Source organism: Trichosurus vulpecula, chromosome 7 (genome assembly GCF_011100635.1).
Source record: "Trichosurus vulpecula isolate mTriVul1 chromosome 7, mTriVul1.pri, whole genome shotgun sequence".
Classification (NCBI taxonomy): Eukaryota; Metazoa; Chordata; class Mammalia; order Diprotodontia; family Phalangeridae; genus Trichosurus; species Trichosurus vulpecula.
The window spans coordinates 256,172,946-256,245,034 of NC_050579.1; the positions used below are offsets into that span (position 1 = coordinate 256,172,946).

General features: G+C 39.8%; 1 protein-coding gene across 7 annotated transcripts; it reads left to right on the top strand.

The window, feature by feature from the left end:
* The first annotated feature begins 17,951 nt into the window (after positions 1 to 17,951).
* SH3BP5L (SH3 binding domain protein 5 like) lies at positions 17,952 to 34,525 on the top strand. Of its 7 annotated transcripts, none has more exons than XM_036767970.1 (8): positions 17,952 to 18,053; positions 18,678 to 18,828; positions 19,474 to 20,094; positions 28,029 to 28,091; positions 28,612 to 28,740; positions 29,517 to 29,678; positions 31,254 to 31,427; positions 32,360 to 34,525. In XM_036767970.1, exons 3-8 carry the CDS (start codon positions 19,909 to 19,911, stop codon positions 32,807 to 32,809), a joined length of 1,164 nt encoding a protein of 387 aa, XP_036623865.1. In that variant the 5' UTR covers positions 17,952 to 18,053; positions 18,678 to 18,828; positions 19,474 to 19,908; the 3' UTR covers positions 32,810 to 34,525. The 7 variants fall into 7 exon arrangements, with proteins under 7 accessions (XP_036623865.1, XP_036623866.1, XP_036623869.1 ...); XM_036767971.1 differs by having other exon boundaries at positions 17,987 to 18,053; positions 18,678 to 18,880; XM_036767974.1 differs by having other exon boundaries at positions 17,989 to 18,053; positions 18,678 to 18,880; positions 19,514 to 20,094.
* The last annotated feature ends 37,564 nt before the right edge of the window (positions 34,526 to 72,089 follow it).

Here is a 72,089-nt window from a genome sequence, read left to right on the forward strand (position 1 = left end):
TTAGCACTATTCTGGGAATGAGGCACTCATGAAAATGGAGAGTCCTTGAGTCCATGACACCTCCTGAGGGGAGTGTGTGCCAGGTAATCCGGGAAAACATTTTTTGAAAGTGCTTACAAACTCTCTTCTGCTATTGTAACATTTTCGTGGCCTCTCTCCCCACTTAATTCCTAACTAATCCATGTCAGCCAGGAAGGGATGTAGGCGTTTGTGCCTTACTGCCACTTCCAGACCTTTCCCCCCCTTCACTTAGCTGCCTTTTGACACATACAGATCCTGATGGCTATTGCCTACTGATTCCAATGCAGTACATGGTTCACAGTCTTTTCTGCTCTAAATCTGAATCTTATACTTGGTGACTATATATATAGTATATAGATAGATATATATATATAGTATATAGACAGATATACATCTATGTATCTATATATCTATATCTATATAATTTCTTAGCCTTGATTCCCTCCCTATCAACCTTGAAGTTGATCTCTCTACACATGTCAAACACAGATGTCATACCCCATGAGCTTTTATTGCTCCAAGTTCTACAGCCACAATCCATAACTCTGAAATTCCTCTATTTAACCATAATTACCCACCTCTGAACTTATTTGCTCTCCCCTCAACTTCCATTCATGCTATCTCTGGCTTTAGTGCTTGTTCAGGCTGAATGTTCCTCTCTTCATTATTTCAACCCTTCAGTTAACCAATTGTCTTTGAACCTTGAATCCCTTGCCACATCATCCTACCTCTTGTTTTTCCCTTTCCAAACCCCAAACCTAGATTACTTCCACCCTCTGCCTTTTCTGTTTCTTATCCATTGCTCCCAATCACCACTATAGGAAATCGATTACACAAGTGATTGGGTCCGTTACAAATTTGTGCTATAAAATCTCAGCTGTGCCCTCACTGCTGTATCCATTTGTTCTTGCCTTTCAGCTCTATTCCACTCCCAACAGAAGCTGTGCCAAGATCCCTACACTACCACCTCTTCTTTCCATTTCAACAGAGAGCTTTGTGTCACAATTCACTGAAATTTAGATTAGTAACTTTAGAGAAAGCAGTTCCTGTTGGAATCTAGAAGACAATCTAGAAGAGAAGCAAAAAACTTTAAGTGAAAATATGCTTATTATGCAAGCAAAACATACTAATCTTGAAGACAAGATGTGTAGATAACCTGAGGGTCATTTCTCCTAGAAGAACATGACAGGATAAAAAAGACCTTAACACCACAATGCAGGAAATAATAGAACTGCCTGGAACTTCTGAAGATAGAAATCAAATACCAGTGAAAAGAATTCATACTTTGCCTGTGAAAAAACCCGAGACTGCAAACTGTAAGACACAGAGTGGTTAATTTTAATAATTCATTTCAGAAACAAGTTCTGCAAATAATTAGGATAAAGACCTTCAAATACAAAGGAAAGGAAATTTGAATACTGCAAAATTGTTCTGTGCTCACCAAAAATCATAAGAGGAAATAATGTGTTCCAAAGCACAGTGGAGCTCAGGATGCAGCCCAGGGTGACCTGGTGCAAATCCTAGCTTAACCATGCATGAAAAAAGATGGACATTCAATTATAAAGTTTGAAACATTTTTAGAAAGAAAACCAGAAGGGAAGAAATTACTTGCTTCTCAAATACCCCCAGCAGAAATGCAGGTGGAGTGAATAAATCTAATAGCCAAGAACTGCAACATCAGCAGCACTGAGTGACCAGTAAGAAACTTCTAAATGTACACAGGGAGACAGGGCTGAAGTCTGATGGAAGTAACAGCGAAATGACAGGAATGGGAAATGATGGACAGAACTTGGAGACACCTTGCCTACGGGTGAATCAATAACTGTGGGTGTGTGTGTGTGTGACTACACTACAACATGGGAGGGTACATGAAAGTAGGGGAGGGGAACAGGGAGTAATGTCCTGAGGTCAAATTGAGCAAAGAGGTGACCCCTGCTGTCCAAAAAAGATGAGGCTGTAGTGAAGGTGAGGAGGAGGGAAGAACTGAAAAGGAAAAAGGCCTTGCTTTGGTGGCAGAAGGGGGTTCCACTGAGGAATACTCATATAGGGGAAAAGAGATGGTTTGTGAAGGGAGATGGGACTTTGCACTGGGTGTGACCTGAGGGATTTAGTGCTTCAAAAATGTACTCATCCTACGTTGAGGAGTCAGATGGAACTCTTATGGGCAACTGGCCCCTAGGGAGTAAGAGAGTATGGACTAAGGGAGGGGAATGTGAGACAAATGTGGAAAGGGAACCAAGGGAAGGCATAGGTGAGCTGCATAATCAGGGACATGGTAGGGAGGAGCCCTTCCACGGGACAGTGTCATCTGACAACCAGCAATAATTAGCATAGTTCTGGGAAAGAGGCACTCATGAAAAAGGAGAATCCTTGGGGCAAGCTCTATAAGGCAGTGGAAGAAACCACCTAGAGTGGGGAGCCTAGAATTCATAATACCTTAAACACTTTGATTACACGAGGAATAATGAAAGACCAGATAATTATAGGTGTCACGAATGAAGAAAATGAGTATCTAAAGACAAAGAGAAGATGGATAATGAAGAGAGCTAAATAAACCCCCTCTGGAAAGGGGCACAAAAGTGTTGAAATCTGAACAAGCAGCATTCTTCATCCATTTGATCTTTCCTGTGTGGATAAACAGATTCAAGTCCTCTGAGTGACTACAGGAGGTTCCACAATGTCATGAAATTTGATGGAATCAACACAATGTCACCTGCAAATAGAAGTATCTGAAAGACGTTGCCACCTATGGGGAATGCTTCCTTGACCTGGACTCTGTTAGATCCCCTTGATAACAGTGTAAAATAATTTCAGCAACCATATGTTTTCCTCAGAACAGCCTTGCTTTGCATAGTCAGCCTCTTTCATGAGAATGGAGGAAAGGGGACAGATACAAAATATTTCATGTATATAGATTAAGAGTTGTATACCTCCTCTGATGTTTATTATCAGAGGATTGCTGAACAGGTTCATTTTCTAAGGAATCCTGCATGATCTTGAGAGATATATATGAGATAACTCGTAAAAGAGCCTGTAAGGTAGCATTTTGTTCTATTGTTTAATCCTTTTTCATAATCAACAAACAGTAGACACAATGGGATTTTATAATCTCTCTGTCAGTTGTGAAATGGCAAAGATATGGTCTACTGTTGAATACCGTTTGCAAAAGCCTGTTTTCCCCCTCCTCATAACCTCATTAAGGAGGCCCTCAATTTCAATACAGATGTGCCTCACAGAGATTTTGAACAGATAGGAGAGTAGGCACGTAGGTGATGTTCTCTCAGTCGCCTTTTTTGGTTTCAATAAGGTCTGAGATTTTTTCCACGCCTTTGGTAAGTTCCTTTTTTAGTTACCTTGTATATCAATACCCTCACAATTGTGTTACCTCCAGCACCTTTCTCATCTGTATATACAGGTAGGTATAAGTAAGAATAATCCTGTGGAGTCATTCAAAATCACACTATTAGAAGTTATACTTACATGTAAATTATGATAACTGGTTCCAGCCCATTAGAAAGATGTAACAAAAAATTTAAAATAAGTTCTTTTATCTATTATTAGCATACTATAACAGCAAAAAAATAAGAAAAAAGTATTTCTCAAGTTTATTATAAAGAGAAAACAATATTTAAAATTTTTAAAAGTTATTGATTATGGTACTTAAAGATAAGCCTACACTTATGATGGGAAGAAAACATCATTATTGTTGTTTAAAATATTTTAGGCACATAGACTGAACCATCTTCTCATTAGCTTGTAGTATACTGGTAGGTAAAGAAAACTTTATCCATATCTGCAAATTTGCATGCTTATATTCTCACACTGTCAGTTGATTATTTTAAGTAAGTCCAGAATTCTCCTGGCTGGGGAACTCTGTAACTCCCCCTTGACTGTGGTGTGTTCTTTTTATACCAAAGGAAGGGCCAAGTATCTCCAGATTGATTATAGGTAGTAGTGTAATCAATCATTATGAATACTTATAAAATAGGGTCAATCTTCATCCTGGGGCGGCTGCCACATAGTTCAATGGATCCCCACAAGGAGCTACTGAGTGCATCACTACTAATTAGTGGACATTTTTGGTTTTCTGCTTAGTAATGAGCTTGGGGGTTAAGCCAATGTTATGCCCAAACATGTCTGTGTATCAATCATGTACCAGTCACATGTAGGTCACAAATATTCTTGGTATGGCTTTCACAGGCCAAAGCATCTTACGTTATGACTCAGTATCTAAAATATAATTAAGTATCTAAGTTACGATTCTAACAGGTTACCACATCCGGGCTTCTACCTTTCACAGAATTTAAGTTTTTTACGGCTTTTCACTTAATACTGTATTTTATGGCTTTTCTCCAATAGGAACCCTACAATCCACCCCTGAAAAGCTGCCCCATACATTCTTTCTGAATTTCTTCTGCAAGGTCACTGGGTGGCTCTATACTAAGGTGTTTAGGGCCTCTTGGGGTACAACCAGGATGATCTCATTTGTAAGCATAAACCACATAACCACAGAGCACAGATAGGAAAATAACATGACCAATAAGAAAATTACCACAATTACTACAATTTTCTTCCATCCCACCCCTGGGGAGGTGAAAGAACCAATGGCATTTGGGGATTAAAGGGTGAGCTGAATTTCTGAACTTAGTACAGGCCAGCTGAGTTTCTGAACTAGGTTCAGAGACAAATAAACATGGGTTGGGCCATTTTACAACACATTGGGGGTGACAGAATAGAATCAATTACAAAGGGGGACCAGGACAACTTGATTTTCTCAATTTCCCCCTTTTTGTGAAGGGGAGACTTGTACAATGATGATCATCAATCCACTCCCAATGTCCATTTAGTTAGCAAATTTCATCTTGGAATTCAGACGTCCCATTTAGTTGTCTGGTTTCTGGAACATCTTTTCGTGGGGCAATCTGGAAAATGTCTCGTCCTTAGGGGCAACTCTTCAGTAGAATTGTTTTTCTGGTTCCAAATTACTTGCAGAAAACATCTCAATACAAGTTTAGTACAGCCTCTCAAGTTTTACTTCTCCAATAACTAGTTCATATTGTGAAGACCAGCTCAAACTTTAGAGGTCTGATCTTAACAATAGGACTATAAGTGGGAACATCAAAGTAGGAACCCAGAGTTTGCTTAAAACTTCAGAAAACTTTTTTTACATGCCCCATTAGAATCATTTAAATCTGACATACAGAATCGTCTGATCTTGTTACTTTCTTAAATTTTTCTACTCTGATTCTAATTCCATTAGGAGGATCAGATGCTATTGGCGATCTAATACTGCATATGAAAATATAAGTAACAACACTCTTGCAGATAGAAGCTTTCCGCCCCTAGGTTCAATGGTTACACAAATGAATTTACTTATAAGAGGCTGACTTTACTCATAATAAAAGACTTGGGAGGATACTTAAATAATTAATTCCAAAACAGTGCATATCAATAAGTTGTTTATAGTAAAACATATTCGTACCACAGAACACACAGTACAAACAGGTGTTATTTCCACATTAGTAATAAACTTGAATGATTTTTCCATTAATGTAACACAAAATACTCTATAATTTATCTCCCTCTAAGAAAACTGATTGCACTGAAATTCTCTTCCCCAAACCAAACTAAAGATGTTTCTGATTTAGATTCAGAATAACAGCGAGGTCCTTCAGTCAGTTGTACCAATACCCAATTATTCTTACACCACTGAAAAAGGACCTTATTTTATCTTTGCCTAATTATTCCAATATTATTCTGAAAGGAGCTATTTCAGGGATTCAATCTTATATAAGACTGTATTTGCATTAGCATAGCCCAAATACTAATTTACCTAGCTGTTTGGGATGTGGAATTATGACCTTCAGACTGAAGACAGCAAGATCTCACATACTTGCATTGTTTGATAAATCTTTGTTCGATGTCAGGTAAGAGAGTCACAGTTTAACAACCAACCATGCTGTAATAATTACAGCTCACAGCCAGACTCAGGAATAGTCAAATGGGAAACATTCTTGCTCAAAGGAACACAATGGGGAAACTGAGCCAGGAGGATTCCACCTTAGGTTGATGCCAATGTTGTCCTCTTGGCTGTTTCCTAGAACCTCCACCTGTAACAGCTCAGGATGACATTCCCCTCTGAGTAGTTTGTGGCATTTCTCTTGAATGGTGGATTACTGACTATACCTAAATTAAAACTTCAAGATAAAATCAGTTATAGTCCCAAGAGCTTTTACCTCAAATGGCAAGTTTCACTAATAACAACTTAGGGCTAGATATAGTTATTTTTATTCTATGGAGTTGCAATAAGCAAATTTACTAGGACTCACATAAGAGATTTCACTTAATATCTTTTCACTTGTTTTCTCAAGTTTAAATTTATCCAAGTATAAAGAACAATTGTTAGAAATCATTTCTATATTATATGTAATATTGCAAATTCTCAGCAAGCCAAGTTCACTGCTTAGTAATTCCATAACCCAAACAAGCTCTTTTCCCAGGGCTGATGACCTTGCCCACACAGATAGTTTCCAGGGACCTGGCAAGTTTACAAAATAAAGGGAATCAATAGGGACCCTAAGGGATGGGGGCTGATCCTAATGCCCCTGCCTTCCCAACCCATGATATTCTTCCTTTGGACTGATGTAAACCACATACTCTCTAGGTGGCAATTCTCCTGTTTTCAGTCTTTGTTTTGCCTTGACTGAATTTCCCATGTACCCTTCTATGGCTGCCCACTTGCCAGGATGTCTTTTGGGGTTCCATCATATAACATTATACACTCTGCACCAGTATCTACCAGGGTAGACACAGTTTATTTTTAGGCCTCCAGTATATGATAACTGGCATGTGGGGCCTCCAGTCATCCCCTATAGCCCTACATCAGAGGAGACCTTGGTTGTCTTCCTAAGGGAGGAGAGTCTGGGGTATCTACCCTATCTACCCTTGGAGCTGTGCTCTTTAACATCACCCCTCCCCCCAAAGTGGAACAGACTAACCCTGCTGTACACCCTCATACCCCAAGGAGGACTGCTCTGAATGGACAGAACCAATCTGGATGAGGTTTTCACCTCATCCCCTCCTTTCTACACATAGTAATCAATTACCAATTTTAGGTTTTAACATTAAAACAATAACCCCAAATAACTTAGTTAATTAACAATCTTACAATTTTCACAAGTGATAGCCAAATTATTTTAGCTGCAACTTCCCATTAATTACAGGCAAAGGTGAAAATATCCAGTTTTCTAAATGGCAACTACATTATAAAATAGGGTTAGCAGGGCTAATGAATTAACAACTGATTTTAAACAATTTTCCCATCATCTTTTAGTTTTTCATTTCACACTTTAATAACATATAAGTTATAAAAAGTTGCTTGACATAACAAATTTGAAACAATATTACATATTTGAAACTTGGAACAAACCCATTGCCAATCAGATGACTCCAATTCTGTTGAATGCATTTCCAAATTACTTTATATAGAAAATCAAGTATCACCATTGGCATTATATACTGCCCACATCTAATTAAGGAACTAAGAATAATAGTTAACATTTAGTGTTTGCCCTATGCCAGGCACTGTGTTAGGCACTGTACACTCATGTGAAGTAAACTGAGGTAATTTCCTTAAATTCACCCAGTTAACAAATTTCAGATCCAGGTATTTTCTAAATTTGTCTTAGTGCCAAATAGTATAATGAATTCTTACTTATCTTAAGCAACAAATTAGGAGCGACACATTTCACTTAAAATGTGACCAGAATGAATTCAATTACCTGGACCTATGTTCGAAATGGTATTACACAGAATCTAGGGTTATGACCTTAATACTGACTGTAGTATATTTTATAAAAGTGCTACTTATTCCAATCATTTCATATTATGGGGTTCACTGTTTCTGGCCAATCTGCTGCCAAAGAATGAAAAAGTGGCAATCTGATATTATGATTTAATCTACCCCAATTATCACACTTAAGATCATGTTTTAACATAGTTCAAATCTCAGTTATAATCTCAGAAGGAACCTGTAGCTCTACAATTTTTTGGAATGAATAGGAGTCTCATATAATTTACAGTCAAATTTCCAATTTTAATACACACACCAGTTTAAAAAGTTATTTTAAAATTGACCAGTACTTAATTTTAGTTTGTAAGATTTCCTAAATTCTAGCTAGATATTCCAATCAAACTCAATTACTTTTTGGTTGTTTCCTGATTCACACAAACCTTTCCCCTTTTTGTGAACCAAAAAGGGTTAAGTGCCAGTTCTATTCCAAAGTGTACACCTCTTCCCTCTCTGAAACTTTTACTGACATAGCCTCCAAACTTGTCTCTAATGAATGAAGTTTACCTTCTTCTCACTTTGTGAACCAGGAGAGGCTTATATGCCAGTTCTATACCAAAGTGCAAGCCTTGAAACTTTCACTGGCACAGCTCCCAAGCCCTTCTCTCTCTAATCAGTGCCCTTCTCTTAGATCTGAGGGGAAAAGGTTCCCCCCCCCCACCTTTCCTGTTCTTTTCTTGTCTGTCCCTTTATACCACAAAACCTAGTCACAGTTCAAGAATGCAGAGAGAAAGAATATTTTTTGAACTTTTAGGGGTTTAATTAACAAGACACAAAGATTTGCCAGCATGTTTTGTCTCTTTCAAATTCTGATCCTACTCAATCTTCACTGAATATATTCTATTTCTCTCTTCTGTTCACCCATCCAGGCTGTTGCAATTAGCCAGGGATGGAGGGAGAGGAGAAAGAGACTGTCTCACAATTACATGCCTTATTACTTTCCTGTCTATATGCCTAATTCCTTTCAACCTGGCTAACTGGCACACCAGCGTTTCTACGTTTCTTCTCACTGAAATTCCTTTCCATTCTCAGCCTCTGAGTCTAGGAACTTGGTAGTGGCTTCTCTAAATGCTGTGAGGAGGGGCTAACCTACATTTGTCTCTACTTTCTTCTCTTTTCCCACCCTGATGGAACTCTAGGGTAACTCTAGGCCTTTTGGCATGTTGAGGAGGTCCCTACTTATGCAATGGTTCAAATAGGTCCAAAACAGGGCCATCTCCCATGGAGGCTATCCAGAGATTCCCCCCAGGCCTATCTAATATTCCCTTGGCATTCCATTGGTATTTTGCCTGATTATGCCAATTGTAAGGTCTGGAAATCCTCTGGCTGGGGAACCAGAAGGGCCAAATATCTCCAGATTGTTTATAGGTAGTAGTGTAATTAATCATTATGAATACTTACAAAACAGAGGCAATCTACGGTCTAGGGTGGCAGCCATATAGGTCAGTGGATCCCAGAAAATACCAAAATCCCCATGGTAATTGTAGAAAACAGACAAAAGGAGGAAGAGCTATTGAGTGCATCACTACTGATTGGTAGATATTTTTGGTTTTCTGCTTAGCTTGGGGATTAAGCCGTTATGCCCAAACATAAGTTTGTGTACTGATCATATACTGGTCACATATACGTCACAATAGTCTTGTTATGGCTTTCATAGGTCATAGTATTTTAAGTTGTGACTCAGTGTCTAAAATATAATTTAATATCTAAGTAATGATTCTAACAGGTTACCATGTCTGGGATTCCACCTTTTACAGAGTTTAAGTTTTTAATGGCTTTTATGGCTATATTTTGTGGCTTTTCCCAATACCTACAAGTATAGTTGGATGACCTCAGGCATTATCTAAAAGCGATCTTTTAAATGCAATATTTTTCAACAACTGGGCTAAAATAACTTGAAGACCAGTCTCTGAAAATAGCTTTAGTCATGCATGCTTTCTTATTTGATCACCTCCATCTTCCTTTATGACTTCCAGGGAAGGGGAGGTCCTGGCTGTTAGTCCCAAGAAACTAAGGGGCGGTAGTACAGGTTAATTTTCCATATGGATCCTGGCACTGGGACAGGCTGCATGCTAATGAGTTAGCAAAAGATGACCTTGACCAATGAGTATCAGTGACTATGCAGGAAGTGTCATCACCTTCATTATAGCTTTGATGTTCAGGTGCTGCTCCGTTTCCTGGTCATCTTTTTACATTGAGGGACTTACTGGGAATTACAAAGATTTGGGAAGATATACCATTTACACCAGATCTTTTACTGATATATTTGAGTCACATAATAGATATACAATGTTATTTCACAAAGGAAAATGTAGCAGGATTATGTCTCCAGTATTTATAGTCATTTATTTTTCAAGTACCATCACATACATACATACCTGTTCTTCATTCATTTCTCACCAAAGCCTCTTCATCCTGGAATTCACACCTGGAAAGTTACTTTCTGACCCTGTAGCCCTTCCCTCTGATGGGATGGCTTCTCTCAGAACATCCATTTAAGTAGAGGCCCAGGCCAGCCATCTCTTCATTTTTCATCAAGCTGGAATACAGATTTCTCCATCATGCTTCTAGCTAGGTGTCCTCCCTATATACCTCCCTTTCCTTTTCAGCTTCTTTTTATATATTCTGCTCCTGCATTAGAGTGTCAACTCTATGATGGCAGGGATGTATATTTTTTTTTTGCTTGTATTTATATTCCTGGTGCTTAGCACAGTCCCTGGCACATAGTAAGCACTTAATAAATGCTTGTTAACTGATCTTATTTCACTTAATTACACAGGGTATGGAATTTTCATTCTTACTTTCAATTAAGAAGTATAATCATTTACATTCATATAGTATTTCATAGTTAAAAATTTCTGTACTTATAATCTTATTCAAAGCCCAGAAAAAGCTTGGTACGTGTGTGCAAGAGTGAAAACCAGACTTGATTAGGAGATTTAAGTTCAAGTCCTAGATCTGACACTCTCTCTGTGACCTGGACAAGTCATTTTCAGTTCTCTTGGCCTTAGCTTTTTCATTTGTAAAGTGAAGACAATAAAACTTGCACAATCAAACTCACTAAGCTGTTAAGAGGTACCATGGAAAGAGCACTAGATTTGGAGCCGAAGGAGCTGTATTCAGATCTTTTCTTTGTCACTCACTGGCTGTGACTCTGGCTAAGCCACCTTATCTTTTGGAAAATTAAGAGACTAAAAAAGATGATCTCTAACCTCACTTCCAGCTCTAAATTAAAAATTTTTATACCCCACCTTTCCCCATCTTCTCTGCCCTCCATACTACTGCCTCTTCCCCCAAAATTACCTTCAAATTTATTTTACATACATTACATATATTTAAATATAACACAATATAAATATTATATACAATGTGTTTTTCCCCTTCTTCTGAACTGAACAAATAGCAAATAAAATTAATATTTCCATATACCTTGTAGAACAGAAATGGGGTTGCAATGAAATTGCAAACTCTTTTAGTACATCTCACTTTTCTTTTTAAGTATATGATGAATTCAATATGTAACTTTCAAAATTCTATTTGTCTGTGATTCTGGCCTTCCTTCGGGCATCTCTTGAGTTTTAAAAAAATGCTCCAATGACCTTGATATCTTCCCCCCCACCTTTTTTTTTTTTTACAACTCTGTCACTAATCCTCCTCTCCTTCTCACCTTCTTTCTTTCCAAATTGGAAAAAATAAAAATAAGAACAAAAACTTTGTAACCAACATGAGAAATCAAACAATTGGCCATTTATAAGATTATTCTACATCATCACTTCTCCGTCAAGAAGTAGGCTTCAGAATTAACTATCTAGAATCCTGGTCACTGCACTGATCAGAGTTCTTAACTATTTCAAAATTGTTTTCATTTTCAAAGTTGTTGTTATTGAATAAATTGTTCTCTTGGTTATGTTTACAGAATACAAGTTTTCCCAGATTTCTCTGAAATTGTACTTTTCATACTTTCTTATGGTATAATAATATTCCATACGGTAATTTATTTAGCCTTTCTCCAATTGATGGGTACCCCCTTAGCTTCTAGTTTAGGGGTGGGGAACCTGCAGCCTCAAGGCCACGTGTGGCCCTCTAGGTCCTCAAGTATGGCCCTTTGACTGAATCCGAACTTCACAGAACAAATCGCCTTAATAAGGGGGTTTGTTCTGTAAAACTCAGACTCATTCAAAAGGCTACACCCAAGGACCTAGAAGGCCACATGTAGCCTCAAGGCTGCAGGTTCCCCACCACTGTTCTAGTTCTTTGCCACTACAAGAAGAGCTGGCATACTATAAATATTTTCACATGTATGGGTCCTTTTCCTCTTTCTCTGACCTTTCTGGGGTATAAGCCTACTAATGACATCAAGGAGTCAAAGGGTATGTATGGTTTAGTGGCACTTGAGCATAGTTCCAAATTGCTTCCTAGAAAATCCATAGCTCCAAAAATATTTCATTAGTGTTCCTATTTTCCCATAGCCCCTCTAACAATTATAGTTCTCCTTTTTTATCAGTGTTATGGGTATGAGCCAGAAATTTAGTTATTTTTATATTCATTTTTTTATTAATGATTTAGAGCATTTTTTCATATGGCTATTGATACCTTGGATTTCCTCCTTTGATCAGTATTTGTCATATCCTTTGTCCATTTACGATTTATGAATGATTCTGAGTGTGGTAGCACATGCCTCATGGTCCTTGTTCTTGTATATTTGAATCATCAATGTCTTCATATATCACATATGAGACTTATCAGAGAAACTTGCTGCAAATATTTTTCCCCTTTACCTGCTTCTCTTCTAATTTTAGCTATATTGGTTTAGTTTCAGCAAAAGATTTTTAATTTTAAATTTCAATTTTTATGTAATTGTCTGTTTTACCTTTTGTTACTCTTTCTACCTCTTGTTTGGTAATAAAGTCTTCCCATATCTATAGATCTATCAAGTAATTTCTTCCTTACTCTGATAATTTGTTTATAATATCATCTTTGGCGCACAGTATGAGATGTTGGTCTGTGCCTGATTTCTGCCAAAATGATTTTCAGTTTTTCCAATGTTAACTGGTGGGTTCTTGCTTTAATAGTGTGCCAAGATCTTTGGCTTTACCAAACCTTAGCCTGCTGTGTTCATTTACTTCTGTATATTGTGTACCTAATGTGTTCCACTGATCAACATATTTCCTAACTGGTATCAAGCTGTTTTGATCATTACTGGTTTGTAGTACAGAGAGCTGGCTCTACCTACATTTTTTCATTAATTTCCTTGAGATTTTTGACCTTTTTTCTTCCAGAGGAATTCTGTTATTTTTTTTCTGGCTTTATAGAATCAGACTTTTGAAGTTTGATTGGTATGGCACTGAGTAAATTAATTTAGGTAGAATTGTTATTATAGTCATATTGGTACAGTCTTACCCAATTAATATTTCTCCAATTATTTAGATCTGTCTTTATTTGTGTAAAGAGTGTTTTGTTATCATGTTGATATAGTTCCTGTTTGTGTCTTGGCAGGTAGACTCTCAAGTATTTTATATTTTTTTGTAGTTTTTTTAAACAGAATTTCTCATTCTTTCTTTTCCTGCTGCATTTTGTTGGTAATACACAGAAATGCTGATGATTTATGTGGGTTTATTTTATAGTCTGCTACTTTGCTGAAGTTGGTGACTATTTCTTTTATTTCTTTCTTAATTTTAAACTTTTTTTTTAGACTTTTTATTTTTAGTTTACAACACTCAGTTCCACAAGTTTCTGAGTTCCAGATTTTCTTCCCCTCCCTCCCCCACCTCCGAAGGCATGGAATCCAATATGTTCTACATATACCTTCTCATTAAACTTATTTACACAATAGTCAAGTTGTAAAGAAGAATTATGACCAACGGAATGAATCTTGAGAAAGAAAAAACAAAATCAAAAAAAAGAGAGAAAAAAAAGAGAGAGCAAATAGTTTGCCTCAATCTGCATTCAGACTCCATAATTCCTTCTCTGGATGTGGACAGCTTTTTCCATCATGAGTCTTTTGGAGCTGTCTTTGAACCTTGTATTGCAGAGAAGAGTCAAGTCTATCAAAGTTAGTCATCACAGAAGCAATATGTCTGTGGTTGTGTACAATATTCTTCAGTTCTGCTCCCCTCACTCAGCATCATATCATGTGTCTTTCCACATTATCATGAAGTCTGTATGTTCCCCATTTCTTATAGCACAATAGTATTCCATTACATTCATATACCACAACTTGTTCAGCCATTCCCCAATTGATGGGCATCCCCCTGATTTTCAATTCTTTGGCACCACAAAAAGAGCTGCTATAAATATTTTTGTACATATGGGTCCTTTTCCCACTTGTGTGATCTCTTTGGGATACAACCCTAGAAGTGGTATTGCTGGGTCAAAGGGTATGCACATTTTTATAGCCCTTTGGGCATAGTTCCAAATTGTTCTCCAGAATGGCTGGATCCGTTCACAACTCCAGTTGGTGACTATTTCAATCAGATTTTTAATTTACTTTCTGGATTTCTCTAAGTAAACTTATTATACTTAGCTTTTTCCAGGCTACTTTCCAGTTTTCTCAGCAGTTTTTGTCCTTAATCCAGGAGCTGAGGTTTGAGGTTTAATTAACGTTATACTACTATATTCATTTGCTTATATATGCCACATACCTAATATGCTCCATTGATAGACCTCTTTATTTTTTAACTAGTACCAAATAGTTCAGACCATTACTGCTTTGTGGTATAGTTTGAAATCTAGTACTTTTAGATTTCCTTCCCACTTTTTTTTTCATTATTTATTTCTCCTGAGATTCTTTACCTCTAGATTGAGAGTTGTTAACCTGGGGTTCATAAACTTGTTTTTAAAATATTTTGATAACTGTATTACTATATAACTACTTCCTTTGTAATTTTGTATATTTTTTATCCACTATTCTGAGAAAGGGTCCATAGGCATCACTAGAACGCCAAAGGGGTCTATAATGAAAGTTGTTAAGTAAAAAAGTTAAGAATCCTTTCTCCAAAAAATTTTTATTACTATTTTTCTAGTTCTATAAAGCAATCCTCTGGTGGTTTGATTGGTATGGGAATGAATAAGTTAAGTAATTTAGGCAATATTGGCATTTCCATTATATTGGTTCGGCTTACCCACAAGCAATTAATATTTTCTGTAATTATTTTGGTCTGTATTTATATGAGGAGTGTTTTGTAATTAATTATATTCAAATGGTTTCTGTGTGTCTTGGTAGACTCCCGGATATTTTATGAATGGAATTTTTTTTATCTCTTTCTACTGCATTTTGTTGGTAATACTAAATCTTGATTTCTGTGGGTTTATTTTATACTTCACTATTTGGTAGTTTTTTCAATTAACTTTTTACTTCACTCTTTTTACTTTGCTAGATTAATGAAATCTTTTAAATTAAAAAAAATTATAATATTAATTTTTTTTTAATTAGAGGGCTGGAGGATGGAATGGTAAACTCCTATCAAATGCTTTCTTATAAAGGGCTGGGAACTTTCCAGGTAATTCTCTATTTTCCATTAGAAGTTCTGTGCCATCCCCAACTGGTACCCACTGGTGACCTCTCTCCCTCCCCCCTCCCCTGCGTTTCAGCTTTCTTTTTATGTTTTGTCTTCTCCTATAGGTGCTTAATTTTTGTTTACCGAAGTGAATAAAAATGAAAATCCAGGCCTTGGTCTTTCCATAGCACAGAACTAAAAGCCTGAAATTTCTGGTCTTGATTCTTCCATACTTGGTCACTTTGGGGGAGGGAGGGGGAGTCATATAACATTATTTGTTATCTTTTCTTTTGTTTTTGCAATTTTTCTGGTTTAAATTTTCCTCTTCAGCTGCTGCCTATGCCAAACTCCTCACATTAAAGACTTTAAAGACCTTGTTACCCAAGAGTAGAGTGCAGTGGGAGCAATATCTAAGGAGGCCTATCTCGTGCAAATGAGGCGAATTTTCCTTTTAAAGGTGTTAAAACTGTCTTGGCAGTTCATTTGGCTCAGCGGACTAAGATGGCCCCTTCACTTCATTTCCTCATCATCTGAATACAAAAAAACAAGAGGAACTCCTCTCAGGCCACCATGGGTAGGCGAACTCTTCTTAGCTGAGTTAATATAGTGCTCTGATTATCTTTGTTAAAAATCCCTCCCTTGCTATAGCTAAGTAAATCTTCTTCCATTAACTATCAGATCTGCATATCTAAAATTGTTTTCCCCCAATATCAAATCTAAACAGCCGGAGGATCAGCCTAAGTCAGGTCTGCAAAACCATGTCACTCCCCTGCTCAAGAAGCTTCACTGGTTCACCATTTTCTTTGGGATAAAATTCCTCTGCTTGGCATTTTAAAACCCTTTACAGTCTTTCCAGGCTGATTATGAATTGCACCCACTCACGCACTCTAGGCTTCATCCAAACAGGCCTATTTGCTTTTCCCTGTGAGGACACCCCATCTCCCACCTCCACCCATTTGCACAGGTTGTCCTTTATCCCTGGAAAGTTTTCTCTACTTTTCTACCTCTTGGAATCCCTAGCTCCCTTTAAAGTTCATTCAGCTCAAGTGCTAGTTCCTCAAGAGGACTTTCTTAATTTTTCTAGTTATTAGTTAGTTCTGCTTCCAGTTTTTCCTCCATCTCTTATCACTTGGTGTTTGTTTTACATAAACATATCTATTTATTTTGGTGAAGGAAATGGCAAACCACTCCAATATTTTTTGCCTAAAAGATCCCCATGGGCAGTATGGTCCACAAGGTCACAAAGTGAGATGACTGAACAACAAGAATCTACCTATCTGCTCATTCACTTGTTCATTTATTTATTCAGCCAGCCAGCCAACCATCTATCTATCTATTGTTACAAGTATTACATGTAAAGCTCAAGGACAGGACTGTCCCACTTTTGTTTCGTATCCCCACCATCTATCACCGTGCCTGGAACAGCATAACAACACATAAATGACTGTCTATTGTCTCATATGGACAAGTCATAAAATTTGTTACTTAACGTATATAAAAGCCTGTTTTACAAGCATAAATATTGTTTATCTCACCAGTGTTAAGTGCTGGTTCTAGAGATTGAATTAATATTTAATCTTGAGTCCTTAATCCACATTAGTTGGATTTCTAATCGGTATTCAAAAACAATGGAATGTATTCTAAATCTAATCAATTCACACAAAAACAGGAGTGCTGAGAATGCATAATCAATTTCCAACGGGTGTATAAGTACATATTTATATACACAGGAAAGCAGCTGTCAGGAGAGTGTCGTGGGAGGGAGGGGCGTAGGTATGCTGGGAACTGGAAAAGTCTTGCTTTAATTAGTATTATCTGATTATTACTAATTATGGTTAGCTCTTTGGAAGGCACTCCACTAGTGACCGTGGGGCAGGGGTACGGATAAGTACTCACTCTGTTTTTATTATATTTAGCATCATTTCGCTCTGCCACACTAAAGCTTAAATAACCGTTCAGAGTCGAGTTCGTTTTCTTTTGAAAGAAGAAACTTAAATTACATTATTAAACAATTCCTCACCCCTAATACAGACACGCAGATGCTTCTTGATTTTCTTCCACCCTCCTAGGTCAACGGCTCCAAGCCTCAAGGAGAGCCGCGCTCGTTGATTCGATCGGCTGACCTACCCTGATCAAAGCAATGCCCATCGGGGCGCCCCGGCAGCCATTCTTCCGCGACAGCGCCGCCGGAAAGAGCGCATTCCTGAAACGTCCCACGTCCTCGTCGGCATCATCGCCGGGGCCGTACATCCGCCCCCGCGCACCAAGGCCAACATGGAGGACCCCGCTTTGTCCTCACTTGTTCTCTGTACAGCAGCGACGCTCCACTTTTGGAATACCGTCTCTTTTTCCTGTATTTTCAGCTTTCGGTTTTTACTCCCAACACAGACTCGGGATAACGCAGATCCGTCCGAGGTGATTTGAGGTCCACACAGGTGGACGCCATGTTGTACGGAAAACGAGCGCATCGCTGAGGCGGAGGACGGGAGTCGGGGGAAGTCGGAAGTCGAGGGTGTTTGGGGGAGGAGCTAGAAGGTGTGAGGAGAGGTGGGGTTGCTAAGCAATGATGTATTTCCTCTTTTGCTGTCTCTCGTAGCGTGTGATTGGACAGGTCTGCTGCGGGGGGGAGGGAGAAAGGAAAGGTAGAAAGAGGTTGGTTGCCACTGAGAAGCCCCGGACACGGGCAGGTAAACTGAGGTGCGGGAGGGAGTGAGCATTTGGCTGGGGGTGTTTGAGTAGAGGGGCTTTGAGGCTAGGGTTGTGCGAGTTTGGAAGGAGGAATGCGAGGTAGGGCACTGAGGTGCGAGTAGTGAGGAAGAGAGGGGAGTTAAGGTCAGGAGCCTGTGGGGCAGGTTTGGGGGCTCGAGGTGTTGGAACGATCTTCGGGGCGTGGAGTAGGAGGACTAGAGGGTGGGACCAAGAATAGTGCAAGTGCTGAGGGCGGGGGGCGGGAGGGAGTAGAAGTAGAAAGAGGCTGTTACCGGTTGAGATGACCGAGAGACGCAGGATCGCAGAGTTGGGCCCTAAGACTATCTAGTTCAGTCATGACCTTACGGAGAGTCCATGTACACGCTCCCAGCTGGTGGTCATCCAGTATTATCTTCGAAGACCCCCACATCTACTGAGGCAGCCCATCCCATTTTTGGATACCCCTAATTTTTAGGAAGTTTCTCTTTCTGACTGCCCTCTTCTCTGCGACTTCCACCATTGCTCCTAGTTCTTGGTGCCAAACAAAATAAGTCTAATCCTCTGCTAAAATATGACAGTTCTTCAACTACTTGAAGACAATTATCGTGTGTTTTCTTCTCCAGGCCAAACGACCCACGCTTCATTCAACTTATCCTCATATGGAATGGTCTCAAAGCCTTTTGCCATCCCCTATCAGGAGGTTGGTAAAGGTTCATAAGGAAGAAGAAGGCTGGTGAAGGTCGAGGAGAAGATGAGAGAGGAGGAAGGAGGCTGGTAAAAGGATGAGAGAGCAAGGAGCTAGGAAGGGGGTAGGAAGAGGGAGAAGGTGAGAGCTTCCTCTCTTACCCTCTACCTCCATTCCCTCCAGAAGGAAGAGGGGTTTGGAGGAGATAAGAGGTGGTTGATGAAATGCTGCGGGAAGTAGGTTGGATAAATGGGGAGTGGTATACTCTGTTTGAATGGGGAAAGACCTAGGGGGAAGGAAGGAGGTGCAGTGTGTTTTGGTGCTGGTGAAGTGGGGCGAAAGAAGACTAGCCTTGGGAAGGAGAACATTGGTGAGTAGCATAGGGAGGTCAGAAAAAACGGATAAGCCGATGAAGAACTAGGGCCTTTGGACGTGAGGAGGACCCTTCGTAGTCAGCATTTTTGAGAAGAGACGGAAGGCTTCCATTTGGTGGACTTGTTAGAGACCAGCAACCAGCTTTTGGTTAGATAAGATCAGAGAGGAAGGGGAGTGGAATAGAAAATGGGAGGGGTATGGCTTGATGACCGTAGAAATAAAGGGAGAAATTAAAAGAGCATTGTGAGAGAGTTGAGGGAGGAGACTGGGAATGAATTGGCATTAGGGGAGAAGGCTTGTTGTTAGGGGCTCTGAATTTGAGATTAACATGTCTTTTGATCTTTGCAATCTCCTCTCAGAAATCTCCAGAGACCAAACCAGGTTTCTGCCTTCATTCAGGCTCGACCTTACCACTTCAGCTGCCACCTCATCCTGGAGGCACTCTGCCTCTTCCCCACCCGAATGGTGCTACTTCCTGCTGCCCCAGGATCCAGGCCTCCTCTGTCCCCTACCTCAGAGCTGGTGTTCCAAGTCTCTGCTAGTGGAAGGACCCTTACCAGGAAACAAGGACTTTTCCTTAGACGGTATTTCTCTAAACTAAGAAACCTGTTTATCAGTTTGAATTTGACCGTCTAACCATTGTTTTACCCTCTCTGAGGACCCGAGAGCTCTTGTCCTTATACGTCCTTCATCCTTTGAGGAGAAACTTCTCCCTAATAGCTCTAGCTTGGGTCCCTGGTCCCAACATGCTAGTCTGTTTTTGTGCATAAGGCCTTGCCTGATTCCTGGTTGGCATGGCTGAGCCAAGACAGGTTCCAGGTGGTCGGGAGACTCCACAGGGGGAACTTCGGCCAGAGGTTGTTGAAGATGAGGCCCCTAGGAGTCCAAGTCCAGAGGAGATGAGAGGAGGAAGAAGCAGCAGTAGCAGTGAGACAAAGCTATCTCCTAGAGAGGAGGAGGAACTGGATCCTAGAATACAGGTGAGAAAATGAAAATATTTGAACTCTCGGAGAAGAGGGATTCAATTCTTTGTTTCTTCAGAAGGAATTTTAGAATAAATGGGTAGAAGTTATGGGGAGATATAATTCAGTTTGATATTGTGAGGCTGGCTAGGGGAGGAAAAATGAGCACTGAATTTGGAATCATAGGACTTTCTACTTATTAAGTGACCTTTCTGTACATGCCAGTTCTATCTGGGCCTCAGTTTCCTCAACTTTATGAAACAGTTGGACTGATTCATAATTATCTTAATACATCAGATCAACCCTTTAACTTTCTGTGATTCTGTTATTGTATATCTCTCATCACTGGAAGTGTCAAGGCAGAGGATTGACATTGTTTAGAGATCTTGTAAGGTATTCTTTATGTTTTGGAGGTATTGAATTATGTGACCTCCAAGAAGTATTCCTCTTATATGAACAAATTTGGGTGAAATTTTTTATACTTAATATTCCCTTTTCCTTTTCTCAGGGGTGCACTGGAGCCAGCTTGAACTGTCTCTCTAGAGCAAATAGTTTACATTTTTAGTGTAAATATTCATACCTCATAAATTGGCAAATGCTACATTATTGTGTTGGTTGTTTAGATTTAAATTAGCAGAGAAAATGTTAATGCAGATTGAAAAATGTCTTGTACATACATTTTTTCCCCACAGAGCTGGTTGATAAACATTTATCAATACACTGCCATGTTCTCTCTATTCCCTTCTAACAGAGTCTCTTAGGGTTTATTACAAATTTAGAGTGTCACTGTAGAAGTATTGTTCACAAAGCAATATGTGAATAATTGGAAATGAATAGAATGCAGACTGAATTTCTGAGTGCTGAAGGGATTAATAGTAGAGGAACTATCAGAGTGGAGTCAGTTGAATCAGGAGGAGGCACATTTTGAAGTAAGTAAAGGAGAAGGGAAGACTACAGTGCTTTTGTGTACCAAGTTGACCTCTTGGTTAAGCAATATTGCTGTGGCTCCACTGTTATGGATGTAGCTTCTGAGAAGCCACCTAGTCCCAAATCCTTGAACTTCCGCCTACAAACATTTTTTGAGGGACTTCTATATTCAGATTTCTATATAGATGCCATGATGGGCAAAGAAATAGATTAGGTCACTATCCTTAAAATGTTTTTCTTTTTGTTTTTTAAAAAAATTATTATAGATGTCTTTTTTTTTAATATCACCAGAATGTCTTCTAGAATCTTTCCTACTCTCATACCAGAGTGCCATCCCCTAAAACAATATTTTTAAAGAGAAAAAAGTAGGAAGAGGGAAAAAAATAAGCAGAACTAATCAGTATTTTGAAAAAAAAAGTGAGAATATTTGCAGTGTACCATACCTGTTGCATATGATGTGGAGTGAGAATATCTCAGTAGTAATAGCAACAACAGAGAATAATAACTCACATTTATACAGTGCTTTAAGGTTTGCAAAGCATTTTAAAAACCTCACAACATCCCTGGGAAGTAGGTGCTACTATAACTCCCGTTTTACCAGTGAGGAAACTGAGGCAGAGAGAGGTTAAGTGACTTGCCCAGCCTCACACAGCAGATAAGTGTACCCCAGGTTTAGTGCCCTATCAATTATTCCATCTACCTGTTTCTTTTGCATCTATCTCTTCTTTGGGACCATGTTTGTTCTTTAATTTTGTGACATTTAATTTTTTGTGGTAGTGGTTTTTTCCACTTATGTAGCTGTAGTTTTCTTGGTTCTGCTTACTTTACTCTGCATCAGATTTGTATCTTTCCATTCTCTGTATTCATATTCATCATTTTGTACAGTGTAGTCGTATTCTGTTCCATTCATGTACCACAATTTATTAGCCATTCATCAACCTTTGTGTATCTGTTTTGTTTCAAATTCTTTGCTATCATGAAAACTACTGTTATAAATATTTTGGTGTATTTGAGGGCTTTTTTTTTATCAGTGATCTCTGAGGTATAAGCCTAGTAGTGGAATCACTGGGTCAAAGATTATGGACATTTTAGTCACTTTACAAAATGGTTCTTTCTTAAATGTTTTGCTGACATTAATTGATTTATGTTGTATGATGTTACGTATGTATTGTGTCATATGAAATGCACCAGTACCCCTTAATTCTTTCATGAATTAAAAGAATTTAGGTCTGCTAGTCAAGTGGAAAAAGCCTTGGCCCAAGAGTTAGGAGATCTGAATTCTATTTCCAGTTCTACCACCAGCTATGACTTGCACAAGTTACTTATGTTTTCTCGGTCTTCATTTCCTCTTCTATGAAATGAAAGGGTTAGACCAGGTGAGTTTGAGATTCCTTTTAGCTTTAATATTATATGATTCTTATTCCTAACGACTTATACATTCTTATTGACCTAGAGCTAGATTTCTTTGTTTAGTTTGTAAACTTGGCTTGGAGTCTTCAGATAAGGCTTGGAGAAAATAATCCTTTTTTGTTGTTGAATGAGCAGAGCTGTTTAGCTCCCTTTGTCCCTTTGCTTGTTTACGGTCTGCAGTCTACAATTAAGAAAGTCTGGAAAGAAAAGGCACTTCTCTCATTCTGCCGAGAAGATAGCACAGCCTCTTGTCTTTCCCAGAAGCTTATCTAAAATTTTAGCTCCATCCTTTCTCCTATGCATTTCTGTTCCTCTTCCAGTCAAGCAGGAGGTACGTAGAGTATCTTATATTTCTGTAACTGTCCAAGGTTTACAAAGACCAGTGAGTTAGGGAGTGCAAGTATTATCATCCCCACTTTACAAATGAGAAAGCCAGGGCTCAGAATATTGTGACTTACCCAAAGTCATATGTCTGGTAAGCGTCAGTGCTGAGATTGAAGCCCTGATTTTTTGACTCTAAGACTCATGTACTCTTAGCGCTATACCAGGCCACTTCTTCCTTATTACGTGGTAGGAACTAAGGGAAACTTCTTATCTGGATCTTTGATTACATTGGTTTGGTGAACATTCACAATGAAAGTTTATCTATTGCAAATTAGCTATTTATCTGTAACATATAATCCATGAAAATTGCTTGGGGACTGGGAGCTAAAGTGATTTGCCAGTAATGACAGTTTATCGTCCGTACGGCATGTACTCAAGCCTTTAGGACTGCCAAGAAAACTAGCCTTCTGTCCACTATGCTAGCATGCTTTTTATAGAGTAAGGGATTTTTATCCCTTACTCTGTAGGGTATGACATACTCTAAAAAGAGTGACATCCATCTTGTCCCTGAGCTACTGAGATGTCTTGGTGAGGGAGGAGGCAAGACTTTAACATAGGACACATAACAAGGTAACAACGTAGGACTATGCAAACTAATGTTAAATTATGTAGTACAGACTATAGGATTTCAGGGTGAGACTTGAATTTGCAGTGGAAACCTGGTAGTCACCAAACCCTTCATACTAATTCTTGTTCTGTTTACTTAAGTACTTTACTCTGAAGCAGTCCAGGTTTTTTGATATCCTGATGGGTCATTGATGGGATGAGATTTAGGTTTGTGGATAGAGAACGAAAGATACCCAGGTATCATTTTAATCCCTTTAAATGTGCTCTGCAAATAATTGTCGTGGACCTATGTGCCTATTTGGAATGCCCTTCCCATTCTCTGACTCTTTCTAAACCTCAGTCAGGATTTCCTTCCCAAGGCTTTTGTTTTGTTCAGTTGCTTCAGTTCTGTCCTATTCTTGTGACCCTACTTGAGGTTTTCTTGGCAAAAATACTGGAGTGGCTTGTCATTTCTTCCTCCAGATCATTTTATAGATAAAGAACTGAGGCAGACAGGGAAGTGACTTGCACAAGGTCACATAGCTAGTAAGTGACAGAGGACAGATTTGAACTAAGGACTTGACTTGGGGCCTTGCACTTGCCACCCTGCCTTCCTTAATTTACTGATCATTGCTTTACTTTCATTTTCATTAGGCTTTTAGTAGTCTTTCCCCTTCCCCTCTTATTGCTATGTTGCTTTATATGTGTTTATAAGTCTTTTCCCATATTAGTGCATTTTTCTTGTCTCTCCTACTAGGCTTGGAGAAACCATGTGTCAGGTTTTCTTCTCTACCTTAACTGGAGTTCAGTGAAAGCTTTGTGCACAGGGAATGATCTGTATACATATATACACACATGAAGGACTCCTTCAGAGTCAAATTCCCAGGCAGTTTGGGGTAATTTATTCTGTTTACCTTTTTTATTGGTAGAGGGAAATGAGTGATCTGAGCCTTTAGGAATTCATTCCTGGCATCCTGGGAATTTGTTTGAGGAGGTCAGCCTACTTTGTTGACTCATTGACAGATGAAATGAGCTGACTCAGATAGCATTCTTCATGCATTCCATTTAAGTAGAGTATTCTCAGAGTTCTGTGCTTGAAAGCTGAAGTGGCAAGTGTCACCCAAAACAAAGAACAATGGCCACTACAAACAGAGGAATAACACAAGTCAGCAGAAATTTCCTGACCCCACTTTATCTTTGCTCTGTTCTTCATCCTGGTCTGGCTACCATCCTATTTCTTTGAAGAATTAGCTAGAAATTTATGACTCAAAAAAGGTATGCTGCCCTCCTTGCTCATGTGTTATCATTATTAAAAAGCTTTTATTAAGTGTCTCAATTGCATGTTATCCTGCGTAGAGAGCATGTGCTGCCCTTTATATAGGGAAGCAGCATAGTACAAGGAAAAGAGTGCTGGATTTGGAATCAAAGGACCTGGATTCAGTTTCCAGCTCTGCCCTTTATTCCCTATGTGATGTTGGGCAAGTCACTTAACCACTCTAGGACTCAGTTCCCATCTAAAATGAAGGAGTTGGATTAGATAATTCTAAGATTCCTTCCAGCTCTAAATATACAATCCTAAGATCCTAGGCTGTCCTGGATCCTCTGACCTTTCCCCCATTCCTCCCCTCCCTTCCCCTCTCCCAACCCTTCATTTCTTCTTTGGTGCCCATGGGCTTAATTGTCATTAAAAATGACTCCCAGATCTATATTTCTAGTTCTTCTCTCCTGCATCCACCTGGCCTGTTGGCCATTTTGAATTAGATTTCTCATAGGCCTCTCAAATTCAGCATATCTGGAATAGAACATTATCTTTCCTCATCAAACCAACCTTCTGAATATCCCTGTTTCTATTAAGGACAACACCATTCTTCTAGTTCCTGAGGTTTACAACCTAGTCATCTTTGATTCCTTATTCTTTCCTACTCCACCTATCTAGTCAGTTGCTATGCCTCGTTGATTCCTCCTCTCTTTTTAAAATTACATTCATTGCATTCATACCCATTCTCCAAGCAATGGGCACCCCCTTTATTTCCAGTTCTATCTACTACAAAAATTTTTGATGAAAGGGAAAGGAGACTTTTCCCTCTGTGTTTGATCTCCTTGTGTGTATATATGCCAAATAGTGAGATTGCTGGGTAAAAGAGTATATACTGTTTAGTGACATTTTGGGGGTAATCCAAATTGTTTTTCAAAAGGGTTGGACCATTCATAGTTCAACCAGCAGTGCATTAGTGTACTTACCTTCCCAAAGCCCCTCCACATTTATCACTTTCATTTTTTGTTATTTTTGTCAATCTGATGGATTTGAAGTGAAACCTCAGAATTGTTTTATTTTGCGATTTTGAGTTGTTTCCATTTGGGATGAAGTGCTATCATCATTTCTCAGTAGTAAACAGAAGCCAATAGTAAGCATTCATTAGACAGCTGTGGAATCATTTATGACTTGGGTTTTAACTAACATTTGGAAGTAATAATTTTTTAAATATATTTTGTTTTTACATCTACTTAATTTCTGAACATACCCCTTCCCATTGAACTGTCCCTCTTAACAAAGAATAAAAAGAAATTTGTTTTAGCGAAACTGATCAATTTTTTAACCAGAATCTTTATATATGTGTGTGTGCGTGTGTCTGTGTGTATGTGTGTGTGCATATATATATATATATAATATTTATTTATACACACACATACACATACTCTTTTCTCCGTGATAGTCTTGCATTTCTGCAAAGTAGGGAGAGCTTTTATTTTCTTCTTTCTTCCTCTTTGATGTTATACTTGGTCCTTATAATTATCCAGCATTCATTTTGTTTTCTGTTGTGGTTATTAGTTTTTCCATTTGTATTACAGTCAATATATATTTAAAGTTTTTTTCTAATTCTGCTTTCTTTATTCTGCGTTAGTTTAGCTAAACCTTCTCATATATCACTAAGATTAAGGAGGCCTAGGAAAGGCTGCTTGCAGAAGGTGGTAATTTAACTAAAACTTGAAGGAAACTAGGGACACTAGGAGATAGAGATGAGAAGGAAGATTTCCAGGCATGAGTGAGTAGAGTCAGGAGATGGAATGTCATGTGTGAGGAACAGCAAGGAGGCTAATGTGAGTGGATTGAAGAGTATATAGAGGGGAATAAGGTGTAAGGAGACTGCAAAGGTAGGAAAGGGCCGTGTTATAAAGAGCTTCAGAAGCCAAACAGGATTTTACTTTTGGAGGTAAAAAGGAACCACTGGAGTGTATTGAATAGCGGGGGTAATATGGTTAGACCTGTATTTTAGGAAGATTAGTTTGACAGCTGAGTGGAGGATGGATTGGGATGAGGAGAGACCAAGCAGGGAGACTTGAGCAGGTTCTTGCTAGACTATTTTCCAGATGTGAGGTGATACAGGCCTGCACCATGATGGTTACAATGCCAGAGAAAAGAAAGGGCATATATGAGAAATATTACAAAGATAGACATGACAGGACTTGAGCACTGATTGAAAATGGGGGTGTGAGAGTGAAGAGTAGAGAATGATACCCAGAGTCTACTGAAAATGGGGGTGTGAGAGTGAAGAGTAGAGAATGATACCCAGAGTCTAAGTGGATGACTGAGAGAATGGTAGTACCCTCAACAATAATGGGGAAGTTAGGAGGGTTTGAGAGAAAGATAATGAGTTTTGTTTTGGACATGTTGAATTTAAGGAGTCTGTGGGTCCTCCACTCGAGTAGATGGCTCAGTGGATAGAGTGCTGGACTTGGAGTCAGTAAGACCTGAGTTCAAATCTGGCCTCAGACACTTACTAGCTGTGTGACCCTGGGTAAGTCACTTAACCCTGGTTGTCTCAGTTTCCTCATCTTTAAAATGAACTTGAGAATGAAATAGCAAAACACTCCAGTATCTTTGCCAAGAAAACCCCAAAAGGGGTTGAACTGAAAAATGACTAAACAGCAACAACCATAAAGCCTTATGACTTCAGGCCAGCCACTTGTCTGGATGCCAGCTTCCTCTTTTGTCAGTACCTCTAGGTTTATGTCCAGGGAGGTTATGAGGGCTAAATGAGATGATGCTTATAAAAAAATTGGAGAGCATATTCACATATGTCTTCATATGTGAGGGTACATACACGTATACAAAATACCGTGCTTGATAGGTATGTGACCCAGTTTGGCTTGCTGCATAGACTGTGTGATTTTCCTTGTGATGTGGTGATGTGTCAGTGGAGGTGAGAATGGGTTAGATCCTTCTCTCTGTCTTTGAAGGGATGAGGTCCTACTGCTCATGAGGTCCATAGACATGTATAGATCCCATCTTTCTGCTCCTTCCCTTGCCTGTAGGCCAAATAAGTCTTCTTTCCATCTTAGACAGGGGAGAGAATGCCTCTACAGATAAACCTAGCCCCGGATGCTAACGACTGTGTCTGCCTTTCTGTTGGGAGGTTCTTGGTTACCTTCTTCTTTTTTGTGAGAATTTCTGTGCTAAGGGAATAGAAAATAACAGATCTGTTTTTGGGGGAGATAATTTTTGACTCTACAGGCCCCTTCCAGACTCTTTTACCCCTAATCTACCCCATTGATTGCCATTGCTAGTCTTTAAAAACTCTCTGTGTATGTATATAATAACCCTTCCTGCACTCTAAAAATGCGAGGAAGGTTCTTAACTTTTCACGATAGGACTAATCTCTCTCCCATCATCTCCCCTTGGACAGGAGGAACTAGAGCACCTAAACCAGGCCAGTGAGGAAATCAATCAAGTGGAGCTACAACTTGATGTGAGTGTCCCTGTCCATCCACCTGCGACACCAACATGGGAACAAGTTAGAACAGGAACCCGAGAGATGCCTTATACAGGGAACAGCTTGGGATAGTGGTGTCTGTAAGATCAGTGGGTTATATTAAATGAACTTTTAGGATCCTTTTCAGCATAAATCTGTGATCCTATAATAACTGCTCTATGAGCTTTCTCTTCTCCTTCTCCCTTGTCTTCTTTTTTTGCTTAGATTTATATTGGGGGGTAGAGGAGGGAATGGAGAAAGAGAAACGTTTTTTCCTCCTTTAGCTTTACCTTCTATGGAGGACATGGAGACAGCAGTAATTATGTTTTTGTTTCAAACTAAATCTTAGATTCCTGGGATCAAGGATGACTCTTTCCCTAGCTATAATTCCAGCTTGAGACCATAGTATATTTTGGGGAGTGTGGGGGGAGGGAATAGTCTTTAGGATGGGGAATTTTAGAGCAGTTAGAGGAGAACTATCCAGTAATCTTGTCTTCGACTCATATTTTGTTGACAGGAGGCCCGGACCACATATCGGAGGATCTTGCAGGAGTCAGCTCGAAAACTTAATACACAAGGTTCTCACTTGGGAAGTTGCATTGATAAGGCCCGGCCGTACTATGAGGCACGGAGGCTGGCCAAAGAGGTACAGGAATTGGGTGCTCCATCCCCTGAGCTAAGGGTCTGGCTTGGATATAGGCTTACTGCACCTGCACACGTGCACGTTTACTGCCTGTTCTTAGTTAGCCAGAGTGGGCTCTCTGATGTTGGCCTGCCAGTGGATACTGCATAGTCTTGGACAAGTAATTTCTCTTCTCTTGGCCTCAGTTTTTGATCTGTAAGATGAGTGAGTGGTTTGGACTGCCTGATTTTTAAGGTCTCTTCCAAACTTTTTCTTCTCACATTTACATTCATATAGTCACTTTAAGGCTTGGAAAGGGTTGCGAGGTTGATAGTGTGGGCACTTTTATTCTCATTTTACAGATGAGGAAACTGAGGCTCTGAGAGGTAAATGATTCCTTCATGATGACACAACTAGAAAGTGTCTGAGGTAGGAATTTAAGGCTGATCTCCTGACCTCCGGTCTGGTGCTTTATCTCCTGTACCTTGCCACTTCTCTTGCGTCTGTCTCTGCTTCCTTCATCTCTCCCCTCCCTTTTTTTTCTGTCTTTCAACAGAAGTGTATCTCCAGTTAGGCTCTTCATAGCGTAGTCTGAGAGAGAAAGGAGGACAGTGAGATTGACTTCTCATTTCTTCCGACTCTGTCTCTCTGCAGGATGTGGGATTGCCGTCCACTTGGGGCAGACATAGGGGGAATCTACCATATCTACCTTTCTCATGACTGGCTCTCCCTCAGCCAGGATTTTCTTGGTAGGGGAAGTCTGGGCCCCTCCCATGACTACCCCCCCACCTTCCCTTCAGGCTCAGCAGGAAACACAGAAGGCAGCCCTACGCTACGAACGGGCGGTGAGCATGCACAATGCTGCTCGAGAAATGGTGTTTGTGGCAGAACAAGGTGTCATGGCTGACAAGAACCGGCTTGATCCCACGTGGCAGGAGATGCTTAATCATGCCACTTGCAAGGTGAGGGGTAGCCAGCAGCATCAATCATTCCTTTCTTCCTTTCCTTTAATTCTCATATTTTTTCCTTTAATTTGTATCTGATTTCCCTCCCTCTTTAAATTCTACCCCTTACTGTTTTACTGTTCCCACCTGCTCTTTCCTTACAGTTGAATTCTTTTTCTTTTTCATGACTTCCCAAGTTTGCCTTCCCTGTTTCAGCCAAGAAAAGCTCTTCACTGACCCCTTATTGTCTTCTGCCGAGCACTTACCCAGGCTGTTCCTCTGACCTAGGCTTCTTTATTCATTGCTCTCTTGACATATTTTTCTTTCATTAGCCATTTTCTTGAGTACTAATCTCACACAATTCATCTCCCCATTATATTAGCATCACTTTTGTCCTTGTGTATGTAGCTCTGTGCAACTACAATTATTTAGGTCTTTGTTATTAAGTTCTTATTTATGTTCCCTCAGTCAGCAGCTTGAATATTCTGTGAATCTGTAATAATTTGAATACGTACCATGTGCAATAACAATAATAATTCACATTTACATAGTGCTTTGCATCATTATCATACTTGGTCTTCATCCCTGTGAGGTAGGTGTTATTTATTCTCTCCATTTTAAAGATGAGGAAACAAAGGCTCAGCCAAATGACTTGCCTAGGATTGTCATGTAGCAAATAAGTTCTTGAGTCAGGATTCTAACTCAGGGCTATAGTCATCCTACCATACTGTCTCTCATTGAGCTTATAAGTTTTGCAAAACGCTTCACATATTATTTCATTTGATCCATATAACAACCCTGTAAAAATAGGTGATATAAGTATTATCTCCATTTTACAGATGAGAACATTGAAGCTTAGAGAAGTTAAGTGATATAATTATATAGCAAATAAGTGCTGGAGGTAAGCTCTTCTATGGCCTGGAGTCAGAAAGACACAAGTTCTAATCCTGCCGTAGACGTTGTCTAGCTGTGTGACCCTGGTCAAGTCATTTAACCTCTTTGCCTCAGTTTCTCATCTGTAAAATGGGGATAATAACCCCTACCTCTCAGGGTTGCACTTAGCACAGGGAACGTAGCACAGCACGTAGAAAGTGTTATAAGTGTTAGGTATAAATAACACATATCTATGAAAATCTTTACCCATCCTCACCAGGAATAGTAATTAAAAACAAGCGTCCTACTGCTGATGTATCAGTAGAATGCTTTAGTGTGATTATTTTATCAGACTTCCTTCAAGTAGCATGGGGTATAAAAAGAGACTGATATTATATGATCATGTGTGTTCCGCTATTGGCTCACATGCTTCAGAACTAAAAACAAATCAGGTGTACAGCAAAATAGGGATGGAATAAAATCTGCCTTGACTTTCACTAGGCTCATTACCTTCCCCTATATCTCCTTATTCTATCTAATGTGGGACTCTACTCTTTGTGCCCAGTGAAATCTTTAGCACCGAGTGATAATTGTACCAGATCTGTCCCTTACAGATGGGCTCTTGATTAGGGAGAAGCCGAAGGAAGAAAGCCTTTGGAGTGACTCCATCCACTTGTCTCTCTTTCCCTTGCTTTGTGTTTTCTGTCCCTTGGGACGCAGGTAAATGAGGCAGAGGAGGAACGTCTTCGGGGAGAGAGGGAGCACCAGCGTGTGACCAGGCTGTGCCAACAGGCAGAGGCTCGAGTACAGGCCTTGCAAAAGACTCTTAGGCGGGTCATTGGCAAGAGCCGTCCATACTTTGAGCTTAAGGCCCAGTTTAACCAGATATTAGAGGTGAGTTGCTTTGGCAGACTGGCATGGGTGAGACTGGGAGGCAGCTGAATAAGGGGAACCTGGGACAAATCTGAAGAGAAGATCATATATGGGGAAGAAGGAAAAGAAGAAGAAAAGGGTGAACTGTGAGTTTATGGTATGAGCAGCAGATATTTTACTATTCAAAATAACCCCACATAGAGTAGAGACTTAGATGTTTGGTCCTAGGTGACCATACAAATGGTAGACTTCAGTTTAGTGGACATCTACCCTGTATTCTGCCAGAGAAGGTCTATGAAGAGACTTGAGCAGGTTGAGAAGTGAGAGGAAGGGAAAGTGAAATTCAGGGTAGGCAAAAGAGAAAGTGGAGGAAATGTGAAGAAATGGAGGCCCAGGAGGAAAAGATTGGGGAAAGTGTAGGTACAGAGTAGGAGAGGTGAAAGGGACCCTGAAGAATATAAAGGAAGAACATGGAGAAACATTAGCAAGGAGACAACCCAGGAGAATGGGGAGAGAGGAAGGACAGAAAAGAGAGAGGGAAGAGCAGATGGAATAAAGAAGGCGAAGAAGAAGGATTATGGGATTAAAGGTCATATTAATGAGTGAAGAATTATGCAAAGAGAGGAATGAGTATGGAAGCGGGGGAAGAATGCAAAATAATCGGTGAGAAAGAAGAGGATGTTTGAAGCAGATAATGGGATAATGACCCAGAGAATTCCTAGAAGTTGGTGGAGGAAGAAAATACTAAGGTGAGGGAAGGAAAAGTTGCATTAGAAAGTGGTAGAGGAGAGAGGGAAGAAGAAAAAGTTGAGAGGGAACCCAATTGAGGCAGAAGGCAAAATAACAGGGAAGATAATGGAGTAAATTGAGACCTGGAGGGGAATTAATTAGGAAGACCCCCAAAAGGTTTGGGTTGGTGGGGCATCTCATATTTTTGTTCTTGTCTCCTTCAGGAACACAAGGCCAAGGTGACTGGGCTGGAACAACAAGTATCTCAGGCAAAGACACGCTACTCAGTTGCCCTGAGAAATCTGGAGCAGATCAGCGAGCAGATCCATGCCCGCCGCAGGGGTTTGCCTCAAGCTCCAGTTCACAGGCGCTCTTCCCCTGTGGGGGCTGAGGCTGGACCTGAGAGTGGAGATAGTGGAGACATCAGGGTTGAGGGGGCAGAGGGTGGGTATCTGGAGGAGAGTGGGACCCTTGAACCTGGCCCTGCCCCTGATACTTTGAGTCTCCTGAGCCTTCGCACTGTTGCCTCAGACCTACAGAAATGTGATTCAGTGGAGCACTTGAGGGGCCTCTCAGACCATGCCAGCTTAGATGGCCAGGAGCTAAGCCCTGAGGGTGGGGGAGATCGAGGGAGTGGGGGTCGAGGTCGTCACCAACGAAGCATCAGCTTATAGCCTTCACTTTCCCAAAGAGCTGAAAGTGTCTCCCCTTTTTGTCCCTATTCCTCTTCTCACTCAGGGGGCTCTTACAGACTCTGTTGTTGGTCTCCCTTTGAGTTCTCTATTTTGAAAAGCCTCTTCCATCTATCTTCTCTGTCTCTTTGATGCCCTTTTTTTTTTTCTCACTGTCTCTTCTTTCACTGTTGCAGGTTTCACTTCTGCCTTATTCTGAGAGGCTGCTCTCACCCCTCCTTCTTAGCCTAGACCCCTCTATCATTCTCTGTCTCCTTTCCTCTTCATGTTTTTCTTTATACCTGAATTTCTGTTCATCTTTTACCATTTTTGTCTGTCTCTCACTCCCTTTCTCCTTCCCCTCAGGGAATTCAGTCCAGAAGGAACAGGAAGTTGACCCGGGAGGAGTGCTGTCCTTAGAGGCTTTAAGTTGCTCTTCTCTTTTTTTCCTACTCCCCCAGCCCAGTCCTACAGACACATTCTCCACAGTCATCCTTCTCCATGTTGAGGTTCTCTTAATAAGACTCCCAATGCTGCCAGACCCTACTAGGGATTCTTAGGGGTTTTGCCCTATCCCAAACTTGCAACCCTACATATAATAAATTCGTTTACTCAAGATGCCTTTCCCTTAATTTTTAGTGATTATTTCATAACTTTAAAAAAGTCAAGTATTACAGGATAATGGGGGAGAAATCTGAGATTTCCAGTACTTATCCTCCCTCCCCTGATGCATATTAGCAGTGACACTCTAGGTTTCCAGTGAGTGGTCCATATAAAGAGTGCTCCTGTTACCATAGATAGCCTTTGGTGTTTCCCCAGCAGACTACTGATTCAAGATGAGGAGGTCCTATGGAGTCTCTAATGTGATAGATCAATTTGGGAGGGCCTGAAGTGAGTTATCCAAACTTTAAAATAGATGACTTCCCTCCACGCCCTTGCTGGTAGTGATTCACCATGTTTTAGCTGTGAAGTATAAAGATTGGTCCTCTTCCCCAGGAGCCCAACATAGTCAAGGATAGAATTATGAACTACTGTTCCTCATTTTACCATCTTTCTCACATCATGGGTAGGGAAATTTGGGTACCATTGGGGTTGGACCCAAGTCCTTTCTCCCCTTTCTCTCTTACCCTCTTCTGTATAAATTTCTACATCCCTCTAGGAGTTTGTTGACTTGGCTGCTATATTACTGCCTTCCCTTCCCGCTCCCCATCTCCCATCTATGGAAAATGGAGAATAAGTTGTGGCTCTGAAAGCACCTTATCTCCATGGAAATCAGACACTAGGAGGTCATCACACCTATAGTACACAACGATCCTCACACCCTCCAGGGGTGTGTGTGTTGGGGGGGTGCGGGGGTGGTGGTGGGGAGGTTATTTCCCTCCTCCTACTATCTACTAGATTTGACCAGGGGCATAGAGGAATTCGTTTGCCTCTGCCCTCACCTAGCTTTGCCTCACCTCATCTATCTTCCATGGGTACTGTTCTACCCCTATCCACCCTTATTAGCTCATCTCTGCATTTGTGTTTTTTGGGAGAATGAAGGTTTACATTTTAAACTCCTGTCCTGTCCCCCCAGGGCAGGGCAGAATGGTCACAATGAAAACCATTGTGTTTGAGGTGACTTTTGAGTGGAGGTGGAAGGAAGATGGGGAGTGTGTGTGAGAATGGAGGGGCAGACTGATAGGATTTTATTTAAATAAAGAATGCAACTGGAATTTCTTCATGTCTGTTGTCTGTGTACTAAGGGAAATGGTGAACAACTCTGAGGAGGATAACAAGATTTAAAAGATTGAGATGGTGTTAGCTAGTCCCCTGTCTCCAGACTAATTTCAACTGACGAGGCTTATCTAGTTTTAGACTTTTCAATATAGTGTTTGTATCTCAGTACCTGCGAGAATTTAGCTTTGTTTTGTAGACTTTGAAGTAACTCATAAATAAGTTAAAGTTACTATCAGGTATCAGCAAACAGATTTTAATCTCTAGAATTCTGTACCCTCTTGGCCTATATGACTTTGCTACCTAAGAATGTGGCCTATCAGCACTACAAATTCACCATATCTGAAAAAGTTTCTTACCATCCAGATCTTCTCCTAGCTGGTTATTTTCTGTCAGTAGTGCTACCTTGTTTCCCATGATTCAAACCATGTGTTTCTTTGACCATCCTTCTTCACCTTTCATATCTAGAAACCAAGTCTTGGTGACTAATAATATGTTGTCTCTCCATTTGACCCCCTGTCCCGTTCCCATTGCCACTGTCTTAGTATAGGCCCTTACTACAACCCACTTCTTTATAGGTCTTCTGCTCAGTCCTTCAGACCAACTTTTGTATAGATGGCAGGATATTTTGGTCATAGAACAGTTCATGTCAGTGCTCAGAAATCTTCATTGGCTCCCTATTGCCTACCAAATAAAGTTTCTTTGGCTTTCAAGGCCTTCCACAATCTTTTTAGCTGTACCTTATATTATAGATACATGAACTAGACTGATTTCATTAGTATTTTTAGTATCCATGGGAGGAAACTCCCTCAACCAATACTTGTCAGCATCTTCTATATGATTTATAATTCTAAGAGTTACTTGAAAGGTTAAATGCAATGTTCAGAGTCACACAGTATGTGTCAGGACTGTACCCAGCTTTCTCACCAACTATGCCATGCACTACCACTGGCTACTTGCAGTTGGAGCGTTCCTCGGACCTTCCCATCTCTCTGCCTTTGTTCATGTCGTGTCCCATACCTGGAATGTCCCTCCGCTACTGTTAAATTTTGACTCATTCTTTAAAGCCCAAAGGAAAGAGTATCTTAGGGAAGCCTTCCTTGATCCTTCTGGACGTTTTTCCATTCTGGTCTCCCATAGCTTTTTTTTTTTTTTTTTTGCACTTCTATGTATGTAATTCATTGGGCCTTTAAAATTTTTTTAAATATAGATTGTTTTTAAAATTTCCACTGAAAAACACAAGAATTCAAATATGTGAATAAAAATAAAAAAGAAAAATGATCATGTAAAGAGAAACCAACAAACAAAAGATTGTAAATGGTTATGTCTGTAATGTATTTACTGTTTGTAAACTCAACCCCCAAAGATGTGTATATTGACTTTTAACATAGCAGTGCCCACCTTGCCCTAGTTTCCTTAATCTTTTCTTACCTTTTCTTTGTCACATGAATTGGTTGCTGTAACTGTTGGCTACATAGTTGTGATTATATATATAGATATATACATACATACACACATATATGTTATAAGTTATATCTTCCTATCCTTTGAGTTCTTCATATTCTTTATTTTCAGGATGTAATAATACTTTCTTTCATTTGTAAACTAGCATTTGATTAGCCATTTCCCATTTGATAGACACCAAGTTTTTTGCTGTAACAGTGCTGCTAGAAGATATTTTTGTACCAATAGGTCTTTTTGCCCCTGTCAGTAATCAGCTGATGGATAGAGAAAGGGTGTGCATATTTTTGTAACTTACTGGATAATTCGTTATTGCTTTCCAAAAATGTTAGATCTTTTCCTAACTCCAGTGGCAGCTCACTAGCACATGTAACATACATTTACTAGCATCGAATTTTGCCCCTTTCATCTTTTCCAGTGTGAATTGTGTTAATTTAAATACGCTTTTATTGATGCCTTTAGTCTTTACATTAGTTATTTATGGTGACCTCCCCTTCCCCTATTGAACCCTTTCCAAAAAAAAGTAATTCAGCAGTGACACCCGTTACAATGTTCACATTTGGTCTTTTGTTTTTGTCATTCAGAAGGAAGTATGTTTCATTATCTATTTTCTTAACTATCATTGGTTTTTCAGTTAATTCAGCATTTAGTGTCATTTTAGTGATATTTTCATTTATGTTACTGTAGACCTTGAATATATGTTCCTTCGCTTCTTTAAGCATTCCTGCAAATCATCCTGTGTTTCTCAGAATTCCTCATGTTTGTTATTTTTATTGCACAGTAATGGAGCATATAATACGTGATGATACACCACAGGTTTTTTCAGTCACTCCTCAATTGACAGGGTACTCTATTTGTTTCTAATTCTCTACTACTGCAAAGATTGCTGCTATGAATATTTTGGTATGTATTGGACCTTTGTTTCTGTCTTTTATGTACTTGGGATATATGCTCAGTGATGGGATTGCTAGGTCAGAAGGTACGGATGAAGTTACAGTTTATTTACCTTTGCATAATTCAAATCAATATCCACAATGGTTGGACTGATTCATATTACTGCCAATGATGTATTTGCAGCCCTGTCTTCCCACTACCCTTCCAAAGTTCACTATTGCTATCTTTGCCAGTTTACAGCATGTGGTTAATCCACAGTGCTCATTACTGTGCCAAGTGCTTTACAGATACCTTATTTGATCCTCAAAACAACGTTGTGAGGTGGAGGCTATTACTATATCCCTATTTTACAGTTGAGGAAACTGAGATAAGCAGAGATAAAGTGACTTGCCCAGTATCATACAGCCAATAACTGAGGTCAGATTTGAACTTGGTTCTTCCTGGCCTAGCTTTCTATCAACTGTACTACCTAGCTGCCTCATAATAATAGCTTTTAAGGATTTAATAAGTAATGATAACAGCTCACATTTATATAACTTCGGAATTTGCAAGATGCATTACATGTATTACCTTATTTGAGCCTTATAATAGTAGGTGCTATTATCACTATTTTACAAATGAGGAAACAACATGGGTTAGTTAATTTGCTCAGGGTTACACACTAGTGACTGACATAGAATTTGAACTCAGGATTTGAGGCATGTTTTCAAATAGTTCAAAGCTTATAAGCAAGTAATATTTATTCGTCATCTGATAGAGGCTAGCTTTCCAGCACACTAGAAAAGGCCTGTCATTTAGAATCCCATAGGGGAAGTCATCCCCTTGCCTAGTCACAGAGCCTTGGCAGGCTTTGAGTTCACAGTATGCTTCTTTATTCTTTACAGTATAATACCATTCACTCCATTACATTCTTATACTTTAATGCACTTTGTCTCATTGATGTGGGAACTCCCTCCAGTGATGCACAGCACTATTTAACTAGGCCTTCTCTACTACTTTTTTCCTTTTCCTCCCATAAATACTACATGAGGTTCTTTAAATATATTGATATACTTACCAATGGAAAACTTCAAAGTCCTAATCTGATAGCTCATTGTGTCAGGGAGGTGACAGTTGTCAAAGGTAAGTCTAGCAGAAAGGGTGGTCTCTGGCAGTTTTTGCTGTTCTGGAAAGGTTTTGAATTTAGTCCCATTCACTGCTTCCTGAGTAACAGCCTAGCAAAGTACAGAGAAGCTTATCCCCTGTAAGTGTTTTTGGGAATGGCAATGAAATAAAATTGTCTGTAAGGCTTGTGCAACCTTTGCTTCTGCAGGAGCAGATGGTGCTACACAGCTTTTAGGTTGAATGTAAACATAATTTAACTGTTGGTACCTTAAATATAAGATCTATGTATTCAGTAAATATTGAATGGAGAGTGTTCTAGTGGCTTAGTCTAACCCCCAGTACTTACCTGCTGATCCATTTCATAAAGGCAAGATAATACAATATAGGAAACATGAAACAAAAGCCCTAAGTGAATGTTAACTGGTTTAACGTACCTGTGTAGATAGCATGCCATAGAGTCAAGAAACTGATTTGGAAGAGTTAAGAGCTGTTAGAAATATAATATTAAGGCCATGAAATTGGGCCCCTATCTCACAGTTAACTGTAATTTTCAAAATCATCCTTGGGATGGGTTAGATTCCACACTTTCTTTTTTCACAAATTTCTTTCTCCCCTCAACCAGTTACAAGACGCAGAGATCCTAAAGCATAGATTTGGAAGTGGAAGCAAAATATAGCACTTTGCCTTCCCAGTAAGCATTACCCTGGAAGACTTGGGAATTGTGGGAAATGGGTCAGACATCACTGATACAACAACTACCATAAATGAGTAAGATTGGAAGCTACTTTTGACCGGCTACCTCTCGTAAACTGATTTTGTTAGACAAAGTGTAATGAACCCTTTTTAGAACTTCCTGTAGTATCCTGCAATTCCAGCCCATAGATCTTTATTAAAAAACAAAAAAGCCTCCAGGTCTTCAGTAAATCTCATTCTGATGCACAAATTTTGTTCAAGAACTATCGTTTTTCTGGTGTAGTCATTGGGTTACTACATTCCCACAATCCCTCCTAAAGGAATTCTGACAGATTATACCATAATTCATATGCCATAATTTATTCAACTCTTCCCCGATCACTGAGCATTTACTTTAGTTCTAGAATTTTTACATTAAAAATAGTATCCCTAGAAAAAAATACATGTAGGCATTTATCCTATCAATATTTTTCTTAGGCTATGGGCTCAGTAGTAGGATTTCTGTATTAGAAAACATCAATATTTTTCTAATGTTTTCCAAAAAGACTGAACTAATTCATAATTTCATTAGTAGTATACTAATGTTTTTTTCCATATCCTTGCTAGCATTCAATTTTATTATCTTACTATCTCAACTTGATGGCTTTAAAGTGTTATCAAGGCGTCTTAAAAATTTTTCGCTTTCCCATTTGCAATTTTGAATACTCTTACAAGTGATTATTTTTTTTTTCTTTTCATAGTTGCCTGTTTTTATCCTTTGACCCTTTATTTCTTGGAAACCACCTATTACTCTCATACTTGTAGATTTTTGACAATTCCATAAGGATCTTGGACATCAGACATTTATAAAAAATGTTCAGTGCAATGATTTTTTAAAATTTATTTATTTAACATATTTAGTTTTCAGCATTGATTTTCACAAGAGTTTGAATTACAAATTTTCTCCCCATTTCTACCCTCCCCCCGACTCCAAGATGACGTATATTCTGGTTGCCCTGTTCTCTAGTCAGCCCTCCCTTCTGTCACCCCACTCCCCTCCTATCCCCTTTTCCCTTCCTTTCTTGTAGGGCAAGATACATTTCTACGCCCCATTGCCTGTGTATCTTATTTTCTAGTTGCATGCAAAAACTTTTTTTTTTTTGCTTTTGAACATCTGTTTTTAAAACTTTGAGTTCCAAATTCTCTCCCCTCCTTCCTTCCCACCCACCCTCCCTAAGAAGTCAAGCAATTCAACATAGGCCACATGTGTATCATTATGTATAACCCTTCCACAATACTCATGTTGTGAAAGACTAACTATATTTTGCTCCTTCCCAACCCATCCCCCTTTATTGAATTTTCTCCCTTGACCCTGTCCCCTTTCCAAACTGTTTGTTTTTGATTACCTCCACCCCCATCTGCCCTCCCCTCCATCATCCCCCCCTTTTTTTTCTTCTTCCCTCTTCTTTCCTGTGGGGTAAGATACCTAATTGAGTATGTATGGTATTCTGTCCTCAGGTCAAATCTGATGAGAGCAAGATTCACTCATTCCCCCCTCACCTGCGCTCTCCCCTCCTCCCACAGAACTGCTTCCTCTTGCCACCTTTATGTGAGATAATCCACCCCATTCTATCTCTCCCTATCTCCCTCTCTCAATATATTCCTCTCTCATCCCTTAATTTGATTTTATTTCTTTTAGATATCTTCCCTTCATCTTCAACTCACCCTGTGTCCACTCTCTCTCTCTACATGTATATATACACATACATATATACATACATGCACATTCACTTATATATATATATATATACATAAACATATATATATATATATATATATGCATATTCCTTTCAGCTACTATGATATTGAGGTCTCATGAATCATACACATCACCTTTCTATGTAGGAATGTAAACAAAACAGTTTAACTTTAGTAAGTCCTTTATGATTTCTCTTTCTTGTTTACCTTTTCATGCTTCTCTTGATTCTTGTGTTTGAAAGACAAATTTTCTATTCAGCTCCGGTCTTTTCATTGAGAAAGCTTGAAAGTCCTCTATTTTATTGAAAATCCATATTTTGCCTTGGAGCATGATGCTCAGTTTTGCTGGGTAGGTGATTCTAGGTTTTAATCCTAGCTCCACTGACCTCTGGAATATCGTATTCCAATCCCTTCGATCTCTTAATGTAGAAGCTGCCAGATCTTGGGTTATTCTGATTGTGTTTCCACAATACTCAAATTGTTTCTTTCTGGCTGCTTGCAGTATTTTCTCCTTGATCTGGGAGCTCTGGAATCTGGCGACAATATTCCTAGGAGATTTCTTTTGGGGATCTATTTGAAGAGGCGATCGGTGGATTCTTTCAATTTCTATTTTGCCCTGTGGCTCTAGAATATCAGGGCAGTTCTCTTTGATAATTTCTTGAAAGATGATATCTAGGGTTTTTTTTTGATCATGGCTTTCAGGTAGTCCAATAATTTTTAAATTATCTCTCCTGGATCTATTTTCCAGGTCAGTGGTTTTTCCAATGAGATATTTCACATTGTCTTCCATTTTTTCATTACTTTGGTTCTGTTTGATAATATCTTGATTTCTCATAAAGTCACTAGCTTCCACTTGCTCCAATCTAATTTTTAAGGTAGTATTTTCTTCAGTGGTCTTTTGGACCTCCTTTTCCATTTGGCTAATTCTGCCTTTCAAGGCATTCTTCTCCTCATTAGCTTTTTGGAGCTCTTTTGACATTTGAGTTAGTCTATTTTTTAAGGTGTTGTTTTCTTCAGTGTATTTTTCAGTATTTTTTGGGTCTCCTTTAGCAAGTCATTGACTTGTTTTTCATGGTTTTCTCGCATCCTTCTCATTTCTCTTCCCAATTTTTCCTCTACTTCTCTAACTTGCTTTTCCAAATCCTTTTTGAGCTCTTCCATGGCTTGAGACCAGTTCATGTTTTTCTTGGAGGCTTTTGGTGTAGGCTCTTGCACTTTATTGACTTCTTTAGGCTGTATGTTTTGGACTTCTGTGTCATCAAAGAAAGAATCCAAAGTCTGAGACTGAATCTGGGTGTGTTTTCACTGCCTGGCCATATTCGCAACCAACTAACTTGACCCTTGAGTTTTTCAGGGGGGTATGACTGCTTGTAGACTAAAGAGTTCTATGTTCCACGTTTGGGGGGGGGGATGGGCCAGCTCTGCCACATCAGCACTCCTCCTTCCCCAAGAACCCCCAACCTGGACTGGACTTAGATCTTCAGCAGGCTGTGCACTCCTGCTCTGATCCGCTACTTAATTCCTCCCACCAGGTGGGCCTGGGGCCAGAAGCAACAGCAGCTATAGCTGCCCCACCTCTGCTGCCCTGGGGGCGGTGGCCGATCCTTGAACTCCTTCCACTCCCACAGCTTTTCCCACTAACCTTGTCTGCTGTCTTTGGTGTTTGTGGTTTGAGAAGTCTGGTAACTGCTGCAGCTCACTGATTCAGGGCGCTAGGGCCCGCTCCACACGGCTCCTGTTCTGGTTGGTCCGAGCTGCTCACGCTAGGCTCTGCTCTGCTCCCAGCTCCCAGCTCCCAGCCCCCAGCTCCCTGTGGGATAGACCGCACCCAGAGACCATCCAGGCTGTCCTGGGCTGGAGCCCTGCTTCCTTCTGCTGTTTTGTGGGTTCTGCAGTTCTAGAATTAGTTCAGAGCCATTTTTTATAGGTTTTTGGAGGGACTTGGTGGGGAGCTCATGCTAGTCCCTGCTTTCCAGTTGCCATCTTGGCTCCGCCCTCAGTGCAATGATTTTACTACAAGTTCTTTCTGATTTTAGATGCATTACTTATAGTTACAAATACTTTCATATATAATCAAAATAATCCAATTTTTGCCTTTTTATAATTTCTTCTAAGTAATGGCTGGTCAGGAATATATCTCTTTTCCACAGATGAAAAAATTATAATTTTATATATAAAACCTTATATAATTTTTGATTTTAAGATTTTATATATTATTGTTGTTCTAGTTTAAATTTACTGTGGTTATAGTATCCATGAGGTATCAAGAAAATTAGAGTAAGGCCCTTCAGCATGCTGGATAGGCCCCCAAGGCAAACTTATGGTAAGACATGGGAGAAAATCACACATGATGGGCAAGTATGGATGGGTTGCATTCTGCATTTGTGTAGGCAGTACCCATATCAATGAGATAGCCCCACTGGCATAATGAGAGATGCTGGCATATTCACCTTTATTTTTTCCCATCAATTACTTCTAGGTTTCTTCAAGCAAATTGCATAGTGAATTCCTTCGCCAATCATTTATATTGTTGGATATGTTGACTACTATCTGCATGATTCTAAGTTTTGCTTACCTAATCATCCCACTGGACTTTCTTTTAACATCTATTACCTGGTAATTTTGATTATTGCTGCTTTATAGTGTAATGAGACCGAGTAGTGCAAGACTCCCATCCTACCTATTTTTTTTCCATTTTCTCCTTTGGTATCTTGATATTATTTTCTGAATGTATTTTATTATTTTATTCAGTTCTATTAAGTATCCCATTATTATCTCGATTGGTATGTTGTTAAATTTATAAATTATTTGTTATCCTTATAGTAGCATGTTTGAAGTACTTACACTGAATGCATCTTGAATTTAGTTTTTCCCTTATTTCTGTAAATACTATTTTGTAGTTGTATGTGTCTTGATTAATTCCTAGGTATTTGTTATATTTTGTTATTGTTTTAAATGCAGATGATTTTGAAGGTGAGACTTTATATTCTGCTATTTTTGTGTACCTTCATTTTACAGATGAAAACAAACAAAAACAAAAACCTTGAGGTCCACAGAAGTTAAAAGGATTTGCCTAATGTTATACAATAAGTTAGTGGCACAGCATAGACTAGAACCCAAGCCTTTTGACTTCAAATCTAGTGTTCTAGAGGGAGTAAATTAATGAAGATTCCTCACAGAACTTTTTTTGGAGAGATTACAAGAGAATCTACAACTCATATCAAATGAAATTCAATCTTGGGGAACTTCTGTCTGGTAACATTGATATGGCTTATGTTCACATTCACCCAGAAGAACCACTCTTTGGGAACATTTGCATTTGCCCTATTTTCTAGGGTATTCAGCTGATATACAAACAACAAAGACTGACAATAAACATCAGAACATAAAGCACATTTATTAGAAATCATAAAACAACAGAAAAAGGGCTTGCCTCTGACTCCCAGGTAGTAAATTCAATTTCAAATTCGATTCAATTCAACAAATGTTTATTAAATGCTGTTTGTGTTAAACACTAGGCTCTAGGGGCAAGAAAAAAACATGATTGCTGCCCTCACAGAAGTTAAAATCTAACAGAGATAACAGTCCTACAGAAATAATTATACTACACAATTAGTGCGAAAGTGAGATTCAGTTTTACAGAGAAAAAAAGAGGGTTGACTTTGGACTCAGGAAGAAATGGTTGAGTCCTATCTCTGATACATTCTCCCTGTGACAATTTAAATTCTTTTCTTTATTATAAACTTAATCCTCAACAAATACAAAGATACATACAACACAAATTGTTGTATACAAAACTAAACGTGGTTAGTTTTAAATGGGGTTATTTTTAATTTAACAAAGCACCAACATTGTTCCTTTGTGTCCCCTTATGAATTTTTGCTCTGATGATTTTTAAATGATTTACTGATATTGATTTTATTTTTCCAACTCTGTCACTTCCCAACACAGCCCCCTAAGTACCCTGTTTGCCACCCCCATCCCAGGCCTTCCTATTAACAAGTATAGTCAAGCAAATATCAATCAACACATTGACTTTGTCTGAACATATATTTTATTACCTCTTAAGTCTATCACCTCTCTGCCAAAAAAGTGAGGAGGTATGCTTCATCATCAGTCTTCTGAAGTCATAATTGGTCACTGCATTAATCAGAATTCTACCTATGAATTATAATTTCTTGATTTGTATAGGTGGAGGGAGTTTACATGCAGGAAGTTTGTCTTTTCATTTTTAATCTTGATTTTTATTTTGTAAACAACATTTCAAACAATTGAATTTCACCCTGCCCCTTTCCCAGTATCAGATCAAGACAAGCAAAAATGGCTTGTGAATGAGTATTTATCAACTGGCAACAAGTCCCATAACCCAATCTTATTTTTTTAATCCAACAAGGAGAGGTATCTCTTAATTACTGCCAGTGACCATATCTGCTTGTTTTACATATATCATCACTAGTCAGTTACAGGAAATCTCCACTTTTTAAGAACAGTACTTGGCAACAGGTTACTGCCATTGCAAAATTTTAGTATAAGTGCTTCAGAAATAAACAAAAGCACTTTTAAAAATGACCAATTTTATAATTCAGTTTTTAAAGTGATGCTTTTCTCTGTACTTAGAATTACTAAAAGAATCTTTCAATTGAGAAATTTTAGGATGATGACAGTTTAGAGTTGTTTTAACTTTTTTTAAGCTAGTAACCCAAGCATATGGAAATGGAGTAGATATTCTACCCTTGTTTTTTGTATGGAAATGTATACCAAAATTAAAATAGAAAACCTACAAAATAAAAGTAATGTAAATAAAGTTCACCCTATATAATCACAGAAAAGATATACAGCTCAAAAATCAAAATACAATACCTCTCAACTCATTTTCACCCCCACATCACCACTAAGCAAGGGAGGAAGGGAGGGGGAACTTTTAACATTTTTTTGTTGGTTTTTTAAAATTTTTATTTATTTAATATTTTTAGTTTTCAGCATTGATTTTCACAAGAGTTTGAATTACACATTTTCTCCCCATTTCTACCCTCCCCCTTACTCCAAGATGGCATATGTTCTGATTGTCCCATTCCGCAGTCAGCCCTTCCTTCTGTCATCCCACTCCTCCCCATCCCCTTTTCCTTTACTTTCTTGTAGGGCAAGACAGATGTTTATAACCCATTGCCTGTATATCTTATTTCCAAGTTGCATGCCAAAACTTTTTTTTGAACATCTGCTTTTAAAACTTTGAGTTCCAAATTCTCTCCCCTCTTCCCTCCCCACCCACCCACCCTAAGAAGGCAAGCAATTCAACATAGGCCACATACGTATCATTATGTAAAACCCTTCCACAATACTCATGTTATGAAAGACTAACTATATTTTGCTCCTTCCTATCCTATCCCCCTTTATTCAGTTTTCTCCCTTGACCCTGTCCCTTTTCAAAAGTGTTTGCTTTTGATTACCTCCTTCCCCTATCTGCCCTCCCTTCTATTGTCCCCCCTTTTTTATCTCCTTCCTTCTTTCCTGTGGGGTAAGATACCCATTTGAGTGTGTATGTTATTCCCTCCTCAGGTCAAATCCGATAAGAGCAAGATTCACTCACTCCCCCTCACCTGCCCCCTCTTCCCTTCCTACAGAATTGCTTTTTCTTGCCACTTTTATGCAAGATAATTTACCCCATTCTATCTCTCCCTTTCTCCCTCTCTCAATATATTCCTCTCTCAATCCCTTAAATTGATTTTATTTTTTTAGATATCATCCTTTCATATTCAACTCACCCTGTGCCCTCTATCTCTCTGTCTGTCTCTCTCTGAATGTCTCTCTCTCTGTCTCTGCCTCTCTCTCTCTCTCTCTCTCTATATATATATATATATATATATATACACACATATATATGTATATATGTATGTATGTATGTATGTATGTATATTCCCTTCAGCTACCCTAATAATGAGGTCTCATGAATTATACACATCATCTTTCCATGTAGGAATGTAAACAAAACAGTTCAACTATAGTAAGTCCCTTATGATTTCTCTTTCTTGTTTACCTTTTCATGCTTCTCTTGATTCTTGTGTTTGAAAGTCAAATTTTCTATTCAGCTCTGGTCTTTTCACTGAGAAAGCTTGAAAATCCATATTTTGCCTTGGAGCATGATGCTCAATTTTGCTGGGTAGGTGATTCTTGGTTTTAATCCTATCTCCACTGACCTCCGGAATATCATATTCGAAGCCCTTCAATCCCTTAATGTAGAAGCTGCTATATCTTGTGTTATCCTGACTGTGTTTCTGCAATACTCAAATTGTTTCTTCCTGGCTGCTTGCAGTATTTTCTTCTTGATCTGGGAGCTCTGGAATTTGGTGACAATATTCCTAGGAGTTTTCTTTTTGGGATCTTTTTCAGGAGGCAATCAATGGATTCTTTTAATTTCTATTTTACCCTCTGGCTCTAGAATATCAGGGCAGTTCTCCTTGATAATTTCTTGAAAGATAATATCTAGGCTCTTTTTTTGATCATGGCTTTCAGGTAGTCCAATAATTTTTAAATTATCTCTCTTGGATCTATTTTCCAAGTCAGTGGTTTTTCCAATGAGACATTTCACATTGTCTTCCATTTTTTCATTCCTTTGGTTCTGTTTGATAATATCTTGATTTCTCATAAAGTCACTAGCTTCCACTTGCTCCAATCTAATTTTTAAGGTAGTATTTTCTTCAGTGGTCTTTTGGATCTCCTTTTCCATTTGGCTAATTCTGCCTTTCAAGGCATTCTTCTCCTCATTAGCTTTTTGGAGCTCTTTTGACATTTGAGTTAGTCTATTTTTTAAGGTATTATTTTCTTCAGTGTTTTTTTGGGTCTCCTTTAGCAAGCCATTGACTTGCTTTTCATCTCATCACTCTCATTTCTCTTCCCAGTTTTTCCTCTACTTCTCTAACTTGCTTTTCCAAATCCTTTTTGAGCTCTTCCATGGCTTGAGACCAGTTCATGTTTTTCTTGGAGGCTTTTGATGTAGACTCTTTGACTTTGTTGACTTCTTCTGGGTATATGTTTTGGTCTTCCTTGTCACCAAAGAAAGATTCCAAAGTCTGAATCTGAATCTGAGTCTGTTTTTGCTGCCTGGCCATGTTCCCAGCCAACTACTTGACCCTTGAGTTTTTTGTTGGAGTACGAGTGCTTGTAGAGTAGAGAGTACTTTGTCCCAAGCTTGAGGGGCTGCTCTGTTGTTTTCAGAGCTATTTCTGCACAGCTAGCTTTGCCACAGCAGCACTCCTCTTCCCCCAAGACCTGCCAACCTGGTCCACGACTTACATCTAAACAGGCTCTGCCCTCCTGCTCTGATCTGCCACTTAATTCTGGTTAGGCTGCAGGGATGCCAGCGAGTTGGCATGTTGGCCAGGGTGATATAACTGCTCCTATGAATCTAAGATACAGATGGGGCAGCACAGAGTTACAGGTTGGCTCTACTTGGAATAATTATGATAATCAGTTTGATGATGATGATGAGTAGTGCCCTTTCGCGTTCTGGTTTGACAAGAAGGCAAGATACGCTAGAACACATCAGATATTCCAATACCCCACCTTCTGGGATTGTTGCAGTGTGGAGGGCTTTCACTGCTATGTTGGGTAGACCAAGAATAAGCATAAAGTGGATTGAAGATATGAATGATTTTATTATGCACCAGGACCATATAGCAAAATTAAACCTTTTCATTTATAAAAACTCCTATTTATTTTCATCAGCTATATCGTTAGCTCTAAGATAAAATAACATTGTATTGCAGTGTAGAGTAATCATAATAGCCAATCCTTAAACCCATAATAAATGAAATAAGAGTGGAAACTGAGTTCCTTAAATCTAAATAAGGAAATGCTAAAAAATCTAAATACATTGAAAGTCTATATTTGATACAAACTCCAGAAGTGCTATAAATAGATGAATGCTAATGTTGGGTAGTTTTGAAAAGGAGATGGGCATACTTAAAATGGAAATATGTATTCTCTCATAATGTTTGCCAGGAAAAATATACACACGTCAGGACCTGGACATTAGTATAGGTTGTCATGATAAGGACTATAGGAGGAAAGGTAGAACCATTTAGAAACACTCAAGAACAATCACCTAAGGACAGTGGTGACTTTAGTGATTCTATTTTCTTTTTGAGGGGGGAAGGCAGGGCAATTGGTGTTAAGTGACTTCCCCAAAGTCACACAGCTAGCAAGTGTGTCAAGTGTTTGAAGCCTGGATTTGAGCTCAGGTCCTCCTGACTCCAGGGCTGGTGCTCTATTCACTGTGCCAACCTAGCTGCCCCAACTTTAGTGATTCTAATCCTTTATGACAGACAAATGCCATATTCCAGAAAGGAAATGATTTTCAGACTTCAGCAGAGAGCTACACCTAAGGGGTGCAGACTCTAGAGAAAGTAATATGAGATGAAGAGGAGGAGAAAAGAATTCTCAATTTTTTTCTTGTAAAAAATGAAGCAAGATTCTTAGCTAAAAGGGTGCGGTTAGAGGGAGCCATGGGAGGTTTCAGGAGGCCTGAAAAGGTTTGGAAGAGCCACTGTGGGAAGAGGAATTAATGAACTGATAAAGGAAATGTGGATGGATTATCTAGTAGCACTGAGAGTCCAGTTGAGGTTGTGTAACATAAATTTGTAGTGGATCAAATCAGAAAGATTGCATGATTTTCTACACATTATTCAACAACATGTCAGGGGTGATGGAAGCAGATAGTGGGCATGACCCAAGGCTGAGGTTTGACAGTGTGCAAATTGACAAGAATGACAAAAGACCATGTTATCTGAGAATAGTAGTAGCTGCCCTCTGAGGACCCAACCTATTTGGGGAATGCTCCTCCTCCTCTTCCTCCTCCTCCTCCTCCTCTTCCTCCTTCTCTTCCTTCTCCTTTTCCTTCTCCTCCTTTTCCTCTTCTTCTTCCTCCTCCTCATCCTCCTCCTCCTTTGATGCCTATGGAGGAGAGAGTGAAACTTATGACTTTGCGCAGTTCTGCCTCACTTAAATCCAAACTATGTGCAAGTGAAGACATCACCCTTATGGTGTCACTGGTCTTCAAGAATGAAGGATGAACAACAACAAAAATCAAATAAGAGACATAGAGGGAAAATTTGGGAAAGAAATGAGAGTGATACAAGAAAATCATGAAAGATGAGTTGAGGAGGCATAAAAAAATACTGAAGAAAATAACACCTTAAAAAAACAGAATAAGTAGATAGTAAAAGAAGTAGAAAAGTCCACTGAAGAGAAGCACTCCTTAAAAAGCAGAATTGACCAAATGGAAAAGGAGACAAAAAAGTTCACTGAAGAAAATAATTCCTTAAAAAATAGAATTGGGCAAATGGAAGTTAATGACTCCAAAAGACATTAAGAAACAAAAAAGCAAAATCAAAAGAATGAAAAAAGTAGGAAGATGTGAAATAACTCATTGGAAAAACAATTGACCTGAAAAAATAGATTGGGGAGAGATAATATAAGAATGACTGGAATACCTGAAGCCATGATCAAAAAAGAGCCTAGACATCACCTTTCAAGAAATTATCAAGAGGACAGCTAGGTGGCATAAAAGATAAAGCACTGGCCCTGGAATCAGAAGGACCTGAGTTCAAATCTGGCCTCAGATACTTGACACTTACTAGCTGTGTGACCCTGGGCAAGTCACTTAACCCTGAATGTCTCTTACAAAAATTATCAAAGAGAACCACCCTGATATCCTTCAACTAAAGGGTAAAATAGAAATTGAAAGAATTCACTGACCACCTCTTGAAAGAGATCCTAAAATGAAAACTCCCAGGAATATTGTAGCCAAATTCCAGAGCTCACGGGTCAAGGAGAAAATATTGCAAGCAGCTAGAAAGAAGAAAAAAACAATGCAAATATCATGGAGCCACAGTCAGGATCACACAAGATATAGCAGCTTCTATTTTAAAGGATTAGAGGGCTTGGAATATGATATTCCAGAGGGCAAAGGGGCTATGATAGCAAACCAGAATTCTCTACCCAGCAAAACTAAGTGTAATCCGTGAGGGGGAAATGTATATTCAATGAACTAGAGGACTTCCAGGCAATCCTGATGAAAAGACCAGAGATAGAAAATTTGTCTTTCAAAAACAAGAATCAAGAGAAGTATACAAAGAGAAACAGGAAAGAGAAGTCATAAGGGATTGAATAAGATCAAACTGTTGAATGATAAATCATTAGAGAAGATGCTCCATATTACAGTGTAAGCCCAGCTCTCCCTTCCCTGCCACCCCCCAGCTCCTGACTCTCCAGCTTGGAATAAAGAATCAGACATTCCTTTCCAGCTAGGAGGCTGAGAAGCCCGGAGTAAGAATGCACCTCTCAGACATTCCTCTCTGACTGATAGGCCTGAACAAAGGATAGAATTCACTTCCACTAGAAGACAGATAGGTCCTGAACAAAGAACAGGAAATATTTCTGAAGCTGCTTTTTGAGGACCTAGCCCCTTCTCAAAAACAAAATGACTGATAGGATCTTCCCCTCCCGAGGGGAGGCTACCCTCTGTGGCGGAGAACATCTGGGACAGTTAGCAGTGAATCTCCCCTCTCTGGCAGGAAAAACTTTCTTTGTTCAGGGTCCCATAAAAGTCATCATGTGAGATAGTCACATTGGAACCTCACCCATGGGGAGGATGCTTCGCCTGGGGCTACATTTATAAGGGACTCACCAAGGAGACTGCCAGGGGTTCCCCAGCTTCGGATAAGCCTTGGTGTAGGGGGTTAACTTATGTATGTTGTATGTTGTGTGTGTGTCCTTTGTCAATGTCTCTGCATTTGTAGAGAAGAGAGGGATTCCCCAGCTTGGAGAAACCTGGGGCAGCGATTTGCCCCTGAACTGGTGTTGCCTCTGTGTGTCGGTGTCTCTGTCTTTGTCACTGCATTAACTGTGTAGTAGGAATTGTCAAATAATGTGGTTGCGGGCTTAATGAGTATTTTCCCTGTCTTTCAATAAAAACTTCGTTCTGTTGGGAGTGTGCTTTATTGCCAGTGCAAATCCGAATCCAAACCTAACTTAGCTTAATCAAACAACTGTTTACATTCCTACACGGGAAGATGATACTTGTAACACCTAAGAACTCTATCATTTTTAGGGTAGTCAGAAGGACTATACAAAAACAGAGGACAATGCTGCAAGTTGAATATGATGGGATGATATCTGAAAAAAAAATGAAAGGGTGAAGAAGGGTAACACACTGGTTGAAGGGGGAAAAGGAGAGGTAGAATGGGGTAAATTATCTCACATAAAAGAGATGTGAAAGAGCTTTTACAGTGGAGGGGAAAATGGAGGAGGTGACGGAGCAGGGGAGCCCTTGAACCTTTCTTTCATTGGAATTCACTCAAAGATGGAATAATATGCATACTCAAGTGGGTATAGAAATCTATCTTACCATCCAGGAAAGTAGGAGGGGAAGGAGTAAGAGAAGGGAGAGGCTTATAGAAGGGAGGGGAATTGAAGGAGGTGGTAGTCAGAAGCAAAACACTTTTGAGAATAGACAGGGTGAAAGAAGAGAGAGATAAAAGTGAGGAAAATAGGTTGGAGGGAAATACATAGTAACCATAACTGCCAAAAAATTACAGCATGTTTCCCTGATAATGGCCTTATTTCTCAAACATATAGAGAACTGAGTCAGATCTATAAAAAATAAGAACCATTCCCCAATTGATAAATGGTTAAAGCATATGAATAGGCAGTTTTCAGATGAAGTAATTAAAGCTATCAATAATCCCATGAAAATTGTTCTGAATTACTATTGATTAGGGAAGAAAAGGAAAATGACAAATTTTGGAGAGGATGTGGGAAAATTGGGACACTAATGCACTGTTGGTGGAGTTGTGAACTGATCCAACCATTCTGTAGAACAATTTGGAACTATGACCAAAGGGCTATAAAAGTGTACATACCCTTTGACCCAACAATACCACTATTAGGCTTGTATCCCAAAAAAGATAAAAAACAAAAAGGAAAAGGACATAAATGTACAAAAATGTTTATAGCAGCTCTTTTTGTGGTGGCAATTAGAAGTTGAGGAGATGCCCATCAATTAAGGAATGGCTGAAGAAGTTGGGGTATATATATGATTGTGATGGAATACTACTGTACTATAAGAAATAAGCAGAATGCTCTCAAAAAAACCTGAAAAGACTTACATGAACTGGTGCAGAGTGAAATGAGCAGAGCCAAGAGAACATTGTATACAGTAACAGCAATATTGTATGATGATCAACTATGAATGACTTAGCTATTCTTAGAAATACCATGATTCAAGACAATTCCAAAGGACTGACAATGAAAAATTCTATCCATCTCCAGAGAAAGAATCAATGGATTCTAAATGCAGATTGAAGCATACTTTTAGAAAAAAAATTTTCTTTTTCTTTTTTTTTAACTTTTTGGTATGTGTTTTCTTTCACAACATGAGTAATATGGAAATATGTTTTACGTGACTGCACATGCATAGTCTATAATAAATTGCTTGCTTTCTCAATGAGGGGGATCAGGGAGAGGGAGGGAGAAGATTTGGAACTCAAAATTTTAAAAATGAATGTTAAAAATTGGTTTTACATGTTATTGGGAAAAATAAAATACTAAAATGATAACAACAAAAGAAAACAGTTATCAGGGCTTAATGGGGACTGATTACATGCTAATTTAGTTATGGAAGTAGTAGTAAGACAGAATAGAGCATCAGCTCTATTCTGAAGCTGACTGTAGGTAGCTTAAACAAGTAAAGATACCAGGCCTCAAAATGACCCTTACATTGTCTGTGTCTGTACTTTTTTGTCATTTGAGAGAGTACAAGAACCAGGTGAGATCTTTGTGGCAGAGGCACATTCTTCTATGGAGGTATGGTACCTCTAGGTATTTCTCTTTGTGTTGTTGAAGTGTTGATTGTATTTTTCCTAGGGAAGTTCAGTGCCTGAGCTGTGCTTCAGGCTGCCTGACGTTTTGGACACTGAGAATAACTCACGACTCTAAAGAGTTTGGGTGATGATAACTAGATCAAAAGTCCATGATAACGACATCTTTGTCAGTACTTTTGGAACTCTTTCTGAATTTCAGGTTTGTCTGTTTCAGAGATTCAGGGACCCTGGCTAGTATAAAACAGCCTTTGGGTCTGGCTTTGTGCCTTCAGGAAGGCCAATATTACTCCCTTTTGTAGACAAGACAACCTTGTTCACACATCTTGTTAGCAGAGAAGCAGAGGTAGGTCTTTTGCCTCATTACTATTTCTAGAAGCTCATATCATTGTTAATTTCCTTTCTTATTAGAGGAAAAGATAATTACAACAAAAATAGGTTTTTTTGCCTATTGTCCATCATCTGCTTTGGTCCTCCCTTTTCCCCCCAGGTAAATCCTACCTAGAGCAGTGGAAAATACCATTATTTAGAGACATCTTCAACTAGGATATCACACCCTTGGACTTGTAGAATTTGAGGATGAAATCACTGATTTCATTTCTCTTTTTAGAATAGGTTAGGCACTTCCATTCAGTTATTTTAAAAATAACCTTTTCCATATTTTGCCCTTATTCTTAACCCATCTAAATTTTTTTTTGTAAACCAAGACTTTGGTTCACTACAGGCTCCTGATTGGCTCCTTTAGGCAAACAAGCTTGCTCTATGTCCAGTGCACCTGCTTAATAAGGTAACTCATAGAAAACAGACATATTAATCTCAGGGGTACTTTTACAACCCCAACATTGTGATGCCATTGGGCATCTTTGAAAAGGAAGGACCAACAACAACTAATTGCCTGGCTGGGTGTGGTTACTCATTATATACTAAAAAAGTTTTGGCTCTCTCTTTTTAGGGAGACACTTACTAGTTTTTGCACTTTAGTGGATGGTAGCAGAGACCACAGATATTTGGAAAGAGGCTGAATAGCTTAAGAACAAGTCGGTAAACCATGAGATCAGTGTAGATGATCAGAGGAGATCAGAGACAAAAAACAATTCAGAGACAATAAGGTAAGTAGAAACAGTCCCTCAAAAAAAGCTGTGTTTATACCAACTGACATGGTAGCTCTGCAGTATAGGAGGTATTAATTGCTCTAGTCATATATGTGTCTTGGCCATACCTGTACCTGGTACATACCCATTCACACATATTTCGTGGCCACAACCTTGTGTGTATACCCTACTTGCATGTTCACTAGTCACATGTATTTTCTGCATATGTGCCCTCCTACAACGGTGATCTCCAGTGGGAAAATGTCCCTCATTTGTGCGTGGGGAATATTAATTTTCTTATGCTACTTAATATCAAGTATGTCTTGATTTCAACTAATGTGTCAATTAGATTTTTAAAAGTATACACATTGTTGGAAGGATTATGAAGTATGATTTTGAGTGTATGTTAACCTAAAAAATATCTTAAACTTTAAGTAAACTTCAAAGGGATCCTACTGGTTAAATATCAACATGAATCATAATCTATTAGATCCCTTGCAAGAGGGATAAGGTTGAGAAGGGGTTGTAGCATGTGTTCAGGGAAGGTGAGTCTTTCTGGTGTGAAGGCTGCCTTTAAGGCTTCTTTCTGCCTTCACTGTCTACTTGATTTACCTCCCAACTCTTACCTGTGGTTCCAAGAAGCTGTAGTGTGTGCAGTGGCCACACCCCCGTAAATCATTTTGGCAGATGGGCTAAACCAGGTTAAGGGTAACTGAGGGGGGTCTCAAATCCTTCAGTGGGTTGGGGTATGTCTACCCCAAGCATGTGAAAACTTCCCCTGGTGGAATGAGTGGATGAGAACAATTTGTTCCAATGGCCATGAAGGCAGCTGAAGCAGGCGCTGTGGAGCACTTGGACCTTGGTTAGACATTGAAAATTCCACTGCATCCCAAGTCATCACCAGTTGTCTTGACTTTTGTCTTGTCACCGGATTTCAGTGACTCTGGAAGAGAGAGTGAGGTCAACAACTTTGTGCAACTCTGCTTCACTTAAATCCAATTTATGTGTGAATCTAAAGACATTACCCATACCATTTTGACATTTTTACCTACTTCAAAATCCTGTGATAACAGGCGAGTGACAAAGCAGCAGGTGTGGATACACAGGGAGCTGTACTCACAACCCTGCACACAGGTGGCCCAGACCAAAGGGTCATCTACTCACTGGACTGAAGCAGCAGTGAGATTCAGAAGCCCTCTGGGTGTCCACACTGCTCACCTGGTGTGAGTAAGGGTCTAAAAAGGTACTCTAAAAATTGTCTCCTTCACCCAATGCTGGCCTGCTTACCTTTTCAGGCAGGGATCCCACTCCATGGTTGAAACACAGAAAAAGAATGTACAAAAACTTTTGCAAAAATGATTCCACTCACCATCCATATATGGAATGTATGCATGCTTAGGGACAACACGAAATCCAGAGACCTGAAAGACAAACAGCTCTCGTGAAAGAACTCAACAGCCATTTCATCCAAATAGCAGCCCTGAGTGAAACAGGGTTGACAAATGAAGGCCAGCTTATCAAAACTGGAGCTGTACACATGTTTTTCTGAGTGGCTGCAGTGAAGGTGAGTGCTGTGAAGCTGGCGTAGGTTTTGCAATCAAAACTAATCTAGTCAATCAGCTTGTATGCCTACCAAAAGGAGTAAATGACAGACTCTTGACAATGTAATTGCTACTTGCAGGAAAGTGGCAGGTCACCATCATCAGTGCATATGCTCTCACCGTGACAAACCCTGATGAGGTTAAAGAAAAATTTTATTGATATCTGGAGACCCTCATCATCAACGTGCTGAAAGAGAACAAGCTTATAATTCTGGATGACTTTAATGCAAGAGTAGGTACAGGGAGTCTTTGGGAGGAATGGAGTCAAAACCAGCAACAGCAATGGTCACTTACTACTGAAGACTTGTGCATCTCATGACCTTTTTATCTCCAACATTGTCTTCCATTTACCTAAATGCAATAAAATTTCATGGATGCACCCTCGCAGCAAACATTGGCGATTAATAGACTAAATCACTGTAAAGAGAAGAAGAGAGACAGGATATGAGAGTGATGAGTGTGGCTCTGAGTGCTGGATTTATCACAGACTTATCCTCTTGAAACTAAATTTTTTAATTCAACAAAAGCAATGGCCCCAAGGCCTACCAGAAGACCTGTCGTTAACAGATTAGAGCCATTTTCAGAGCAGGAACAGTCTGTTGCTAACTTGGAGGGAGAATTGAGTCAGTACATGGTTGTGGGCAGAGAAGGAGGGGCAGCTTTTGGTCTACAACAGTACATTTACTCATCTGGCCCAGAACACTTGCAAACATCACAATTTGTTTGACAAAAATGGTGGAAAAATTCAGAAGCTACTAAACAAAAATTAAGAACTCCACAGGACAGTTCATCTGTTTCTAAGAAGGTAAAAGTAGAGTACAAGTGAAGATTAGAGAAATGCAGGATTTTTGGCTCAATAAGAAGGCAGAGGAAATTCAGTTTTAGACTGATAGCAACAATCCAAAGCACTTTTATTATGCCCTGAAGGCTATTTATGGGCCAAAGACCTATAGCACACCTCAGCTACTTAGTGCTGTCACATTGAATAGTGATAGGGGCATGATCCTGGAGACAAGAGCTGAACACTACCGTAATGTTCTCAACAGACCATCATCAATCAAGGCTGAAGCCGTTGACCATATACCTCAAGTTGAAGTTAATCCCTCTCTAGCTGAACTTCCCACTGAAAAAGCCATTAGACTCCTCTTGTGTGCCAAAGATCTTGGTACCAATTCTATTCCAGCTGAGATTTACAAGGCAGGGGGTCCACTGCTCATACAAAAGCTGACTGAAATTTTCCGGGTTATATGGCAAAAGGAAGTTGTCCCCCAGGAGTCTGACACCTCCATTGTCTATCTCTCTAAAGGTAAAGGGAATAGATTGTCCTGTGGCAATCACAGGAGTGGGGTGGGGCGGGGGTGGGTCTCTCTCTCTCTTAGTCACTGCTGGCAAGATTCTTACCAGAGTCCTTCTTACTAGGCTCATCCTTCACCTGGAAGATGGTCATTTTTCTGTGATGCAGAGCGCTTCAGAAACAGCTGAGGAATGGCTGATATGGTGTTTGCTGGCCCACAACTCCAGGAGGAGAACAGAGGTCTGTACGCAATGTTCATTGATCCGACCATTGCTGCTGTCCTTTGTGAGGGCTTGAGGAAAATTATGGCAAAATTTTGTTGCCCAGAGAAGTTCATCTGTATTGTATGTCAATTTCGCCACTGCACGCTTGCCCGGGTTCTGGATAATGGATGATGCTCTTGCACTTTCTCAGTCTCTAATGGAGTGAAGCATGATATTTCCAGCAGTATTGTCAGACGCCCACAATGAGTATGAAAATGGAATTGAAGTCAGCTACGGTACCGATGGCAAATTATTTGACTTGAAAAGGCTGCAAGCCAAGACTAGAGTGAAGGGAGAGTCGGTGTGTGACTTTCTGTTCACGTTGTACTCTATGCAGCCTCTGAGGCTGAGCTGTGCCAAAGTATGAATCGATTCTCTGATGTTTGTGCTAATTTTGGTCTCATAGTTAACACCAAGAAAACACAGGTTCACCAGCACCACACCACCCGTATATGGAATCATCAGTTACAGCAAATAGAGCAGTTTTGAATACTGTGGCTAAGTTCACTTAACTTGGCAGTGTACATTCCAGAGATGTCCACATAGATGATGAGGTTGACCCACACATTGCCAGAGCTAGCTCCGTGTTTGGGAGGCTCTGAAAGAAAGTGTGGGAGAGAAAAGGTATTAGACTGTTATTAGACTGCACAACTTTTGTGCTGACTTCATCGTTGTATGCCTGTGAAACCTGAGCAGCCTACCAGCGCCATGCCAGGAAACTGAATCACTTCCATTTGAATTATCTTATGAAGATTCTGAAAATTACCTGGCAAGATAAGGTGCCGGACCCTGATGTCCTTTCTTGAGCTAAACTACCAGCATTCCAACCGTACTGCAGAGAGGGCAACTCAGATGGGCTGGCCACGCTGTTCAAATGCCAAACACAGTTTGCCTAAAAGAACATTTTACAGAGCAGTCATGTAAGGCAAGCACTCACATGGAAGTCAGAAAAAGTGATACGAGGACGCTCTCAAGGTCTCTCTGAAGAGCTTTGGAATCAATTGCGTGACATGGGAGACAATGGCAAAGGGCAATCCAGCGTGGCATGCCAGCATCAAAGCAGGCCTTGCGCTCTATGTGAGTAAAGCAGAATTTCAGTAGCTCAAAAGGGAGGTGAGATGAGCAAATTTAGGGACATCTGCACTTCAAATGTTCATGCGGACTATTCGTGTCCAACCTGCGGTAGAGTCTTCCGAGCTCATACGGGTCTGATCAGCCACATTCGGACATACTGTACCTTGACTCCAACATAGTGATGTCCTCTTTGAGAGAGAAGGACAGCAACCAATGGGCTCACCGAAGCTGAGAGGGGGCATATGGGATCTGTGACATATGCAACTCTTTTGCCTTCCCCCTACCTCAAATGCCCCACTAAGTCCCCACCCCCTTCACCTCCCTCCCACCTTGGGATCAACAAATCAAGGGCCAAAAAGTTAAATGAGCCAGATTTTATTACGAGGAAGGGAGAAAATAGCTTGTTCTCCTTTGTCGTTTTAACAGAAGACACATATATTGAAAGGGCGGCTAGGTGGCGGAAGGGTGCTGGGCCTGCAGTCAGGAAAATCTGAGTTCAAATCCGACCTCAGACACTTATTATGTGACCCTGGGCATGTGCCTTTACCCTGTTTGCCTCAGTTTCCTCATCTGTAAAACGGGCTAGAGAAGGAAATGGCAAAGCACTCCAGCGTCTTTGCCAAGAAAATCCCCAAAGGGGTCATAAAGAGTCAGAAATAACTGAAAATGACCAAACAGCAGCATAGACTTTGACCCGTAGAGACAGGACACCCGGGTACTCATCCTTGGCAGCTCCGTCCAGCTGTCAAACCCTAGGTCAATTATCCAGTTACGCTATTGATTGGGTTAGTCAGTCTTATTTACCCCTCTGGGCCTTAGTTTTGTCACTTGCAAAATAAAGAATGATCTTCAACATTCCGCGCCCTGATTTCTGTTGAATATCGGAACAGGCAGAGGAAAGGTTGAGGCAGCAACAATCCTCTCATTGGTTCAGAGGCAAGTCAAGGCGCAACCTGGCGACCAATGGGCCGAGTAAAACCGCCCAACAGGTCCCGAAATTGTAAACAATGTAACTCTGTGAAAAGCCGGCTGCCTGTAAAAGAGCGCCGCGAGGCGAGGTCGGGGACCTTCTTCTTCTTCGCTTTTTTACTTAGTTCTGCAATCGCTCCTCTTCTGCCTTTGAAATAAAGTCCGCTGATTCTGGGATTTTCTGAGTGAAGAAAAACCCAGCGCAGGTATTTGGACCACCTGTCTGCGCGCAGAGCGCCGCCTCTGGTTTTCCGTTTCTTTTCCCTTCTAGATGTTTCTTTGGCCCTCTGTTTCCGTTTCCTTAGTCTCCGCTAAGTTGACTCCCGGTTTTTTCTTGTCCCATCCTGTCTCTTTTCTCTTTATTAATTGCGCTTCCCACTTTCTGTCTGGTGTCTCCGCGTTCAGGCATTTCTTTCCGTCATGATCTTCCCCTTAGTCTCCTGTGTTAGATGGTTTCTGCCCTTCAGTCTCCGTCGGTCTCATTTTTCCCCCTCCCTTTCCCTTTCTCCTTTTCCTGCCCAAGGGAGGACAGACCTATATTCTTGCCCGGAGAGCATCCATCCTCCGCTTCATCTAGAGGAGATGCTCGCTGGGTTCTCCGCGGGAAGGTTTGGGACTCTGGCCAAGAGAGGGCTTTGAAGGCGGTGATTTCTCATGGGTGTTGAGGTCCTGGGCCTTTTATGGAAAGCTGGTGATCACAGTGTGCTGGAGTTAAAAGAGATCACAGGCAGGCCGTCTAGGCCATTCTTCGTCTAGGATTCCTTCGTTTATTTTTTCATGGGAAAGAAGCCGTTGGAGGTTACCCTCCGCCCACCCTCGAGCATCCTGTATACAGGAACGGAGGGAATGGGACAAATGGCTTTTAGCCCTTCTGATTCCTCCTCTGTAAAATGAGGGAGCTGAACCCAGTGAGCCCTAAGGTCCCTTCCGGCCCTGCCTATGATCCTATGAATCCATAACAGACTTTTTTTTCCTTGTAAAGAGATTTGGGTATAATCTCGTAATTTTCGACAACTGGGTATGATTTCCGGATACAGTTAGGCTCCCTTGATAATCTACAAAGCTCCTTTCTAGGAAAGCAAAGAATAAAAAAATCTATCACTGACGGCTCGCCAGATGGTGAGCTCTCTGAGTCGCAGGGAAATGGCTTATTTAATCTTTGTGTGTCCACCAGGACCTAGCACAAGACTCTAACATGCAGGGATGTGCTAGCCGTGTTTAATAACTGGCTCTCTGGGGAAAAAAAGTACGCAGGACATAACTGTAAGTTTAATCCGCATCATAAACATTTTTATCACTTTCTCAAATTGAACAATCCACAAAACAATACATGTGCGCCTCATTTCTAGTATTGGCTCATTAGGCCGCAGTGGGCCTAGGGCCAGGCCTCGAGTCAGGAAGAGCTGAATTCAAATGTAGCCTCAGATTCTCACCACAGCTGCGTGACCTTGAGGGAGTCACTCAACCTCGGTTTGTCTCAAAGTCCTTGTCTGTAAAATGGGGATGATAATAGCACCTGCCTCCCAGGGTTGTTTCCAGGCTCAAATGAGATGATGCCCTGGCACACAGGAAGTGTCATGTCAGTGTTAGCTGCTGTTATATCCAAGGTATAAATGCTCACATTGAAGATTTACGTCTCATTAGAGGTGACCCTGGCAGCGTGGTTGATACGCAATGAATTGTGGGGGAAGCTAAAGGTCAGGGCTGGGTCCAAACCCAGAGCTCAGTCAGGAGGAGCATACGTTTAGAGGTGGAATGGAGAGGCCATCTAGGCCAACCCCAATCATTTTTCAGATAGAGGAACTGAGGCACAGAGAGGTTAAGTGACTTGCCTGAAGATCAAACAGGTACTAAAGGTTAGAGGCAGGATATGAAGCCAGATTCCCTTGTTGCAGAGCCAGAATGAGTATGCAGAAAGGAGTTAGGGGGCAGGTTGTCTTGTCCTCTCAGGTCTGTCTGCCCTGTCTAGTCACCAATTCATAGGGTGGCTTTTTTTTCCTTAGAAAATCTCAGTGGAGTATGAAACAAGCCCGGTGCCTGGGATACAAGATAAGCATCTGAGTCAAGGATCCGCCACTCCCTCACTACCCCATGGGGTTTTGTGTTAGAATTATATCCTTCTTTAAGGGCTTCTACTCCTTTGATCATTTTCTGTCTTCCCAGGCTCAGACTAAGAAAGAGGCAGGACGGTGGCCATTAGCCATGAAGCGGCTCCTCATCTCCATCACCCTCACCCTTCTTGTCACAGGTGAGAGAAGATGGACATTAGACAGCCTTTCCTCCAGGAAGGACCTGGAATCTGGGGGGATAGGGAGAAGGGAAATTTTTCTCATCCTGGAGAGACCCTATTTTCCTTTTGTGGCCTGAAGCTCACTTCACTGCTTTTGGGGCCCTTCAGAGGAAGGGAGAAAAGGAAACCAAGAGTGGGAGTCTAGACTCTACGGATCCCATGGTGGTGGTGGTGGTGATAATGGTGGGAGGGTGTGGGGTTCTAGTAGATTTGGAGCAGAAACAGAGCTCCCAATGCCTGGTTCGGTAGTGAGGGCTGACTGTGCTGTTTTTCTGCCCTAAGTTAACTTCCTCTTCTGTGTGCTAGCTCTTCTGAGGTTCCACAGAGTCAGAAGGGACTTCTGGATAGAAATATTCTACCTGGAAGAAATATTCTACCTTAAATGACTTTAAGGAGGGTTGTGTGGAACATAGGGACAAGAAAATCAAAACTCTCCTTTCTATTAAAATCCTTTTTAGAGGGTGGGTCTAGATCTGTGATTTCATTGGTGTGGGGGTAATGATCAGTATGTAAGTTTCTATATCACAGGATCACACAGCTGGTATGTGTCTGAGAAAGGACTGGAAACTTAGGTTTTTCTCCCTTCAAGGCCAGCTTTCTAAGCATTATGCTAGGCTAAGTCATTAGAATAAGAGCTACATAGTTTTGACCTTAGACATCATCACATCCAGCCCCCCTTATATTTTAGATGAGAAACTGAAGTCCAGAGCAGAGAAATGCCTTATCCAAAGTCGAGTAGCCAAAGATTGGTAGTGCTTGACTCCAGTTTCGGAATTCTCTGATTATAAATTCCTTGAGGACAGGTACTACACAGTGTTTTCATCATTGGATCCTCAGAGATTAAGAGTACCGGTTGAATGAATATGTCTGTTGAATGAATAAGTATAATTAATATAAATGAATAATATATAATAAACGTAATAATATAAATGAATAGATTGAGATTTTGGATTTGGGTTTAATTCTCTTTCTACTTCTCCCATGCCCCAACCAGAACAAATGATGAAATGTCACTGATTTTTTCTTATGTTCAATGAGGGGGCTCGACCTTTGTCTTGTAATTTTTTCCCTTTACCCTTCCTATCACTCCATCTCCCTCATCAGCCTCTCTTCAGGAATCTTACGATAAAAGAAGGGAGTCATTTCCACTCGAAGTAGCAATAACATATAACTCACTAAATTAAGCTTTTTTTGACTGGCATTGTGGGGAGGGAGGGAGTGTTCCATTTTTTTCCTGTAATCATAGCATATTACAACTCTGCCTAACCCTACACCCAACTTTCTCTAACTGTAAAATTTTCTGTTAAATACTTGATTTTTGCCCAGAATCACAGAAGTCAATTCAACCTAAGAGGTATTCATTCAAAGCCTACTATGTGCAAGGCACTGCACTAGGTACTGGAAATTCAAAGCCAAATATGTTAAGTTGTTTCTACCCTCAAGGAGCTTTTAGAACTAGAAGGGAACTCAGAGATCATCTCGTCCAACATGCTTATTTTATATGAGGATAAAGAAATAACTCAAGGTGACTTAGTGACTTCGATCTTTCTACATCTCAGTGACGATAGCCTTTAAGCCATTTCTCTTCTTGGTTGGTAATGTTTGTAGCCTACTCCCATCTACCATGATTTGTTTACCTATTGCTCTTTAGGCGACCCTCAATTAGTGACAGAAATGGGACTAGAACCTTGTTCTCCTGGACCTCAATTGAGCTTCTGTTCACCAAGGAAGATATATATATATATATACATATATATATGTATATATATATGTATATATACACATATATATACGTATATATACGTATATATGTATATATGTATATATATATATATATGTATATATGTCTATATATATATATATCCTTATTAGCCTTTGTGGGTGTTGTGGGAACAAGGAAGACCCTGTAGGGATCATGATAACTCCCCTTCTCCCCAGCTATCACTGATTTTGGCTCTGTTAGAATGGTTTATGTTTATAGTGAAAAGGGATTGTAGCAGTTGAATTTTGAGGTGGGACAGTTTCTGTTCTTCATTGTGCTTTTGGGAATAAATGGGTAAAAACAGTACTGGAATATTTTATGTAACCTTTCTCCTTCTCTTATTATATTTTTAGGAATAATAGGAACATACATTTAGAGCTGTAGGGGCCTTAAAGGTCACTGAATTCAATTCCCCCAATTTACAGATGAGGAAACTGAGGCCCAGAGAAGTTAAATGATTTGTCCAAGGTGACACAAGTAGCAAAATCCCTAAAGTGCATTTACAGTAGGATATAAGGGAAAACTTTTTAATACTTAGAACTGTCTAAGAGTAGAGGAAGCTGCCTTGAGAGGTAACAAGTTCTCTATCATTTCAGGTATTTAAGTGGGGGCTGGAAAGAGATATTGTCAGAGATATTGTAGACAGGATCCCTGTTCAGATACAGATGGGACTAGATGGCATTTGAGGTTTTATCTGTTTCCAAGATTGGATGATTTTTTCCAATCTCTCTGGGCCTCAGTGTCCCCATCTGTAAATTGGAGATTTTATTTTTTACAGCCTTCCTCACAAGGTTGTTGTTCAGATGGAATATGATAGTGTTTGTGACAATGCTTAAGAAATTATAAAGCACTATATGCAAATGTAAGGTGTTTATTAAATGGTGTTTATTAGGGTCTGAGATCGAATTGATTTTTGTGGGGAAAAAAACCCAGCCTTACTGAAGGCTAAAAAATTTCTAAGCATGGTTCAGCGTAGAGAATATGAGGAAAGAGAGGCATTGTAAAGAGTCATCTTCCTTTTTGCTTTTTCTCTTTGAAGGACGACCTAAGAGGGCACTCACAGAAGTTCAAAAAAATAGCTCTAGTAGTTTGAGTTGCCCATCTTGTGCAAAAACCAGGAATGAAGACAAAGAGAAAAGAAATGCTGAGGGAAAGATAGATGAATCTCTTCTATCTGACCTTTCAGGGCAGCAACATTTGCTGTCACCATTATCGTGGCAAGACTTGAAAGAGGAGTGGAGTAGACCCTGGTCACCTCATGTATCACAGGAAGAAATGAGTGGAAGAAATGATTCCAATGGCTTACTCTGCCCCTCTTGCAACTTGCTAGGGGCTCAGCGGATCTGCAAGGAAGAATTCAAGTGGTGTGTCTACCAAAACAAGAGCTGCCTCAGTGTCTACGGGAACACAAAAATGGGTATTTCTTTTAGTCTCTACACTCCTTTGGGCCACAGCTGGCGAGGGGCTCACCCACAGGGTGTTGGTGAAGCTGGGGAGAAACTTGGGCATGTGCTGGTGGGGATAGAGAAAGTTGGGCTGGAGGAAGGGAGCAGAATAGGAAAGCTGAATAAGAGACTTGAAAGTGGGGTAGTGAGAGTACCTTTGGAGAAGGTGGGAAGTGGGGAGGATGGGGAAGTAGCAGTAGTGATCTGAGCTCTTAGACGCAGGTCAGTGTTCTGGCTTCCTAGGTAAGTGCTTAACCTGCTTTGGAGAGGGGATTGAGGACTTGCAGAGATACCCTGAAACTTTTCAGTTTTGTTCTGGAAACATGGTATTCTCTTCTGGGGTTGAACAGGAATGGGAAGGGGGCAATGGTAGCTTATTTCTCTGGGTTTGTGGGTTTTACAAAACAAGCCCTTAGAAGAGAACTAGGAAGAATTGACTCTTGGGTAATTTATACCGTTGCTTTTCTGCCTTTGTACAGAGGGATATCAAACAATTATTTGAAGACCATAGCTGGTGATTTGAGAACAGTCCTACTGATATTTGGTTGGTTGGGGACTGAGACCAATGCTAGAAAAATTCCAATAATGACTCTAGATGAAGCTTCCTGGGATAGAGAATCTCAGAACTGTAGAATCTGAGTTGTAAGGAAGCTTAGAAGTCATATAATCCAACACATACCTGACCAAAAATTGTCTCTGTGGGATCCCCAACATGTAACCCAATATATATTTTTAGAACTATAATGATGAGGAACTTACTATCTTGAGAAGTGGCTCATTTGACTTTTGGATAGCTCTAATTGTTAGGAATCTTTTTCTCACATTAAACCAAAATCTGCTTCCTTGTGGGTTCCACCCATAGCCCCTAATTCTGTACTCTGGGGCCAAATAGAATAAATCTGATTCCTTTTCCACATTAATGTTTCCAATATCTGAATGTAGATTTTGCATCCCACCCTTCACTCTAAAAAATTATTTGCTATAGGCTAGCCTTTCCTTCAACTAATCCTTATATGTCATGATCTCCAAACCATTTTCTGTCCTGCTTATATTCATCCAGATACCCTTGAGCTTATCGGTCTATCCTAAAATGTGGCCTTCAGCACGAAATACAATATTCTGTTGACGAGAGCAGGGTATTACAGGTCTGTGACTTCCTTCTTTCTGGCTGGGTCTTTCTCAATGTAGTTTAAAATCACATTAGCTTTTTTAGCTACCATGTCATGCAATTTAGCTTACAGTTCACTAAAACCTCAGATCGCTTTCATATGAACTGTCGTTTAGCCACTGCACCATTTTATCCAAACCACTGGAAAAAATGTTAAGCAGCATAGGAACCATTATTTCTACTTCAGACATCATATCCTGGTGCTTTCCACTGAAGATCTTTCAAGCTGACATCAAGCCATTAATGACTAATCAAGTCATTCCGCCATTTTATTCTACACAGCCATATTCTGCATGGAAGTAGTAGCCTGTATCTCATCCCCAGGCGGGCTTAGGAGATGTTGATGAACACTTGGAAATGTAGATCCTATAGTTCTAATACTATGGTAGTATGAATGACCCTTTCAGAAAAGAAAATTAGGTAGTTTAGCCTTGTCTAATCATGATGAAGCCATGTTAGCTTTTGATCACTGTTTTCTTTTCTGAATATTCAGTAATTATCCCTTTAATGATAGGGATAGGGACTGGATCAGTGATTTCATTGGCATAGGGAACTCACAGGTGAGAAGATTTTACTAAATGTAGGCTATCACCTTCTCTAACTTACAGTCTTCAAAAGTGGCCTAGAACATTGAGAGGCTAAGTTAGTTGCCAAAGGTCACACAGACTGTATATGTCAGAGGTAGGACTTGAACTTAGGTCTTCTTGGCTTCAAGGCTGACATTTTATCCACTAAGCCAAACTGCCTGTCTTTATTAATGTATTCTAAACTTACTTTTTTCCCCTTCCTGCCTTCCTGCCTGCCTGCCTTTCTTTTTGCTGGAAATGAAAGTCAAACTCACTTGGCTATAGTTTGCAGACTCACACTTTTCCCTTTTTTTAAAAAAAATAAGGACATTTGTCTTTCCCCAGTCTTGTAGCATCTTTACTATTTTCAGCAATCTTCAAAGATCACTGACTGGCTCAGGGGTCATATTTTTCAGTTCATTAAATAACCTGGTCTATATATAATTCATATGGACCAGGTGATTTGAACCCATGGAGGCCATCCAGATGTTCTCTTACTGTGTCCTTACTTATTCTGAGTTTCATCTTTCTATAGTCATTTTTTTCCTCTTCTTTTATAGCCCAAAGGGTCTTCTTGGCAGAGGAACTAGTAGCAAAAGAGGAATTGGGTAGTACTGTTTTCCTTCCATAATCAGTTATCATCAACTCCCTAACCCTTTTCCCCTTCTTTCATCAGAAGTAGCTTAACTACCACCCGTACCTCCACCTCTACCCCCTTCCCAGCTTCTAATCTTTTTATTTTTTTGGTCTTAGCTTTATTCATTTGGACTCTCTTGTTACAGGACCATGCCACAATTTGTATTCACTTTTAGTTATATGCTTTTGCTTCTATCTTCTCTGCATGTCTTTTAAAAATCTATTTGATGATGAATTCATACACATTTGTTTCTTTAGACAATTATCCCTTTTCTTCTTCATTAGAATTATTTTTCTGTATGTTTTCAGAATTTAATTCCTGAGAGACTTCTATCCTTCCTGGGCTCACTTCTATAGAATATTAGGCTATAGGAGACTACCTGTCCTTTCTCTGAACTCTTTTTTTTCTTTTGACAATAATTTTAATTTTAGAATTTTAATTAAGTTACATTTCAGGTATATGCTAGATTTATTTCAGACTTGTGCAATTGAAAGTTATCCTAGTGGGTATCTAGTCCAACCCAGATCTCAAAAAAGAGCCCCCTTCACAATATAACCAACATATGACCATCTAGCTTTTCCTTGAAGATCTCTAATGATGGGGTACTCATGCCCTTCTGAGGCAGTTGTCCCCCTCCACTTCTTTTAGGCAATCAGGGTTAAGTGACTTGTCCAGAGTTACATAGCTAGTAACTGTCTGAGGTCAGATTTGAACTCAGGTGCTCCTGGTTCCAAGCCAGTGCTTTGTCCACTGTATCACCTAGGTGCCCCAATAGTCCCTTTTTGGAATACTCTTGTTATTGGGATTTTTTTCTTTTTTTAAAATTTATTTTAGTTTTCAACATTCATTTCCACAAGATTTTGAGTTCCAATTTTTTCCCCATCTCTATCCTCCCCCCCACCCCAAGATGGCATGTATTCTGATTGCCCCTTTCCCCACTCTGCCTTCCCTTCTATCACCCCACCCCCCTTATTTCCTTCCCCTTTACTTTCTTGTAGGGCCAGAGAGATTTCTATACCCCATTGCCTGTGTATCTTATTTCCCAGTTGCATGTAAAAACAATTTTTAAACATTTGTTTTTAGCACTTTGAGTTCCAAATTCTCTCCCTTCTTCTCTCCCCACCCACCCTCCTTGTCAAGGCAAGCAATTCAACATAGGTTATACATGTATCATTATGCAAAATACTTTCACAATAGTCATGTTGTGAAAGACTAACTGTATTTCCCTCCATCCAATCCTGTCCCCCGTTATTCAATTTTCTCCCTTGACTCTGTCCCTCTTCAAAAGTGTTTGCTTCTGAATACCTCCTCCCCCAATCTGCCCTCCGTTCTATCATCCCCCCTCTCTTATCCCCCCCCCCCCCGCTACTTTCCCGTAGGGTGAGATACCCAATTGAGTGTGTATGTTATTCCCTCCTTAAGCCAAATCCGATGAGAGTAAGGTTCCTAATTCCTTTTCACCTACTCCCTCTTCCCTTCCATTATTAACAGCTTTTTCTTGCCACTTTTATGTGAGATAATTTACTCCATTCTGTCTCTCCTTTTCTCCTTCTCCCAATATATTCCTCTCTTACCCCTTAATTTTTTTTTTAGATATCATCTCTTCATATTCAACTTACCCTGTGCCCTCTGTCTATACATGCATGCATGCACACATACATATATGTATATATGTATACATGTATGTGTATACGTATACATGTATGTGTATATGTATATGCATGTATATATGTATGAGTATTTTTTTATTTTATGAGTATTTTATTGAAAATCCATATTTTGTCCTGGAGTGCTATAATCAGTTTTGCTGGGTAGGTGATTCTTGGTTTTAACTCCAGCTCCCTTGACCTCTGGAATATGATATTCCAAGCCCTTTGATCCCTTAGTGTAGAAGATGCTACATCTTGTATTATCCAGATTGTGTTTCCACAACACTCAAATTGTTTCTTTCTGGCTGCTTGCTATATTTTCTTCTTGTTCTGGGAACTCTGGAATTTGGCCACAATATTCCTAGGAGTTTTCCTTTTGGGATCTTTTTCAAGAGGTGATTGGTGGATTCTTTCAGTTTATATTTTACCATCAGGTTCTAGAATATCAGGGCAGTTTTTCTTGATAATTTCTTGAAAGATGATGTCTAGGTTCCTTTTTTGATCATGGCTTTCAGGTAGTCCAATAATTCTTAAATTATCTCTCCTGAATCTACTCTTCAGGTTAGTGGTTTTTCCAATGAGGTATTTCACATTGTCTTCCATTTTTTTCATTCTTTTGGTTCTGTTTTATAATATCTTGATTTCTCATAAAGTCACTAGCTTCTACTTGCTCCAATCTAATTTTTAAGGCATTGTTTTCTTCAGGGATCTTTTAGACCTCCTTTTCCATTTGGCTAATTCTGCCTCTTAAGGCATTCTTCTCTTTATTGGCTTTTTGGACCTCTTTTGCCATTTGAGTTAGTCTATTTTTTAAGATATTATTTTCTTCAGTGTTTTTTTGGGTCTCCTTTAGCGAGGTGTTGCCTCATTTTTCATTATTTTCTTGTATCACTCTCATTTCTTTTCCCAATTTTTCATCTACTTCTTTTACTTGATTTTCCAAATTCTTTTTGAGCTCTTCCATGGCCTGAGACTAATTCATATTTTTCTTGGAGGCTTTTGATGTAGACTCATTGTCTTTGTTGACTTCTTCTGTCTGCATGTTTTGATCTTCTTTGTCACCAAAGCAAGATTCTATAGTCTGAGTCCTTTTACACTGTCTGCTCATTTCCCCAACCAATTACTTGACTTCTGAGCTCTTTGTCAAGGTATGACTGCTTTCAGAATGGAGAGTGCTCTGTCCCAAGCTTCAGGGGTTTTGCACTGCTGTTTTCAGAGCTGCTTCTATTCTAAGGTGATATGATGCTCCTCTCTTGGCCTGTGCTCTATGAGTGCAAGCACTCCTTTTTGCCATGTACAGAGTACATGTATACATGTACAATACAAGTATAATTCCTGCCACCACCCTCCCCACCCCAACACATCAGGGCACACTTTCCCTCATACCATCTTGGTCTCTGGGAAGGGTAGGCTCAGACTTAACAGTTTCCTTATAACATTGACCCCATGAAGTGCAGGTCCAGATGGGACAAAATTATTGGATGAGTCATTGCCTCTATTACTGGCATTACAGGATTAGGTCCTGAAGGTCAGAAGGTCCAGAGGGTTGATCTGTAGGACTTTAAAGCTAGATGGGCTGCTGAGAAATTCAGCATGGACTTGACTCCCTGATGTGCTGATGTCTCACTTTCCTGATCTTTTAAAATTCACTTGGTCATAGCTTCTGATTTCCTTCCCTTAAAACGAAAAAATAAATGCTGAGATAAAGAACCAAGGCCCATATTCATGGGTCACAAGTTAGTCTAAGGCCTGAGGCTTCTCTCCTTAAAGCGTTCTCTCTGTTTTCCCACTGGAAGGCCACCAGCAGGAAGGAGTCAATCAAAGAAAAAAAGATGAGGGCTTTAGAATGCACTTCAGTGGCCAAAGAGCCTTCTATTTATCATTCAGTTAACAGACTAGAACCAGTTATAGAATGTCTACTCAGGTTACAAAATCTACCTGGGAATTATGTCACCTGAATACTGTGTGCATGCTTTTAAGGACTGGGCTAATTGGCCAGTCCCCCATTGTACTTACCATAAATTCTTGGCTTCTTACTGGCCTAGGGTTAGAGAGGGTCAGTCAGACTGCTATTCCATTTCTGTCATGCCTCTGTCAGATTTGTGATCTATCTCACTAATGTAGGTGCTCCATAGTCTCAATTCACAACAGTATCCTGTCTGCTGCCTCTGTCAATCTTCCTCCAAATTCTTTTCACTAAGCTTCTCCCTTCCAGTTTCTGGATTTCTTCAAAATAACAAATTGTCATTGACGTATTTTGTTTTTATGATGACTCACACACCCCTTTCTAAATCCCCTGCATAGTGTGCTATGCTTTGTAATAAATAAAAAGAAAAGTTCAGCAAAACTAAATACCACATCATGCCAGTCTGACATTATCTGTAAAAATAATGTATATGTATATATATGTATGCATATTTTTTTCACCATGTAATCTTTATCGTCTGTTTTTTTCCTTTTGAATGAGGTTCCTTCTGAATAAGGTATATGTGTTACCAGTTCTAGTCGTGGCTACCATCCCACCAAGTCTTATTGATGAATATGAGACCCAATTTTCCTCATTGTGTACGCTTTGTTTATTGTCCAGACTTTGTGTATTTGTATATAGATGTCTGAGACTATGAGTTTTATTGCTAGATTTTTTGGGGGGGAAGTGGATTTTGTGGATTACTAAATATCTCTGTTGCTATTTTTTCCTACCTTTTAGCTATTCTCTATCATATTTGACTTAGTGAATATACATAAGCAGTTTTCTCCCTTCCCCTCCCTTTTTAGTATAAAACCCTTTTGATTAATTTTTCAAGAAGAGAAATACATCCTTACTAATCTTTGTTAGGTGCATTTTGTCCCTGGCTCTAAATTTACTATTCTTTTATTTTAAGCTGTGATCCAGAAATCCAAATCCTGTTCTTAGACACCATCTTCTTAACTGGCTGTTTGCCTCACAGACTTGCCTTTGTTTTCTTAATTCCTCTCCTGTAATCAGCAGCAGTG

What these genes read in the sequence shown, in the direction of transcription:
- SH3BP5L (XM_036767970.1), top strand. Translation starts at nt 19,909, where the DNA reads ATGGCTGAGCCAAGACAGGTTCCAGGTGGTCGGGAGACTCCACAGGGG. An exon ending in AAGTGGAGCTACAACTTGAT is followed by an intron (nt 28,092 to 28,611) that starts GTGAGTGTCCCT and finishes TTTTGTTGACAG; the next exon opens with GAGGCCCGGACCACATATCG. An exon ending in AGTTTAACCAGATATTAGAG is followed by an intron (nt 31,428 to 32,359) that starts GTGAGTTGCTTT and finishes TGTCTCCTTCAG; the next exon opens with GAACACAAGGCCAAGGTGAC.